The sequence below is a fragment of the Homo sapiens genome, chromosome 3 (genome assembly GCF_000001405.40).
Source record: "Homo sapiens chromosome 3, GRCh38.p14 Primary Assembly".
Taxonomy (NCBI): domain Eukaryota; kingdom Metazoa; phylum Chordata; class Mammalia; order Primates; family Hominidae; genus Homo; species Homo sapiens.
The window spans coordinates 135,763,358-135,835,446 of record NC_000003.12 but is presented as its reverse complement, the minus strand read 5'-3'; the positions used below and the strand labels follow the sequence as shown (position 1 = coordinate 135,835,446).

General features: G+C 42.9%; 2 long non-coding RNA genes across 2 annotated transcripts in view, besides 1 other annotated feature; both read left to right on the top strand.

Annotated features, from left to right (window-relative positions):
* Nucleotides 1-4,863, top strand: part of LOC105374124 (uncharacterized) — a 10,061-nt gene extending 5,198 nt beyond the window's left edge. The window contains exons 3-4 of the long non-coding RNA XR_924530.3: nt 1-48; nt 2,669-4,863. The exon at nt 1-48 is cut by the window's left edge and continues 7 nt beyond it. This is a non-coding gene — a long non-coding RNA (uncharacterized LOC105374124). The remainder of the gene's footprint in view (nt 49-2,668) is intronic.
* A 36,657-nt stretch (nt 4,864-41,520) lies between these two features.
* LOC105374123 (uncharacterized) lies at nt 41,521-52,898 on the top strand. The gene is made up of 3 exons (XR_924529.2): nt 41,521-41,593; nt 51,884-51,975; nt 52,778-52,898. It is a non-coding gene; the product is annotated as an uncharacterized LOC105374123 (long non-coding RNA).
* Nucleotides 50,522-50,571: an enhancer, noted in NCBI's record as "active region_20578". NCBI's record gives its function as "activates an Ori minimal core promoter by ATAC-STARR-seq in GM12878 lymphoblastoid cells {active_cell/tissue: GM12878}" and the evidence as "EXISTENCE:reporter gene assay evidence [ECO:0000049][PMID:35858748]".
* Nucleotides 52,899-72,089: the final 19,191 nt, after the last annotated feature.

The window sequence follows — 72,089 nt, the reverse complement described above, 5'->3', positions numbered from 1 at the left end:
GATGCGGATGGAATGCTAATAGAAACATGACTTTCTGGAAAAGGAAAGGTGAGTGCCTCCTGGGTTTACTAATGGTGCCGGGGTAAGGTCCACAGAGTTGGTAGTGGACATGTTCACTAAATTGTATGGTCAGCTGAACAATAAATTGTCTTCCATTTTATTTTCTGTTAGTGAGAGGCATTGGAGAGGTGGTTGCAGAATGAGTATAAGGAAATAAATTAAAGACAGACACCTAAATGGTGCCCTGGTTGTTGTTAATTCTCCCCCAGACAAAAGGACTTTCTCACCAGTCCAGTGGTCAGCCTCAATTTTAAAAGCTACTGCTGAGATTTTTTTCTGAGTGGAAATAAGTTTCCACTCCATCCAGACAGTAGTTGCAGAGATGCATACCTGGACTGAGCATAAAAGGAGAAAACTCTGTGAATGTGATGGGCAGAAATCATTAAAACTTTGGCTGGCTACTTGGGAGACAGGGTGGATGTGTTAAGGAAGAATGGCAATAGCTGAGACTTTGGTGGCTCCACCTCTTCTGCGATTTATTATGTCAAATTTACATCCATTGGAGACAAGAGTAGAGCTCTCTCAGGTGTTTTTTGTGTGTGTGTGTTTGTTGTTGTTGTTTTTTCTTCAGAAAGTTCTGACTACTATAAGGGAGATTTGAGCTTTGGCCCTCTTGGAGAGATTCCCTGATCTGAGAAAGACAAACTTCCTTGGGAAATCATGGTTGAGACATTGACTAGTATCTGGGCTCTAACTGTTCTGGATTGGGTTTACAATGCTAATGAAAGTGACTCATTAGAGAATGAGAAACTGAACCAAAGAAATTGAGACAGATTCTTATGACTGGCTCTACCACTCTGGAAAATCCCCTTAGCTCTTTTGATGAAATTGGGCCAGATCTTAATGGATATTATCTTGATAATAATGTAGCACAAGGATCAGTAAACTTTTTCTGTAAAGAGCCAGATAGTAATTATTTTAGGCTTTTTGGGCCATACTGTCTCTGTTGCAACTACAACTTTGCCACTGTAGTATAAAAGCAGCCACAGCATTACGTAAATGAATGGATATAGCTTTGTTCCAATAAAACCTTATTTACAAAAGCAGGGAGCAGGCTGGATTTCATCTATAAGCTGTAGTTTACTGACCCCTGGCAATAACAGATGCCTTGGATTAAGGTGGCATCATCAATGAAGGTTGCTGCTGTGTAAGCTAAGCCTGAGTCAGCAAGAGGATGCAAATCCCCATGGTTCCAACCAAAAAGCAATGTGAAAAAAATGCTGCTCAGCGAAGGGGTTCCCAAGATTGACATAGATGGTATTGGCCATCAGGATCTTCTGCCTAATACAGAGTATTAGTTGGGCAGAAAACATTGGGAGTTCATTTGGTTGAGCCGCGAGCTACTGCCATGATGCTTAAAATCAAATGTAAATGAAAACCTCATTTAATACATGGAGCCACTCCATCCCTCCATACTCCCTGATCCCCACTCTCTATCTACCCCGACTTCAGCTACTTTAAGGAGAAAGATGAATAAAGGTGGGATGAGGTATTTCTATCTTCAAGGAAGATTAAAGATGATACATACTCATCTGCATATGCTGGGGAATTTTAGGAAGAAGAAGGATTTAAATTTTTCTGACTTTGTTGGATATGAGTACCTAAGTCACTATCCTACTCAGACCTGTGGGAGGACAAGGCACCCAGATTCAGCTATTGTGTCTATTACACAGAGTGATGGCACTTGGCATATTGTCTTGGATGTGTCAACACTTTCTTTTTCATACCACTGACATCTAAGGATTAAGATTGGTTCCTGTTAACACTCAAGGTCTCCAACATATGTTAGTAGTATTCTCCCAGGTGTACCTAAAGTCTCCTGCCATTTATTACAAGGGGGTGGACTAGAATTTAGTGAGTGTGCCTCTACCCTTTCATGTCCACCACTATCATTATATAGATGATGTCCTGTTGGTTGATGCTACAGACTGAACTGTGTCCCCTCAAAATTCATGTGTTGAAGCCCTGACTCCTAAAGTGACTGTATTTGGAGATAGAGCCTTTAAAGAGGTAATTAAGGGCTGGGAGTGGTGGCTCATGCCTGTAGTCCCAGCACTTTGGGAGGCCGAGGGGGTGCATCATCTGAGGTCAGGAGTTCGAGACCAGCCTTGCCAACATGGTGAGAACCTGTCTCTACTAAAAATACAAGCATTAGCTGAGCATGGTGGCTGGTGCCTGTAATCCCAGCTACTCAGGAGGCTGAGGCAAGAGAATCACTTGAACCCAGGAGGCGGAAGTTTTAGTGAGCCGAGATCACGCCACTGCACTCCAGCCTGGGGGACAGAGTGAGACTCTGTCTCCAAAAAAAAAAAAAAAAAAAAAAAAAAAGAGGTAATTGAGATTAAATAAAATCGTAAATGTGGGGCCCTAATTCAATATGACTGGCATCCATGTAAGAAGAGGAAGAAGAAGAGACACCAGAGGTGTGCGTGCACAGAAAAAAAGCCATTGACGACAGAGTGAAAAGGTGGTCATCTGCAAAGGCCTAGGGGTCTTAGGAGAAACCAAACCTGCTGACATCTTGATCTTGGACTTCCAGCCTTCAGAACTGTGAGGAATGAATTTCTGCTGTTTAACCCTCCTGATCTGTGGCATTTTCTTATTTCAGCCCTAGCAGACTAACACAGCTGGCAAGTCAGAAGCCTCAGACTCCAAGACCCTGACTGCAGTGCTATCACACCTCTGTCAGCAGAGTTGGCTAATGAATCTTGGAAAAATCAGAGGTCTTCTCACAAAATAAGGATCCTGTGAAGGAGAGTAATCAAGGAAAAGTTGCAATCTCTTCAGACCTCTATCATCAAAAAGGAGGCCCAGTGCATTATTGCACCGAGAAGTTCTCTGTAGGGGTGATCATAAGGGACCTTCAAATGTTTGAGGAAACATCATCAGTAGATAATGTAGCCCTCAGACAACTGCACTGTTTCTCTGCAGTAAAGCTACCCTTGGTCACTCGGGAGCTTCCTAGAGATTGAGTAATTATTTTGGCACACCTTGCAGACAGTTATCTTTATCATGGGAGTCATCCAATAGAAAAGGCGGTATAAAACCTGTCCCTGATGTTAGCTAAAGTGATTAGTTACACTATCTTTGTCCTGGAAAGCATTCAGATTAGCCTTAACTTATTAGCCAGGGTTGTTATGGTTGACAGAATTGCCTTAGGCTTTTTTTCTGTGGGCCAATGCAGAGGCTGTGCAATCACTAGTCCATCCTGCTATGTCTTGATCAATAGCTTGGGCCAATTTGAAAGGTCAATACAAAAACTTAAGGAGAAAGCCACCTGGATCTCTAAGGTAACCCCGATAGCTTACAGGATTTGTTCAGCTGGGTCTGGGACTCTTTGGGGTACAGTTGAGGTCAGTACTGCAGGTTGGCTCCATCCTGTTACTTGAAGTCCTGTTGATACTGGACTAATTGAATGCTGTATGAGACAGATTGAAAAGATTTGGTTTCAGCCTCACCTCATCTGATTAATTGAAGTGGTCAACAGTGGGAGATTCATGGGAAGATTCTCCAGAAGCTAAGATGCTATAGAAATGAGGGGTGAGTATTGTTCTGAGATAATCCTTCACAAGTCTCTTGCATATCTGCATATCTCATGAGCAAAGCACTCACTGTTGCTCTTTGTTTTAGACTATTTTTCTAAGATCCAATGTCTCTTTCCAAGAGAAGGACAGGTTTGCTTACAGTCTGGGAAAATAGAGAAGATAGTGTCCAGAGCAAAGGGCATGCTGAAATTCATTCTAAAAGATTTGGATTTCCTAAGCTCAGGGTTCTTCTTGTGCAGTGCACCTGTTGTGTGTACGGCAGTCACCTGGCACTCTTCATGTCACCCTGTGGGAATTGAGGCTTGGGGAACTAGTGTAAAAATGGTGACACTGTGGCTACTCTTGCTGTGAGTGCTAGATGATCCTTTATCCCTGACCTAGGAATCTCATGCGTTCTACTAGCATCCATAAAACTTTGGCAGGCTAACTTTTTAACTTACAAGAAGGATAAATTCTCAGGCACTATTCAGTTTTTAACACACTCCAAGTAGCCACTCCTAATCAGTTGGATGAGATGAAACCAATTTTCTGTCCTCGGCCCAGAGAATGTAAAGTGGGCAGTGGGCATGTGACAGGTAAGAAAAGGCCAGAACAAGCAGGACTAGCAGTTCAGCAAGGTGGGGAGGGTGGGAGTGAGGGGTAGGGAAGGGATGGTAGGGTGGTGGGGGAAAGAAGAGCATAGGCCGGGTGCAGTAGCTCACATCTGTAACCCCAGCACTTTGGGAGGCCAAGGTGGGTGGATCACTTGAAGTCAGGAGTTCAAGACCAGCCTGGCCAACATGGTGAAACCCTGTCTCTACCAAAAAATACAAAAATTAGCCGGGTGTGGTGATGTACACCTGTAGTCCCAGCTACTTGGGAGGCTGAGGCGAGAGAATCGCTTGAACCTGGGAGGCAGAAGTTGCAGTGAGCCAAGATGGCGCCACTGCACTCCAGCCTGAGTGACAGAGTGAAACTCCATCTCAAAAAAACAAAAAAAGCATAGGGCCATGGTCATGCCAGGAGGGCCTATAAAAGATCACTTTGTCTCTAGGCATGTCACAGAAAGTTTTTCACTTAATATGAAACAGAATTTAGACCTGACTTCTTCCTGCTGTATTTACTAAAAGTAGTTTTATTTGACCTGTCTTGCTAGGGATAGGCCAGGTTGCTATGAGGGGATTTAGAAAAACTTGTCATCACCTTCTAGTTCCTATTTTTGTGTCCCTTTGCTTTCCCAGATGCCCCTTTTCCTTAATAAAAACTTATTTATATGGAAGAACCCATTAGTGACCAATTACATCCTAGTGTTGATTCAAATTATTGGTGTGTTAGGGAACATTCTTTGGACTGTAGCTATATTTTTGGAAGGAATGGCTCTTCCACATAGAAGACATTCACGGCATTTTCAAGCAGGAAGGGATATTTGGAAGGATTTCCTGGTGCCCTTACATTGTACTGTGTAGGCAGCAACTCTGCTTCACAGATCTGACTGGCAGCAGTGCTGATGGTTGGCTCCCTGGCGCCCCTTCCCCACTGGGAACAATCCTTGGTCTACTAAAATAAAGTTGCACTAACATAAAACTGTAAAGAAAATAAATCTAGTTACATATCATCTTTTGGTGTCTTTTGCAAATCTTCACCAGCTGTAATACCTCAGATCTTAATTTTCATACTAGGGGCTTTTTTTTTTTTCAGAAACTTGTAGAAATCTGAAGGAAGAGAGAATTTTTAAGCATTCTCATCCTAATTAAGTTGGCCTATTTTTTTTTAAGAAATGGGAATGATTATCTCAGAGATTAATTAAGATTGTTAAAGGTGGTGGCAGACCAGAACCTAAATACTCCCATAAATTTTTCTCCCCTGGTCTAGAATGAACATATCATGAGCAAAAGGGCAGAGGTTATTAAAGTGAATGAGGTCATTGCCTTTTACAGGTTGATGGTGCCCTTTCATTCTGCAGCAGCAGGTAAGAGAGAGGAGGAGAAATCTTCATCACCTTTACATTTGGATCATATAATGCATTCCCTAATGTATTATGAAATATCATCCTAATGAATTCATCTTAAACATGATACTTATCAGAGTAATGAACAGAATGCCTAGAAGTCCAGGACTGCTCCTGTTAGTTACATCAGAAACCACTCAGAGAAAGCGGTTATCATCCAATGCCTCATTTCAAAGAATTTAATGGCTCTGAAAGTTGTGGGGAAGAATAGTTCACACCTTAAGAAATGCCTCTGAAACTACTGTATTTTTATTTTCAATTAGGGAGAAAAATATCTTGTCCGCTGGTCCTTAAAAGGTCTCAAACCTTTGGGCTTGAAGTGATGGAACCTGGAACAACTCAAGAATTGGATCTTTCTAGCTAAATGAGACCCTTAGATCATACATAACCTGGGACAGGCTTGTGAGGATTCAGTTCCCTCTCTTGTCTCCTGCCCTGGGAGAAACATTTCAGAAAGGGCTTTGTTCCTCTACAGTGAGTGGATGGAAGGAGACATGCTCCAATAGGGAGGGCCATCTCTCTCTGGCATTTTTTTAAAATTTTTAATTTTTGTGGGTACATAGTAGATGTATATGTTTGTGGGGTACATGAGATATTTTGATATAGGCATGCAATGTGTGATAATCATATCAGGCAAGGTAAATGGGTATGTATCTCCTCAAGCATTTATCCTTTCTTTCTGTTACAAGCAATCCAATTATACTATTTTAGTTATTTTAAAATGTACAATTAAATTATTATTGACTGTAGTCAACCTGTTGTTCCATCATATACTAGGCCTTACTCTTTCTAACATTTTTTTTGTACCCATTAACCATCCCCACTCTCCCACCATCCCACTACTTCACTACCCATTCCAGCCTCTGGTAACTTTCCTTCTACTCTCTATCTCTTTGAGGTCAATTGTCTTAATTTTTAGCTTTCACAAATAAATAGAACATGAGAAGTTTATCTTTCTCTGCCTGGCCTGTTTACTTAACATAATGATCTCCAGTTCCATCCATGTCATTGCAAATCAAGATCTCATTCGTTTTTTATGGCTGAAGAATACTCCATTGTGTATATGTACCACATTTTCTTTACCCATTTATCTGTTGATGGACACTCAGATTGCTTCCAAATCTTGGATATTGTGAATAGTGCTGCAATCAACATGGCAGTGAAGATACCTCTTCAATACATTAATTTCCTTTCTTTGGGGTATATACCCAGCAGTGGGATTGATGGATCGTATGGTAGCTCTATTTTTAATGTTTTGAGGAACCTCCAAACTGTTCTCAATAATTATTGTACTAATTTACATTTCCACCAACAGTGTACAATGGTTTCCTTTTCTCCACCTCCTCACCAGCATTTGTTATTGCCTGTTGTTTGGATAAAAGCCATTTTAACTGGGGGAGATGATCTCATTGCAGTTTTAATTTGCATTTCTCTGATGATCAATGATGTTGAGCACCTTTTTGTAGGCCTGTTTGCCAGTTATATGTCTTCTTTTGAGAAATGACTATTCGGTTGTGCAGAAGCATTTTTTTTTGTTTGTTTTTGTTTTTGTTTGAGATGGAGTCTCGCTCTGTCGCCCAGACTAGAGTGCAGTGGCGCGATCTTGGCTCACTGCAACCTCTGCATCCCAGGTTCAAGCGATTCCTGCCTCAGCCTCCTGAGTAGCTGGGATTACAGGCACATGCCACCAATGCCCGGCTAATTTTTGTATTTCCTTTTTTTTCTTTTATTATTATGATACTTTAAGTTTTAGGGTACATGTGCACAATGTGCAGATTAGTTACATATGTATACATGTGCCATGCTGGTGTGCTGCACCCATTAACTCGTCATTTAGCATTAGGTATAACTCCTAATGCTATCCCTCCCCACTCCCCCAACCCCACAACAGTCCTCAGAGTGTGATGTTCCCCTTCCTGTGTCCATGTGTTCTCATTGTTCAATTCCCACCTATGAGTGAGAACATGCGGTGTTTGGTTTTTTGTCCTTGCGATAGTTTAATGAGAATGATGATTTCCAATTTCATCCATGTCCCTACAAAGGACATGAACTCATCATTTTATGGCTGCATAGTATTCCGTGGTGTATATGTGCCACATTTTCTTAATCCAGTCTATCATTGTTGGACATTTGTGTTGGTTCCAAGTCTTTGCTATTATGAATAGTGCCGCAATAAACATATGTGTGCATGTGTCTTTATAGCAGCATGATTTATAGTCCTTTGGGTATATACCCAGTAATGGGATGGCTGGGTCAAATGGTATTTCTAGTTCTAGATCCCTGAGGAATCGCCACACTGACTTCCACAATGGTTGAACTAGTTTGCAGTCCCACCAACAGTGTAAAAGCGTTCCTATTTCTCCACATCCTCTCCAGCACCTGTTGTTTCCTGACTTTTTAATGATTGCCATTCTAACTGGTGTGAGATGGTATCTCATTGTGGTTTTGATTTGCATTTCTCTGATGGCCAGTTGATGATGAGCATTTTTTCATGTGTCTTTTGGTTGCATAAATGTCTTCTTTTGAGAACTGTTTGTTCATATCCTTCGCCCACTTTTTGATGGGATTGTTTGTTTTTTTCTTGTAAATTTGTTTGAGTTCATTGTAGATTCTGGATATTAGCCCTTTGTCAGATGAGTAGGTTGTGAAAATTTTCTCCCATTTTTTGGGTTGCCTGTTCACTCTGATGGTAGTTTCTTTTGCTGTGCAGAAGCTCTTTAGTTTAATTAGATCCCATTTGTCAATTTTGGCTTTTGTTGCCATTGCTTTTGGTGTTTTAGACATGAAGTCCTTGCCCATGCCTATGTCCTGAATGGTAATGCCTAGGTTTTCTTCTAGGGTTTTTATGGTTTTAGGTCTAACGTTTAAGTCTTTAATCCATCTTGAATTAATTTTTGTATAAGGTGTAAGGAAGGGATCCAGTTTCAGCTTTCTACATATGGCTAGCCAGTTTTCCCAGCACCATTTATTAAATAGGGAATCATTTCCCCGTTGCTTGTTTCTCTCAGGTTTGTCAAAGATCAGATAGTTGTAGATATGTGGTATTATTTCTGAGGGCTCTGTTCTATTCCATTGATCTATATCTCTGTTTTGGTACCAGTACCATGCTGTTTTGGTTACTGTAGCCTTGTAGTATAGTTTGAAGTCAGGTAGCGTGATGCCTCCAGCTTTGTTCTTTTGGCTTAGGATTGACTTGGCGATGCGGGCTCTTTTTTGGTTCCATATGAACTTTAAAGTAGTTTTTTCCAATTCTGTGAAGAAAGTCATTGGTAGCTTGATGGGGATGGCATTGAATCTATAAATTACCTTGGGCAGTATGGCCATTTTCACAATATTGATTCTTCCTACCCATGAGCATGGAATGTTCTTCCATTTGTTTGTATCCTCTTTTATTTCCTTGAGAAGTGGTTTGTAGTTCTCCTTGAAGAGGTCCTTCATGTCCCTTGTAAGTTGGATTCCTAGGTATTTTATTCTCTTTGAAGCAATTGTGAATGGGAGTTCACTCATGATTTGGCTCTCTGTTTGTCTGTTATTGGTGTATAAGAATGCTTGTGATTTTTGTACATTGATTTTGTATCCTGAGACTTTGCTGAAGTTGCTTATCAGCTTAAGGAGATTTTGGGCTGAGACAATGGGGTTTTCTAGATATACAATCATGTCGTCTGCAAACAGGGAAAATTTGACTTCCTCTTTTCCTAATTGAGTACTCTTTATTTCCTTCTCCTGCCTAATTGCCCTGGCCAGAACTTCCAACACTATGTTGAATAGGAGTGGTGAGAGAGGGCATCCCTGTCTTGTGCCAGTTTTCAAAGGGAATGCTTCCAGTTTTTGCCCATTCAGTATGATATTGGCTGTGGGTTTGTCATAGATAGCTCTTATGATTTTGAGATACGTCCCATCAATACCTAATTTATTGAGAGTTTTTAGCGTGAAGAGTTGTTGAATTTTGTCAAAGGCCTTTTCTGCATCTGTTGAGATAATCACGTGGCTTTTGTCTTTGGCTCTGTTTATATGCTGGATTACATTTATTGACTTGCATATATTGAACCAGCCTTGCATCCCAGGGATGAAGCCCACTTGATCATGGTGGATAAGCTTTTTGATGTGCTGCTGGATTCGGTTTGCCAGTATTTTATTGAGGATTTTTGCATCAATGTTCATCAAGGATATTGGTCTAGAATTCTCTTTTTTGCTTGTGTCTCTGCCCGGCTTTGGTATCAGGATGATGCTGGCCTCATGTAATGAGTTCGGGAGGATTCCCTCTTTTTCTATTGATTGGAGTAGTTTCAGAAGGAATGGTACCAGTTCCTCCTTGTACCTCTGGTAGAATTCGGCTGTGAATCCATCTGGTCCTGGACTCTTTTTGGTTGGTAAGCTATTGATTATTGCCACAATTTCAGAGACTGTTATTGGTCTATTCAGAGAGTCAACTTCTTCCTGGTTTAGTCTTGGGAGGGTGTATGTGTCGAGGAATTTATCCATTTCTTCTAGATTTTCTAGTTTATTTGCGTAGAGGTGTTTGTAGTATTCTCTGATGGTAGTTTGTATTTCTGTGGGATCGGTGGTGATATCCCCTTTATCATTTTTTATTGCATGTTTTTGATTCTTCTCTCTTTTTGTCTTTATTAGTCTTGCTAGCAGTCTATCAATTTTGTTGATCCTTTCAAAAAACCAGCTCCTAGATTCATTAATTTTTTGAAGGGTTTTTTTGCATCTCTATTTCCTTCAGTTCTGCTCTGATTTTAGTTATTTCTTGCCTTCTGCTAGCTTTTGAATGTGCTTGCTCTTGCTTTTCTAGTTCTTTTAATTGTGATGTTAGGGTATCAATTTTGGGTCTTTCCTGCTTTCTCTTTTGGGCATTTAGTGCTATAAATTTCCCTCTACACACTGCTTTGAATGTGTCCCAGAGATTCTGGTATGTTGTGTCTTTGTTCTCGTTGGTTTCAAAGAACATCTTTATTTCTGCCTTCATTTCGTTATGTATCCAGTAGTCATTCAGGAGCAGGTTGTTCAGTTTCCACGTAGTTGAACGGTTTTGAGTGAGTTTCTTAATCCTGAGTTCTAGTTTGATTGCACTGTGGTCTGAGAGACAGTTTGTTATAATTTCTGTTCTTTTACATTTGCTGAGTAGAGCTTTATTTCCAACTATGTGGTCAATTTTGGAATAGGTGTGGTGTGGTGCTGAACAAAATGTATATTTTGTTGATTTGGGGTGGAGAGTTCTGTAGATGTCTATTAGGTCCACTTGGTGCAGAGCTGAGTTCAATTCCTGGGTATCCTTGTTAACTATCTGTCTCGTTGATCTGTCTAATGTTGACAGTGGGGTGTTAGTCTCTTATTATTATTGTGTGGGAGTCTACGTCTCTTTGTAGGTCACTCAGGACTTGCTTTATGAATCTGGGTGCTCCTGTATTGGGTGCATATATATTTAGGATAGTTAGCTCTTCTTGTTGAATTGATCCCTTTACCATTATGTAATGGCCTTCTTTGTCTCTTTTGATCTTTGTTGGTTTAAAGTCTGTTTTATCAGAGACTAGGATTGCAACCCCTGCCTTTTTTTGTTTTCCATTTGCTTGGTAGATCTTCCTCCATCCTTTTATTTTGAGCCTATGTGTGTCTCTGCACGTGAGATGGGTTTCCTGAATACAGCACACTGATGGGTCTTGACTCTTTATCCAATTTGGCAGTCTGTGTCTTTTAATTGGAACATTTAGTCCATTTACATTTAAAGTTAATATTGTTATGTGTGAATTTGATCCTGTCATTATGATGTTAGCTGGTTATTTTGCTCGTTAGTTGATGCAGTTTCTTCCTAGTCTCGATGGTCTTTACATTTTCGCATGATTTTGCAGCGGCTGGTACCAGTTGTTCCTTTCCATGTTTAGTGCTTCCTTCAGGAGCTCTTTTAGGGCAGGCCTGGTGGTGACAAAATCTCTCAGCATTTGCTTGTCTGTAAAGGATTTTATTTCTCCTTCACTTATGAAGCTTAGTTTGGCTGGATATGAAATTCTGGGTTGAAAATTCTTTTCTTTAAGAATGTTGAATACTGGTCCCCACTCTCTTCTAGCTTGTAGAGTTTCTGCCAAGAGATCCGCTGTTAGTCTGATGGGCTTCCCTTTGTGGGTAACCCGACCTTTCTCTCTGGCTGCCCTTAACATTTTTTCCTTCATTTCAACTTTGTTGAATCTGACAATTATGTGTCTTGGAGTTGCTCTTCTCGAGGAGTATCTTTGTGGCGTTCTCTGTATTTCCTGAATCTGAATGTTGGCCTGCCTTGCTAGATTGGGGAAGTTCTCCTGGATAATATCCTGCAGAGTGTTTTCCAACTTGGTTCCATTCTCCCCATCACTTTCAGGTACACCAATCAGACGTAGATTTGGTCTTTTCACATAGTCCCATACTTCTTGGAGGCTTTGTTCATTTCTTTTTATTCTTTTTTCTCTAAACTTCCCTTCTCACTTCATTTCATTCATATCATCTTCCTTCACTGATACCCTTTCTTCCAGTTGATTGCATCGGCTCCTGAGGCTTCTGCATTCTTCACGTAGTTCTGGAGCCTTGGCTTTCAGCTCCATCAGCTCCTTTAAGCACTTCTCTGTATTGGTTATTCTAGTTATACATTCGTCTAAATTTTTTTCAAAGTTTTCAACTTCTTTGCCTTTGGTTTGAATTTCCTCCTGTGGCTCGGAGTAGTTTGATCGTCTGAAGCCTTCTTCTCTCAAGTCGTCAAAGTCATTCTCCGTCCAGCTTTGTTCCGTTGCTGGTGGGGAACTGCGTTCCTTTGGAGGAGGAGAGGCACTCTGCTTTTTAGAGTTTCCAGTTTTTCTGCTCTGTTTTTCCCCCATCTTTGTGGTTTTATCTACTTTTGGTCTTTGATGATGGTGATGTACAGATGGGTTTTTGGTGTGGATGTCCTTTCTGTTTGTTAGTTTTCCTTCTAACAGACAGGACCCTCAGCTGCAGGTCTGTTGGAGTTTGCTAGAGGTCCACTCCAGACCCTGTTTGCCTGGGTATTAGCAGCGGTGGCTGCAGAACAGCAGATTTTCGTGAACCGTGAATGCTGCTGTCTGATTGTTCCTCTGGAAGTTTTGTCTCAGAGGAGTACCTGGCCGTGTGAGGTGTCAGTCTGCCCCTACTGAGGGGTGCCTCCCAGTTAGGCTGCTCGGGGGTCAGGGGTCAGGGACCCACTTGAGGAGGCAGCCTGCCCATTCTTAGATCTCCAGCTGCGTGCTGGGAGGATCACTGCTCTCTTCAAAGCTCAGATGGAAATGCAGAAATCACCCATCTTCTGCGTCGCTCACGCTGGGAGCTGTAGACCAGAGCTGTTCCTATTTGGCCATCTTGGCTGTCTTCTCAATTTTTGTATTTCTAGTAGAGACAGGGTTTCACCATGTTGATCAGGCTGGTCTCGAACTCCTGACCTCGTGATCCACCCGCCTTGGCCTCCCAAAGTGCTGGGATTACAGGCGTGAACCACTGCACCTGGCCATGAAGAAGCATATTAACTTGATGTGATCCCATTTGTCCACTTTTGCTTTGGTTGCCTGTGCTTGTGGGGTATCACTCAATAAATTTTTGCCCAGATAAATGTCCTGGAGAGTTTCCCTGATGTTTTCTTGTAGTAGTTTCATAGTTTAAGGTCTTAGATTTAAGTCTTTATTCCAATTTGATTTAATTTTTGTATATGGCAAGAGTTAGGGGTTAAATTTCATTTTTCTGAATATGGATATCCAGTTTTCCCAGCACCATTTATTGAAGAGACTATCCTTTCCCCAATGTATGTTCTTGGCACCTTTGTCAAAAATGAGTATGCAGATGAATGGATTTGTTTCTGGATTCTTTATCTGTTCCATTGGTCTATGTGTTTGTTTTATGCCAGTACCATATTATTTTGGTTACTATAGCTCTGGACAATAATTTGAATTATAATGTGATTCATCTAGTTTTGTTCTTTTTGCTTAGGATAGGTTTGGCTATTCTGGGTCTTTGTGGTTTCATATAAATTTTAGGACTGCTTTTTTCTATTTCTCTGAAGAATGCCATTGGTGTTTTGATAGGGATTGCATTGTATCTGTAGATTGCTTTGGGTAGTATGGACATTTTAACAATACTGATTTTAACAATATTGAATATAAACAATTTTAACAATATCGATTCTTCCAATTACGAACATGGAATATCCTTTCAGTGTTTGGTTTTCTCTTCAATTATTTTCATCAATGTTTTATAGCTTTCAATGTAGAGTTCTTTCACTTCTTTGGGTAAGTTAATTCCTAGGTATTTGTAGCTTTGTAAATTGGATTACTTTCTTGGTTTCTTTGTAGATCGTTCACTGTTGGCAATAGAAATACTGCTGATTTTTTTATGTTGATTTTGTATCCTGTAACTTCACTGAATTTATTTATCAGGGTTTTTTTTGTTTCCTGTTTTTTTTTTTTTTTTTTTTTTTTTTTTTTTTTTTTTTTTTTTTGATGGAGTCTTGCTCTGTTGCCCAGGCTGGAGTGCATTGGTGCTATCATGGCTTATTGCAACCTCTGCCTCCCAGGTTCAAGTGATTCTCCTGCCTCACCCTTCCAAGTAGCTGGGACTGCAGGCATGCACCACCATGCCTGGCTAATTTTTTTTTGTTTGTTTTTTTAGTACAAACAGGGTTTCACCATGTTGACCAGGCTGTTCTCGAACTCCTGACCTCAGGTGATCCTCCTGCCTTGGCCTCCCAAAGTACTGGGATTACAGGCATGAGCCACTGCACCTGACCTGAATTTGCTTATCAGTTCTAATAGTTTTTCTTTTGTTTGTAGAGTCTAGGTTTTTCCAAATATAAGACCATATCATCTGCAAACAGGTATCATTTGACTTCTTCCTTTTCAATTTGGAGGCCCTTTATATCTTTCTCTTCTCTGATTGCTCTAGCTAGGACTTCCAGTACTATGTTGAATAACAGTGGTGACAGTGGCATCCTTGTTGTGTTCCAGGCCTTAGGGGAAAGACTTTCAGTTTTTCCCCATTCAGCATGATACTAGTTGTATATGGTTTTTATTATGTTATGTTCCTTCTATTCCCAGTTTTTTGAAGGTTTTTATTATAAAGGGATGTTGAATTTTATCAAATGCTTTTTCAACATCAATTGAAATGATCATATGGTTTTTGTCCTTCAGTCTGTTGATATGACATATTATGTTGATTGATTTGCATATGTTGAATTATCCTTGCATCCAATAATGAATCCCACATGGTGTTGTTGAGTTTGGTTTTCTAGTGTTTTGTTGAGGATTTTTGCATCAATATTCATCAGGAATATTGGCCTGTAGTTTTGTTTTTTTGATGTGTTTTTGTCTGGTTTTGGTATCAGGGTAATACTGGCCTTGTAGAATGAGTTTGGAAGTATTCCCGCCTCTATATTTTGGAATAGTTTGAGTAGGACTGGTATTAGTTCTTCTTGAAAAGTTCGGTAGAATTTGGCAGTGAAGCTATTGGGTCTTGGGTTTTTCTTTGCTAGGAGACTTTTTTATTATGCTTTGATCTCATTACTTTTTATTGGTCTGTTTGGGTTTGGATTTCTTTATGGTTCAATCTTGGTAGGTTGTATGTGTCTAGGGATTTGTTCATTTCTTCTAGATTTTCCAATTTATTGGCATATAGTTGCTCCTAGTAGCCAATAATGATCCTTTGAATTTCTACAGTATTGGTGCATCTCTGATTTTATTTATTTGAGTGTTCTCTCTCTTTTTTCTTAGTCTGGCTAAAGTTTTGTGAATTTTGTTTATCTTTTAAAAAATAACTTTTTGTTTCATTAATCTTTTGCATTGTTTTCTTCATTTCAGTTTCACTTATTTCTGCTCTGATCTTTATTATTTCTTTTCATCTATTAATTTTGGTTTTGATTTTCTCTTATTAATTTTGACCTTGCTTTTCAAGTTCTTTAAGATGCATTGTTAGGTTATTTATTTGAAGTTTTTCTTCTTTTTTGATGAAGGCATTTACAGATATAAACTTCCTTCTTAGGCTTTCTTTTGCTGTATCCCATAAGTTTTGGTATGTTGTGTTTCCATTATAATTTGTTGCAAGAAATTTTGTAATCTCTTTCTTAATTTCTTCATCGACCCACTGGTCATTCAGGAGCATATTGTTTAATTTCCATGTGTTTGTATAGTTTCCAAAATTCCTCTTATTGATTTCTAGTTTTATTCCATTGTGGTCAGAGAAAGATGCTTGATATATTTTAATTTTTTGAATGTTTTAAGACTTGTTTTGTGACATAATTTATGATCTATCCTTGAGAATGATCCATGTACTGAGCAGAAGATTGTGCATTCTACAGCTATTGGATAAAATGTTCTGTAATTATCTATCAGGTCCATACTGCAGATTATGTCTGAGGTTTCTTTGCTGATTTTTCCATCTGGAAGATCTGTCCAGTGCTTAAAGTGGGGTGTTGAAGTCTCCAGCTATTATTGTATTGGGGTCCATTTCTCTCTTTATCTCTAATAATATGTGCTTTATATATACGGGTGCTCCAGTATTGGGTGCATATATATTTACAATTGTTATATCTTCTTGCTGAATTGATCCTTTTATCTTTATATAATGACCTTCTTTGTCTCTTCTTACAGTTTTTATCTTGAAATCTATTTTGTCTAAGTATAGCTACTCCTGCTTTTTTTTGGTTTACATTTTCAGGGGATATCTTTTCCCATCCCTTTATTTTCAGTCTATGTGTGTTTCTATAGGTGAAGTGGTGTTTTTTGTAGGCAGCAGATCATTGCGTCTTTTTATTTAAAATCCATTCAGCCATTCTATGTCTTTTCATTGAAGAGTTTAGTTGATTTACATTCAATTTTGATATTGATAAGTAAGAACTTACCCCTGCCATTTTCTTATTTGGTTTCTGGTCTTCTCTTCCTCCTTTCCTTCTTTCCAGTCTTCTTTTTAGTGAAGGTGATTTTCTCTGGTGGTATAATTTATCGATTTTCATTTTTTGTGTATCTGTTGTAAGTTTTTTGATTTGAGGTTATCATGAGGCTTGCAAGTAATATGCTATAACCCATTACTTTAAACTGATGACAACTTAACACTGATTGCATAAACAAATAAACCCTAATAAAAACTCTATAGTTTAACTTTGTTCCCCCACTTTTTAGATTCTCATTTCTATTTATATTATATTTTATTGTACTGTCTATGTCTCAAAAAGTGTGTAGTTATTATTTTTGATTGGTTCATCATTTAGTCTTTTTACTTAAGAGTAGTATACACACCACAATTACAGTGTTATAATATTATGTGTTTTTCTGTGTACTTATCATTACCAGTGAGTTTTGTACCTTAAGATAATTTCTTATGGCTCAGTAACAACCTTTTCTTTCTGATTGAAAAACTCCTTTAGCGTTTCTTGTAGGGCAGCTCTGGTGTTGATAAAATCCCTCAGCTTTTGTTTGTCTGGAAAATTCTATTTCTCCTTCACAACTGAAGAATAATTTTGGCCAGATATACTATTCTAGGAAAAAAGTTTTTTTCCTTCAGCACTTTAAATATGTTACGCCACTCTCTCCTGGCCTGTAAGGTTTCCACTGAAAAGTCTACTGCCAGATGTATTGGAGCTTTATTGTATGTCATTTGATTCTTTTGCTGCTTTTAGAATCCTTTTAAAAAATCCTTGACCTTCATTAGTTTGATTATTAAATGTCTTGAGGTAGCTTTCTTTGGATTAAATCTGGTTGGTGTTCTATAACCTTCTTGTACTTGGATATTGATATCTTTCCCCAGGTTTGGGAAATTCCTTGTTATTATCTCCTTGACTAAATTTCTGCCCATATGTCTTTCTCTACCTCCTCTTTAAGACCAATACATCTTAGATTTGTTTGTTTGAAGCTATCTTCTAGATCTTGTAGGCATACTTCACTGTTTTTTATTCTGTTTTCTTTTGGCTCCTCTGACTGTGTATTTTCAAATAGGCATCTTCAAGCTCACTAATTCTTTCTTCTGCTTGATGAGTTCTGCTAGTAAGAGATTCTGATGCATTCTTCCATATGTCAATTTCATTTTTTTCAGCTCCAGAATTTCTGCTTGATTTTAAAAAATTATTTCAATCTCTTTGTTAAATTTATCTGATAGAATTCTAAATTTCTTCTCTGTGTTATATGGAATGTATTTGAGTTTCCTCAAAACAGTTATTTTGAATTATATGTCTGAAAGGTCATATATCTCTGCTTCTCTGGGATTGGTCCCTAGTGCCTTATATAGTTTATTTGGTGTTGTCATGTTTCCCTGGATGGTCTTTATGCTTGTGGATAGTTGGTGTCTGGGCTTGAAGAGTTAGGTATTTATTGTAGTCTTTGCAATCTGGGCTTGTTTGTACCTGTCCTCCTTGGGAAGGCTTTCCAGGTATTCAAAAGGACTTGGATGTTGTGATCAAAGTCATATCTACATTAGGGGGCACCCCAAACCCAATAATGCCATGGTTCTTTCAGACTTGTAGAGGTAGTGCGTTGGTGGTCTTGGATAAGATCTGGAAGAATTCTCTGGATTGCCAGGCAGAGATTCTTCTTTTTTTCCTTACTTTCTCTAAAACACAGTTTCTCTCTCTGTATTGAGCCACCTGGAGCTGGGGGTGGGGTGACACAAGCACCCTTGTGGCCACCATCACTGGGACTGCACTGGGTCAGACCTGAAGCCAGCACAGCATTGGGTCTCACCCAAAGCCTGCTATAACTGCTACCTGGCTACCTCCTATGTTTGCTCAAGGACCTAGGGCTCTACAATCATCAGGTGGTGAACCCAGCCAGGCTTATGTCCTTCCTTTCACTGCAGCAGGTTCCCCCAGGCAGGTCCAGAGATGCTGTCCAGGAGCCAGGGACTAGAGTAAACAACCTTAGAGATCAGCCTTAGATATTCTGCTGTAGGTGACCTGGAGCTGAAACCATGAGACAAAATTCTTCCCACTCTTCCTCCCCTTACCACAGGAAGAGGAACCTATCCTATGGTAACTACCACCATAGACCCATAGAGAGGTACTGCCCATCTACCATCAATGTTCATTTAAAGCCCAAGGGCTTTTCAGTCAGCTTGTGGTGAATGCTGCTTGGCCAGGGACTCACCATTCAGGGCAGTGACCTCCCTGCTGGCCCAGGGCAAGTCCAGAAATGCTGTCTAAGAGCCAAGGTCTGGAATGAGGGACCCCAAGAGCCCACTTGGTACTCTCCCCTACTGTGGCTGAGCTGGTACCAGAGGTGTAAGACAAAGTCCTTTTCAGTTTTCTATCTGCTTTTCTCAAGAAGAAGGAGTGTCTCACCATGACCACCACAGCTGGGCATGTGCTGTATCTCATCTGAAGAACATCTCAGAGTCTCACCCAAGGTCCACAGCATGTACTACCTGGGTATTGCTGCTGGTTCTTCAGGGCCCATGGGCTTTTAGTCAGCAGGTGATTAACTCTGCCAGGACTGGGTCTTTGCCTTCAAGGCAGTGGGCTCCCTTCTGGTCCAGGATGCATCTAGATATGTCATCCAGGAGCTAGGGCCTGGAATGGAGACCTCATGACTCTGCCCAGTGCCTTATCTTGCTGTGGCTGAGCTGGTATCCAAGATGCAAGACAAAGTCTTCTTTACTCTTCCCTCTCCTGTCCTCAAGTGGAAGGAAGGAGTCACTTTTGTTGCGTCAAGCTGCACTGTCTGGGGTCAGGGCAGAGGTGGCACAAATACTACCTTAGTCATCTTGGCCGGTGTCTCACTAGGTTCTGTGCCCCCCACATCCACTGGCTCTGAGCTCAGCACAGCACCAGGACTTGCTTAGGAATTATAGTCCTAGTGGTCTAGCCTGCCTTTCAAATTTATTTAGAACCCCAGAGAACTAAAAGCCCAGGGTGGTGAGGCTTGCTGAAAATCAAGTTCCAACTGCTGGATGGGTGATTCTCCTCTGGCTAGGGATGGTCTAAATGCTCCCTCTGTGGGTGGGCATTGGCTTAGTTTAGCCCAGTTTTGCTTTCTGCTCTGATAGGGCAGAATTGAATTCAATGCAGGCTCCCATGATCACTGCATTCTCCCTCCCCAAAGCACACAGATTCTCTACACCAGGCGGCTGCTGCCAGGGTAAAGGGGAGGGGTAATATTCGTAATTCAAGACTGTTTCTCCTACCTGCTTCAGTGCCTCTTTCAGAGAAGTTGAAACCAGGTGCTGTGATTGCTCACTTGAGTTTTGGTTCTTACGGAGGTATTTTTTTGGTGTAGATAGTTGTTACATTTGGTGTTCCTGGGAGGGTGGTGGGGGTATAATCAGTGAAGGCTTCTATTTGGCCATATTGCTTTACCCCATTTTTCCTGGCATTCTTGATGTGCTTGGATCACTTGGGTATGGTGTTATACCCCTTGCTTACTAACAGAACCAGTTTTGTTCAGGTATCCAGCTGTTGGGTGCTGGGTCTCTCCTTGGTCCCGGGAGGTAAATCTCTGTTAGTACAAATCAACCATGTTAATTATATTCTCCTTGTCAGTGATTATTTTAGGAATAAACACAAGATGGAATTCAGGCAAATGAGACAGAAGTGAAGTCTGTGTCAGGGAGTGTGCTTCTGGGAATGTTTTCTGTACTTAAAAAGAGACACAGAAAAAGATGTTCTCTCTAGGCCTTTGGGTGTTATGTGAGAATGAGGTGCTTGGAGCTGCTGCAGCTATCTTGTCGCCATGAAAATTCAAGCCTGAAGACAAAGGACAACATGCTGAGGATGGCAGAGCCAGAAGGTAGATGGAAAGAACCTGGGTCCTGGATGAAAGGACTGAGCCACTGAATTATGTTGAATATGCCTCAGTTCCAAACTTCATATTTTGTGAAATCAGTGCCCTTTTTGTTTAAGCCTTTTTGAGTTGTGTCTTGAATTACATGCAGCTGAAAGGATTCCAAAGTGGTGACATACAGTCACCATCCTTACCTCCCTTTTCCCAATTTTCTTACCTTGCCTTTCTATATTCCCTTTCTTTCTTTCTTTCTTTCTTTCTTTCTTTCTTTCTTTCTTTCTTTCTTTCTTTCTTTCTTTCTTTCTTTCCTTCCTTCCTTCCTTCCTTCCTTCCTTCCTTCCTTCTTTCTTTTTCTTTGTCTTACTCTGTCACCCAGGCTGGAGTGCAGTGGCACCATCTTGGCTCATTGCAACCTCTGCCTCCTGGGTCCAAGTGATTCTCCTGCCTCAGCCTCCCAAGTAGCTGGGACTACAGGAGCCCACCACCAAGCCTGGCTAATTATTTTTGCATTTTTAGTAGAGATGGTGTTTTTCCATGTTGGCCAGGCTGGTCTTGAACTCCCAACTTCAAGTGATCTTCCCACTTCAGCCTCCCAAAGTGCTAGGATTACAGGAGTGAGTCACTGTGCCCAGCCTTTGAAGACTTATTTCTTCATAGATATTCATAGATAGTTGGCACTTGCAAGCTCAAGCATCCATCTGGATCCCACAATGGTGTTTCCCTCTGAGGATATGTATAGGACAGGAATTCTTCAAACCTTCTTTGAATCCTCCTAGATGGCTTGCAAAGGAACACCTTTCAAGTGGCGAACTGATAAATGCCACTTCCACACTCTTCCTTTAGAGTGCAGAGAGGCATTCATGACATTTCAGAGGAATGCCAAGGACCCAGGCTCTTTGGCAGAGTGCTTTATGATGGTCCATTTTGACTTGCCTACCTGACTGGCCCTCTGATAAGGGCATAGTGTCTCACACTGCAGGATTCTTCTCTGGGCTAATACTGCTTGCCTGGGAGAGGGGTGTTAGGTCACTGAACATATGGGCAGACCTCAAGAAATGTTATTTCCTAGAACCTTTTACTTTTTCTTCCTCAAACTAGAAAAACAGGAAAATAAATCCCCCACATATTCCTGAATTTCTTTTCTTCCCTAGTCCTCACATCTCTAAATATATCAAACATGATAATTTTATGAGCAACCAAGTTATACATAATACATTTTATGTTCTTAAATGTATCAAGTGATTTTAGATCTGCAAAGGATGCTATAAAACAAGAACAGACAGTGCCCAATTTGTAAATTAATTTGGAAGTATAACTTTTTTTAAAAAGTGGGTTTCTTGAACTCAGAATGCTTTTTCTCATAGAAACAATGATGGTTGAGTTCCAAGTGTGGACCACAACTGCCCACATAATCCATAATGTTCTGTAGCCTTGTCATTAGCTAATCACACTAATAGATGCTTGCTGAGCATATACTATGTTTGAGACTCATTAATCTAGTCTTTATATGTGTTGTCTCAGTGATTTAATTTTCACAACATCTCTATGTCAAAGGCAACCAAAGCTCAGACAGGTTATGTAACTTGCCTAAGGACACACAGCATATATATGGCAAAATTAGACCCTGTGGTCTCTCCTGCCCCAGAGTTGGCTGTTTTCGCATTCACCCTGTCCTCCTGATGGGTTTCAATCACGATCTGCGTCCACATTTTTATGAAAAAATACATTCCAAATTCCATTTGCAATGCCAAAAGCACATCTCTCAGCCCTGGCAGCTAAAGTCCCCCTTTGACCTTCCAATTTTTGTTTTCTCCTAAATAGCCTAAGAAAAGGGGGAGGGTAAGAGAGTGAGAGTAAGAGCAGCGAGCAAGTGTGCGAGCAAGAGAGAGAGTGCATGTGCGACAGAGAGAATGCATCAGTGTGATATGTTGGCCTGGAATGAACCCCATACTGTTGTTTTCCAGACAGCCTGTGTCCATCTCTTTCAAATTCATTGGCTCCCCAACTCCCATTGGGTAGCTGAGCTGGAAATGCACATACTACTCATTACATTTCTTCTGCTTTTACCACCTGTTTATGGTTCAGCCACTGACACAGCCTTGATAAAAGGGCTTGGTGATTGTTCAAATTCCAACTTGGAGCAGAACTTAACTTTGTAAATTTTCAATAAAATGTGACTTTAAAACAAACATGATGAACTTTCTGATTTTGCCCCCCATTTCTCCCCAGTTGGCATCTCACCAGGAAAGGGCCATCATAACCTTCTTTATGCCTCATCTCACCTACTTCACTCAGCCCTCATCTCCTGTTTCTAGACTAGCCACCCTTTTGCCATCGGATTATTTTGCCCTTGGTTATTATTAATATTACATGAAGGATTCATAATTTAGTTTATGAAATATTTTGGACCTGGATTTCTGCTTCTTTTCCTTCAATTTTCTGGATTTTCCCAAATTTACTCATCTCTGATGCTTCTACCTAAGGGGAAAAAGAAGTCAGGGGGAAGGCAAAACACAATGCCTTGACCAAGGGAAGTTGTTGCAACTGATTAGCTAAGGGGAGGTGTTTCCATTCTCCACGGACATTTGTCACTTTCTCCTCTCATTTTCACAGATAATTGGGAATTGGCCTTATAAAGTGGAAATGACATGAAGAACAAAATAGAAAAACATTCTCAACATACTCGGCACTGAAAATATGTACAATCTAATGAATGCTTGGCTAAGACATTATCCAGGATTTTTAGGAAGGCATGATTTAAAATCATCACCAACATGAGTGAAAAGTGTTCCCTTTGGGAGCTGAGCATCCATGGTCTCCGAAGAACCTTCACTGCCATTAGTTGATTAATTAATTCATTAACACCTCGTAGAGCACAGGATATTGACTCCATATGGCACTGAGCAGGCAGTTTGATTTCTTTAGAAAATTTCTCTTATACGAAAGCACAGAAATAGTAAATAATTAAGCTCCAAGCTGCCTCGTTGTGATCTTTTATTGATCAAGGCAGAGATTTGAGAGGAGGAAGGCTTCAGGCGCTCGCTCTAACCTGACTCTATTTGCCCCATGATGACATGTTACTGTGAGACGCTTGTTCTTATTATAAAGCCTTTAAGGAAGAAAATAAGCCCACAATATATTTATGGCTTGCGTTACTTCTGTCCGAGGTTAATTGCCTCACTCTTGAAGACAGCATTTTCTGGTGGACTCCCACGAGGCCGAGGGAAGTGATATGACGAGTGTGCTGCCTGCTGCCTTCTGAGTCCTGGCTTCATTAAGCTGGATCTTAATGCCTTTTTTCCCCTAATAAAGCTATTAGAACAATGACTTATGATTGTGTGGCTCAGTGAGACCTCCAGGGAATGAAGGAGGGGGCGTGAGCAGAAGGGCTTGAGCATGGATCAATGACAGAGGAGGTGGTCTCAGCTTTTCTGCCGAATGGGATTTTGCTGTTTCCCTCTCAGGGTGCCATGTTGCTCCCAACTCCCATGCCTGCTCACCACCCAGCGAACTGTCTGCCTCCCCCCAGATCTCCAGGTGGATCCAGGTGGGAAGGAGAGCCATTGAGATGGGACCAACAGCTGTCCCAGTTCCCAAACCTCTTCCCCTCTCGTTCTGCTCCATCCAATTCTCTTCACTTCTATGCATTCTTTTAGCCACTACCCTCTTTCTCTTTTCGGCAAAACTTCTTGAAGGAATTGTCTACACCCGCTATCTCTACATGCCCACCTCCCAGACACCTCCCAATCTGGGATTTCATGCTTCCCTTGTAGATGCCCCTTGGTGACAAAACTCATCTCACTCCTCTCGGGGGCAAATCTAATGGACATTCATGTGATTCATCTTCTGCGAGGAGGCTTTGGAAATTGTCCACAACTCCCTTCTTGATATCTCCTCCTTTGGCTTTTCTGGCAACTCTTGATGGTGTTTTTCCACTTACTCCTGAGGGACAGTTGGGAGGATGCAATGCTTATATTCCCCGTTGAGAAAGGACTTCCCATCTAGTTGAGGCTTCTATAGGATTTCCTCAATCTTTGGGCCAAGGTCTTGCTCTTCTCAAGCAGCCCCATCCAATGACTAAACAATGCAGTGGTAGAAGGGCGCAGTCATTTCTCTCCAATGTGGATTCCTCTAACAGGAGTGTCTGCTCCGGAGTTCCCCATTGGGTGATGGAGACGTTGTCATGCCTGCATCATGGTCTGACCACTCCCCCTGCCCAATCCTCCTGTCTTTTTCCTTTCACAGGTGTTGCTTCCCAGTAAACCTTTTGCTCTCCTGTCTCAGTGTCTGTTTCCTGGGGGACCCAAATGACACATTCCTTGTACTCCTTTGTTGCTGTTACTTTTTGCAAGTGTCTTAAATGATGGTGTTTCAAAGGCTTTGGTCTAGGTGCCCTTTTCTTTTCACCTTACCTTTTGTTCTTGGGTCATCACCTTATTTTCCTACCTGTCATTCACTCTTTGCCACAATGGTGACTTCCAAATCTCTCTCTCAGATCGTGTCTCTCCCCAGTCTTCGATCTGTGTGTCTCTACTTTGCTGAGCTCTCCACTTGGATGTCTTGCAAGCACCTCAACCTTCACATATGCAAAACAGAAGTAATCATCCCAAGCCTTTGTTGCTTGACTAAAAAAATGATCCTCCCACATTTTCTGCTAAGGGAGTGACACCTAACTGTGAATTAAATCTCTGTGCCTGAAACCTTGGTCCTGTTCTTGATTCCTCTGTTGCCCTGTCACCCACAGTCGACCCCCAGATCCAGATCCCTCCAGATCTTTCATGTGACTACTGTCTCCATCCTTGCTGGAGCTGCCTTTGTTTTGACCTGGATCATGGCAACTGCCTTCTGACTAGTCTTTCTGCTTCTAATCCCACCCCACTCAGTCCATTCTTGAACCCATTGTTAGAGTGATTTTAAAATATAAATCTGCTAACCTTTCCCTGATCTTTCAAACAGTTCGTGTGACCTGATTCGTCCAGAAAGCCAGACAAGAATCTGAGAGTGGGGTTAACAGTCGTCCCTGGACTGCAAGGCTAAAGGGGCACACTGTAACACATGCCCACTTGGGCTCCAGCACCTGTCTGTCTGCGAGCTCCCCCTTCCCTCAGGGGTTTGAGCAGCGGAGAGACTGAACAGGCGAGCCACACACCTGTTGCACATCCTGTGAGGGGAATCAGGGAACTCTCCCATTCACCTGGACCACCAGTGTCAGCATCACCTGTGAACTCATTAGAAATGCAAATTCTTAGACCCCAGCCTAGACCTACTGAATGAGGAGCTCTGGGGCCCAGCAATCTGTTTAACAACCTCTCCATGATGCATGCTGAAGTGTATCAGTAGCTTAAGAAGTTATCCACATCTCAAATTCCATCTTTTATACTCCAGCACTCTCCTGTCCTTCTGCTCGGAACACACTGAGTAACTTGCCTACTCACTAAGGGGCTTCCTTTGCTGGCCCCTGATTTGTCTTAAAAAATCAGTGCATGTGTCATCTCCTCCAGGAAGCCTTCCCTGACACTTCCCTAGCTGAGCTAGGCACTTCTCCTGTCATAGTTCCCTATGCTTCACTCTATCACAGCCCTTATCTCACTGTGTTATAATTGCCTTTTTACCAGGCTGCATCTCCTGCCGGACTGTAAGCTTGCTCAGAAGAGAGATTGTCTTTCATCTCTGACTCTCCAGGGCCTGGCTCACTGCCAGACCCAGAGAAGGGGCACAGTAATGATGTCCTGATGGAATAATATTAAGTACCCACCTTTGCTGGAGTTGCTGGGCTACAGTGGCACTATCAGCTGCCTGCAGCAGGTGTATTTAGCCTCCTCCCACAGCTTCCAGATGCCTCTGGACAGCTACCCTAAAGTAACGGGGCTAGAGTTTGATCTCATTCTGCCTGTTTCATCTTAGCCCTGGGGAGCTAGATGCTGGCATGTGCTAATTGGATGACGGCATTGAGTCCAACTGGGTTCGTAAATGTGTGCATAGGCAGTGAACAGAACACATTTCAAACAGAATCATCTTGGAAATGCTTTGATTCTCTCAGATAAGCATTATGACCCTACACTCCTGGGAACCTGGCATCAGTCTGCCATGCTGTTATTGGTAAGACCCTGCCTTGGATATCAGTTCTGCTGGGGAGGCAGCAGTGGCTGCTGCTGCTGCTGCTGCTGTATCTTCCCAGACTCTTTCACCCTGAAAGGCCTTAATTTGTCCATCTTCACAGTGGGCATCATCCAGATTAGTCACGTGCTATGCCAAGTGCTCCAGGCATAAGTCTTTCTGAATGAATCTGACTTGAAAGCACAGAGCATTAGGTATGCCGCTTGAAATGCAGCAAAACCAGATGGAGAAAGCTGAGAGGAAACGCTGGTCTTTTTAGGCAGTCTGGGAGCCCAAGGAAGGGCTATTCAGGTTGCAGGTGCTGGTGAAAAAAAAATGGAGTGGAGAAAGGATACTTCCTAGTCTGAGAAGAGTGATGCTTCTCCTTTTCCATCTCCTGTCTTGGCAGCTCCTGCCACTTCCAGTAGGCCAGCATGCCTCGTCAAGAAGAGGTCTAGATGACAGACTGGAAAAGTTTGAGCTTGCTGACGCGACTGGAAAGGTTTGAGCTCACTGGAGCAGGTTTGCTTTCCTGGTGTGCTCACCTCAATCCCTTGTGAGGCCAGGTTCCTACACTGCACTAGTCAAAGGGACGGCTTTCTCCCATAAGTCACCCCTCGGACCAAGTGCACCACTTTAAGGCAGTGAGTGGTCCTTAATCTATTTTGGAGGATCAGGAACTCTTTTAAGAATCTGAGAAAATGATGGTAATTCTCCCTGGAAAAAGGAACAGTTCCTCAGAGGTACACATTTTTTGGTATCCTTTCAGGTGGTCTGTGGAATCCTGAGGTTTATCCATTAACCCATTGGAACATATAGACTTCTGATAAGGAATCCCTGCTGTAGTTGCCTCTAGTCTTTTCTGCACCATAGGCTCCTTCTCCACTGGCCTTCCTCCTTAAGCCCCAGGCAGAATCACTCCCGTTTCAGAGCTTACACAGCATGTGGCCCTTGCTGCAAAGCAAAGCATAAAAGGTCACATGGCCTCAGTCTCCAGAATTAGGCTGGCCTGGGTTGCTGCCTGGGGTTCCTATCCTGGCTTTCCCACTTATTCACTGTGTGACCTTGTGGACTGATAGATTAACCATGCTGAGCCTCAGTTTCCTTGCTGATTAAGTGAGCATGATCACAGGATCTGCATTATTGTGAGAATTTAATGAGACTTTGCATGTTAGGGCCATCCATGTGACCAGGCAGGCAGCAGTAAAAGGGGAGTAGTCTTGACCTCAGCATCCCCATTCTGCTTAGGAGCCTGAATTTTCCCCAAAGCTGGAAAGCTGGTCACCCAGCCTAGGACCTGATGGGTATGGATTAAGTGAGATAAGTGGATTAAGTGGAAAAGTGTAGCAGGTGTAGAAGCCCTGGCTTTGGAGCCGGAAATGGGTTTATAACTATCTTCTGACTTTGGGCAAACTTTATCTCTCGAGGCCTCAGTTTCCTTAAATGAAATGAAATGGGACATTGACACCTATCTTGTAAGACTTTTGTGTAGACCAGATTAACTATAAAAAATATTTAACACATGGAAGATGCTGAAGAAGTGGAAGCTATAGCCATGACTGTTAACTGTGGAAGGCTGAACAAATGTGAATTCTGAAAATCACATTCAGGGTGTCATTGTTCATTTTGGGGTTAGGATTAAGCCTAGCCCTAGACATAGAGGTCTGGGAACATGCCCAATTTAAGGCTGTAAGTTGAAACTGCTTAAATTCAAATCCTGGCTGTACCACTAAGTAGCTGGGTGACCTTGGAGGAAGTTAATTAACCTCTCTGAGCTCCAACTTCTTTATCTGTGAAATGGAGATAATAATACCACCTACTGCATAGAGTTGCTTTATTGTGAAGATCAAGTGGGAGAATGTATATAACACATTTAGTGCAATGTTTGGCACATAGCAAGTGCTCAATAAATGGTAGCTTTATTACTATTATTGTCTGAGGGAGGGCAAATGAGGAGGTCAATACCCCAAAGCCCTACCTTAGGCTGCAGTGCTCCCCAGGTAGCAGAAGTCAGCCTTAGCCTCTTGAGGAATTATTTTGTTTTGCTTTTGTTTTACAGCCAAGGCTGGACAATTCAATGGCAGGCTGCAGGTGACCTGGTCTGAGCTAAGGCAGGGGAAAGGCCAGGGCCCCACAGACTCCAGGGGCCATGGAGACCCTGTATAGTGCAGGACAGCATGCTGTTTGGAGTTTGCTCTGTTGGAGATTTTCTGTGCACGTTTCCTGGACAACTTGTTCTTCTCTTCCCTGGTCCCTGGAGCCCCTGCCGACTGAGGTTTCCAGGAATAGGCCTGTCCTCTCTTAGGTAAGGAAAGGCCATTTCAGGATACCTGAGGGCAGAGGCTATCTGGGTCTAGGGCTCTATGCAGCCCAGCTCCTCCAAGAGAGCCCCCAGGCCCAGCAAGGCTGCTGGGCTTTGTTCATATTCATCCTCACTTGGAGCTGCACCTTTTCTCCAGGCTGTGCGGGAATGTGCATCACCATGGAAACGCTGGAGGTGAAATCACTCAAGTGTTGGCAAGCGCAGTTTCTCTCTGGAGCTTGGAAAAATGGAGAGCAGGAGAGCAGGCTCATGGTGTCACAGAAAGGAAAGATGCCCTTAAAACAACCCAAATGCTCTCAATTTCACTTGGGGCCTTTCCCTTTAAATAAAAGCTGAACAATAAATGAAAGAGAAATGTTTTCAGTCTCTAGATCGGCTACCCCAGGGAGTCCGCTTGGAATGGACATGTCGATCCTTTCTGGCTTTCCTAATCTGCTACATCTTGTAGACTGGATAACGCATCCTGTCTGGAAAGAAATGGGGTGACATCTCAGAGTTGATATTTTAAATAGATGAAGCTGAAGCTCAGAAGTGCAGACCTTTGTGCCTGTTGGCCATTTCTGGTCCTTGGGCTGATTTTTGGGCCCAGAACACATTTTCTAAATGAGAATCTGACAGGCTCCTGGTGGCTACAGTCAGCAAGGATGTATTTGCTCACCTGAGGGGCTCCAAGATAAGCTGTGCCCATACCTGTTCACAGACTGCCCCACCCACAGGCTTGTAAGGGCTCTACGCCAGCTCCTAGAAATGCTTTTGGCAGTGAAGGACCACATAGCTCTGGCTGCCTGGGGCAGGGAGGGAAGGCAGGGTCTAGGCAGAGTGAGAGTGTGCTGGTGGTGGTTGGCCACTGGAACAGCTTGAGGGAGACTTTGGTTAGCTGGGGGACCTGCACATGCCCGTAGCTTGGTGAGGGCCATCGGTGTGGACCACCTGATAATTCTAGCTCAGTCTCAAGAGTTACATGATTCTTTCTTGTTTTATTTTCCTCCGTTGGATAATTCTTCCTCTCCTTCCATCAAGGGCAGTTTTGAACACATTGTGTAAAGGCTCGGCTTCATTCATTTACTCATTCATTCAACAAATATTCATTAAGGGCTGTCATGTGTCAGTGACCTTACGGTAAGGTCTGAGTTACAGTCTTCTTGGAAATAGTCTTGGGCCAGGAAGTTAGAATAGATATATCACAGATAAAGAATTTTTTTTTTTTTTGCAAAAGACCAGTGCTTTCAGCAAATGACTCTATTTTAACAGTTGTAAATTTTCTGTTTTTATCAGGGACTTTGATTACTATGTCAAAGGATGTTAAGACAAATAGGCAGACAGACAAACAGATAGAAACACTATTGGCCTTGAAACTATGGACAGCGCTTTACTTTGCTAGGTGAAAACAGGCAGGTCAATCCAAATGCCATTGAACTTACTGCATTCTGTGCGATTAAGGTTGCCCTTTAACCTCCCAGTGCTTTAGTTTTTCTCCATATTAAACTTTAGCCAGAACAATTAGAATACTCCATGTGTCAGAGATCCTAACATGGGAAGAGGTAAGGTTTGGAGATGCTGGCATGTGGGGCCAGTGACACCTCTCCTGGTATCTGACTTAAGGGGTGTCATTTACACAGATTGTGGGTAGTGGCTTCTGGAGTTGGTCAGGCAGCTTTGAAGGTTGGGGTTTGGAGTCAGGTGGGAACTAAGCCATCATACATGTTTGGGTTTACTATAGCAGCAAGCAGTACCTTAACAAACACACTGTGAGCCCTGAGGTTTTCCTACCAGGATCTGCTTGGGATCAGGAACTCACTTTTGGTCCAATCAGTTGTGGCAAAGGACTCCTGTAGAGAAAACCATGGTTATCTCTGCTCAGGAAATGGTGTAAGGCTTCTCTCAGTAGGGGCTTCAGTGGGGAAATTTTTCTTGGAAGGGGATTATGAGTATGGCAGTTATTTTGAATTACTGTTTAATGTTGCTAGGTAAAAAAAACCCAAACGAGCTTCTATATAACATAAATCTGACTTCTAGTAACTTCCCGTCTTATTCCCAGATCTTCTCTTTGTAGCAGTAGTTTATCTCATTCTCTGTTGTCATGTTTCCAGGGGTTCCCTTTTCTAAGCTGCTCCCCACTTGTGACCTTATTCCTTTATGGAATAAGGTCCTGAAGCATGGGGTTTGGAGTCACAGACATTAGCTCAAATTCAACTATATCTCCACACACTGGTCTTGTGATCGTGAACACATCATTTCTCTGAATCTCAAACTCTTCACCTGTAAAATGGAGATGTATGCACTTTACAGGACTGTTGCATGTAATGAGATCCTGTGCCTGAAGTGCCCAACATTGTGCTCTGTAGAGTAGGTTCCCACTCAGCAGCAGCTGTGATTTCTGTTGGGTTTGATGTTGTGATCTCAGACCCTTCAACCAAACTGGTTAGGGGCTCTGAATATATTGAGGTTGGTTCAAATGCAGTGGCACTTGGATCTGAGCAGAGTTTTGTAGCTGGTATCCAACTGATGTCAGCTCAGGGCACCACTGCTTCTTGTGCTGTGGGTTCAGTACTCATGCTCCTTCCCACTGGTTAGCAGGCCTGTCAAGTCACTGGTCATTTCATGGCACTTGTTCTTGATGGGACCTTTAGATCATTATGGCAGTAGCATTGCACTAACTCACCCAGGTCGACTTAAGACATCACTGTTGGTCCTAGGCCTTGACATCTTAGGGCATCTCCCATGGCACTGCCAGCTGAGAGGTGGTTTTGGGAGCCTGACACTTTTTAAAGGACCTTTGAAAGAATTCTATGGAACAATAATTCTTATCCTCCCTTGGCTCATGGATCTTTTGGAGAATTGGATGAAAGTCCTGGCCCTCCTCTCTAGAAAACATCCACATATACATTTACACAGTGTTTCACATACTATATGGGAAATCTCCAAGGAGTATGAACCCTTGGCTGGCAAGTTTGGATTGGGAACATGCCTGCCACTTGTGGGGAGCTGTGAACTCTTTCTGGGGAGGGAGATCCAGGCAGCCTGCCCTCCCATGGCCTCAGAAAAGTGAGAAGGATCCAAGCACTTTCCTCATCGAGTTCAGATCAACTGTATGAAACCTCAGAGGGGCCTTCTCTATGCCTGCCTAACCATCTCAGTCTGAGCAATCCTACAGGTTCTGAACGTTAATCAGTGTCATTGTGAGTCTGTGGATGTTACATGGAAGTTAATTGGTTCTTTGGAGGAAAATGAGTCACCATCCATGAGATTAGGCTTCAGGGCAGCCACACACAGAGGAAAAGGAAAATGAAGCTACACACAGAAAAGATCAAGTGTGCCCATACTTCTCCTCCTAGACGGCAATCCGAGACGAGCCCACTTCTGCTGATGGGGCTTAAAGAGGTTTTCAGAACCAGTAAGACAAAGGACGCTGTCTCCTCCTCCCCCGTCTTTGTTTCTTTCCCTCCTCTTCTGCATGTGGAGCCACATCTAGCGGAGGGGGAAGGGGACAGGCCATCCGCTTGACTGTCAGAGCTGATCACTGCTGACCTTATCAGAACACAGAATCAATACACTCTCCTCCCAGCAGCCCAGAAAAATCATAAGGAGTTTGAACCAAAGCAATTTGAAGTGCAGAATCGTCTGAATCAGGGGGGAAGCCAGTAAACTGTTGGACCTCTGAATCCTCCCATGCCCTTCTTCAGAGTCAGGTGAGACCAGTAACCTCACTAGAATTCTAGTGCAGGATGGGCACCTGATGCGGGGGGAAATCCAAAGCAGCCACTGTTAATCAGCCCCCCTCCTAGCTGGCTGATACTCTGGGTTCAGAGCATGAGCTGTGTTGGGAAGGAGGGCTGTGGTGTTGAGGGCAAGAGCCTGGGACAATGGTCTTAGTCTTTGCCAGGGCCCTTTGGCAGGTTCTTTCCAAGCCTGGCCCTGGAGCAGAGATCACTAGGTGAGGAAAGCAAAATCACCTAGTGACCATTGAACAGGCCCCGGAGAAAAAACGCCTCATCTGAGGAATTTAGAAGGAACTAAAAACCACCTAGTGACTATCAAACAGGCCATCCGGAGATGAAACTCATTACCTGGGGAAATTAGAAGTAATTAGACTTCCTTATTATCTAAAACAGGCATCTGGTTCTAGATTTCTTTCCCTCTCCAAAATTTATAAGAATTAGAATTTCTATACATCTCTGGAATGCCACGCTAAAACTCAATCTGCAACCTTTGCTGATATTAAGGCACCAATATGTCTACAATGTCATTTATCATGACCTACGTGACTAATATAATCCAAATTACCCTTAAGCTCATGCCTTAAGGTCCATAAATGCTTCCAAGGAAAAATCCACTGCGGCTTGCTCTGTCTTCTGTTGCCGAGGCGACCCGCTGCACCCTTTTGCAGCGTTCTTCCTTCCTAGTAAACTTTCCTTTTTCAAACCTATACTATTGTTGGTAAATTCTTTTTACCAAGCCACGAGTTGGATCACTTCCCAATGCCAGGGCTCTGACACCCTGCCTGGCACGAGGCTCTAGCCGTGCCCTTGTAAAAACCAAGGTTTATCACTGATTTAGAACTAAGTGGCCTTCATCATGTTACCATCTCTCTTTGCTCTCTCATTTCTTCGCTGCTCTATCTTTTCTCCCGATGTGTTTTTTTCTTTTCTCTTTCTACTTTGCCTCTTTTTTCCAGGAGGGATAAGACTGGGAAGAAGGAATGGATGAAAGGGATCACCTGGTACCCTTTCACTTTGGGTGAAAGGGAAGGGGAGTGAGAAGGGATCACCTGGTACCCAGCAGACGGGCCAGCCTTCATGCAGAAGGTGGGTCACCTCAGTGACGAGTTTTGGTTTGAGGTTTGGGGAGCCCAGCCTATCCAGAGCATCAGAGGCCGTTCCCTGGTGGCAGTGAGACCTGAGCTTTTCTTGGCCATGTCTTCCATCCCTTCTCTGGCCTTTTCAGTCCTTCTAAGAACAAACTAATGTCTTGAGTGCTGTGCACCCCCCCATGCCTGGTATTCCTGCCACCTCAGAGCTCTTAGCAGTTGGATCCAATGTAGCCCATGTGCCCAGGGATGGCAGGGCATCAGACATCCTTCTCACACTGTAATTGCCCATCAGTCTTTCTCCCTCATTTGGCAGCAAGCTCCTTGAGGAGAGGGACTTGTCTGGTTCCCCTTGTGTCCTGAGAGCCTGTCCCAGGAACCCAACAGAGTAGGCTCAGAGACTGGACTTCCTGAGAAGTGCTCATCAGGAAGCAGGACCAGCTTGACCAGCTGATTTCTTCATTGACCCCCACATAGAGTTGTCTTGTCAGCCCCTCTGTGTCCTCGTCACTTTGTTGTTGAGCAAGAATATGGGCAGCAGATCTGGTCACCTCCTCAGCCTCACCACACACTTACACAGTCATGCCTTTGCAAAATTGGTGCCCTCTACCCAGGCACAATGAATTGCTCTCTTTTCTAATTCTGAGTTCCCAAAGGACTTTGTATTCACCTTTTTTATAGCACCAATCACATTGTGTTTTATTGGTTGTTTGTACGGCTGTTTCCTCTTAAGCAGACAATTCATCTGTTCCACGAACACTTGTCAAGTACCAGCCTTTGCCAGATATTGGGAGACATGAGGAACAGCACAGGCAGGGTTCTGGCCCTGATGGAGCCAAGTGGGAGGATGGATGGCCTAGACAATGCCAGGCACAAAGTAGGCCCACATCATATGCTTATGGAATAGAATTGAGGATGTGGTTACTTGGAGAGGTCAGGAGGGGAAGGGAGTTAATGTTTTATTGTTATCATACATAAAGAGAATCTAGAACTGGGAGGGAAGAAAAGTGACTAGAAACCAAGAAAATCAAGTTGGCTGAGGTGGGCTTGGGGAGGGAGCCCAGCAGGTCAAACCATTGTGAGAACAGCATTAATGAGGAGCCTGCCATCCACAGGGATCATCCAAGGCTGAGGCTGCACATTCTCTGCCAGCTGTTTATAACTGCCATCACTGTGGACAGGTCTCGGATCTGTGGCTGCCAATGCTGGGGGAGGGGGAACAGGTATCAGGAGAGTGTGCAAGGAGGCACAGTGGCAGGGGGGTCCTGGAGCCGACTTTATTAATTGAGGGGAATGTAATGCACCTGATTTCTTCTAATCACATGGGTAAATGGAGGGAAACCATCCCGGAGCAAGCACTAAAGCAGCAAGGAAGAAGTAGCACAGATTGGCGTTCTCCTCTGTATGGATGGAGACAGTGAGGTGGGGAGCAGATGGGAGTGGTACCGTGAGCTTTTAGAGTCACCAGCATGCAGAGTCCCTGCCTATGGTGCTGGAGAGAGGCTTGCCATTTCCCTGCATGGGCTGATGTGCCCTAGTGGCAGGTGAGGCTGCCAGTGTACCAGCTGTCAGGATTTCCTGATGGAGAAGCTGGGAGCCGGCCCCTTTGCTCAAGCTCAACCTCTCTTCCCAGAGTCTCCCTTCTCACACAACTGGGCTCCTAGGCCCAGGCATCCTAGGAAATTTTCCATGCCCCAGAACCTCATCAACCCTCAGGCAGGGAGCAGAAACAAACGTGGCAGTACCAGCTGCAGATGGCCACAGTTTCTAAATAAGCATTTCATTTGTCTGGAACCCAGGGAAAACGTGGTCAAGTTATAGAGAAAAATAGATGAGTAGGGAGAGCCTGATTTTAAATCCTGCTAGTTGTGCTCAGCGCATCCATAAAAATAAGCAGAGTTCTCTTTTTAAGGGGGCCACTGTTAATTAGCCGCGGCACCCATTCAAGCACTTCATCTAGTAATAACGTGGTTATGCCATGCTGGGGAAAAGCGTATGTTTCCACATATCCTTTTTATGCCTACTCCTGTCATGCCGAAATTGGCTCCTTCACTCCGTAACTGTGCTTTATGTAAGAATTGAACAGGAATAGCATTGCTTGTGTTTATACCTGCTGCCCTCCCCTGGAAGGCCAATTCTTCCTTGTTCCTCCTTCCGGAGGTCAGTGCTCAATCCTGATTGGAGTAGACATACGGTCCATTTCCATGAGCTGCGTGTTGTGTTTCTCTTTTTCTTTCCCCATTAAGTGATGTCCAGAAGTGCTTTCTGTGTCCTCTGTATAACCCCTGTTGGCTTGCACTGAGTTCTTCATGCATCTGGATGAATAGCAGGAGTTCTGCTGCCCACCTTCCCAAGATGAGGCTTCCATTCTCCTCTCATCCCCCCATGACAGGCTTTTCCTGCCCAAGGAGGGGTTTAGACGGTGATTCAGAAAGTCTCCTGCATGCCACCATGGTAAGACATTTTAGCAGGTGACAGGGTATGCATGGGGCACCTGACACCTGGCTTGAGTCCCAGCTGCACTGCTGATAACCTCATTGAGCTCCATTTTTCTCATCTGGAGGGTGGGACTGAGAAGCTCTGTTGCTGGGAAAAATGATGGCTACCAAGCTCCTGGGCATCTTTCAACCTGCTTCCTTAGATGTTCATCAGCCTGGGCTTACATGAGGTATGAGGCCAGATGACCTTAAAAGAACCTTAAGAAAGGCTAAAGAGCCTTTTATTTTTAGGCTGAGTCTGGGTGCAAAGGTTCTTGGGTTCTGAGTAGGGTCTGTTTGGTTTGGGTATTCTGATTTGCCCTTGGCTTTTAAAGACCCCATGGATCCTCATTAGTATAACAGCAAGTGATTTTTAAGCACGTACCATATGTAAGCTCTGATCTGGTGGTTTGTACTCTTTGAATTATTTAATCTTTTTCACCTCCCTATAAGGTAGGTATTATTATTCTCATTTTATGGATAAGAAAACTGACACTTAGAGAGTCCTGAACAATGGGTCTAAGATCTCACATCTGATAAATGTGAGAGTTGGGTTTCAATTGGTCTGTTGACTCCCACTTCCATCTTTACGCTATTCATTGTTAGCTCTCCAGAAATCTAAGAATCCAAGTTGAGCAACTCCCTGGAGCAGCTCTGTCCATCAGAACATTTTCTGCAATGATGGAAAAGTTCTGTCCTGCTGTGTCCAATATGATAACCATTAACCACTTGAAATGTTGCTAATGTCACAGAACTGAGTTTTAAATTTTATTTGATTTTAATTAATTTAAATTTAGGTAACTCATGTGGCTAGTGGTTACCATATTGGATAGTGCAGCCCTAGAGCTTGCATTTTGCTGATGCAAGTCCTCAAGGAGATTCCAGGAGCTCCTAATCAATGGCTCCTGCTCACACTCCTTCCATCCTACCCCCATATATGGGCACACACTTAATGATTACTCTCCTGTGATTCTATAGTAAACTGTACTTTAACTTTTGGTTTCTGATCTTTACTCTCTGGGCCTCCAGTTTCCCAGCTAAGCTCCATGTGCTCTTTCTCCTCCTCTGCAGAACTCACTTTGCTTCTTGTCCACTAGGAAGTTTAGATTCTCACAGTCTTATGAGGCACTGGGGACTCTGCCTTGGCTCTGTAGCTGTGATTGACGATCCTTTTAGCCCTCCAGAAGTGGCTGATGCTTGGGAACACAGACTCTTTTCACATTCTTGGCGGTTTGGGTGTCACATTTTTTTCTTTCTCTTTAAAATATCCTTTTTACTGGTTATAAAAGTAATGGGTGTTGGTTATAGAAAATGTAAAAAACATGGAAAAAAACCTATAGGAGGAAATAAAAACTTTGAGCCATAGTACTATTTAGACATTACCACTTTTATAATTTGAGCTTTTCCTTCTTTATATATGTATTTCTAATATAAGGGAAATACCATTTATATTCTCAATTTTTATTTAGCAATAGATCATGAAGATTTTGCCATCAAATATACTTCAAAAATATGGTTTGAAATGGGTATAAATTGTTTTCTTGTGTGACTATATCATAGTTTATTTAACAAATGCCTCAGTAGGACATTTAGGTTATTCCCAATCTTTTAATGTTACAGATAACACTCATCAGTATCCTGGGAGCTGATACAGAGAATTATTTGTATATATCTGTAATCAGTTCACTAGAGCGGATTCCTAGAATTGCAATTGAGAGGTGAAAGGCCATGCATGGCTTAAAGCTCTAACTCGGTATTGTCGAAATTGCTTCCAGGAAGATTTTTTACCAAGTTTTATTCCTATTCACAGAGAATGAGAATGCCTGACTATGTAGGGATCAAATAATCTGAGCAAGTGCCCCCCCCCATATCCACCACTGTAATTTTAAAAAATTGGAATTAGATTTTTCACTTACTTTTGCTGTGTAAGAACTTATCCCAAAACTTATCAACTTAAGTAACCACTTTATCTTATTCACAGTTTTCTGGAACAGTAATTTGGGAAGGTCTTGGATGGACAGTTCTTTCATGGGATCTCTGACATGGCTACTGTCAGAAGTTCACTAGGGCTGGAATCATCTGAAGTCCTTGACAAGGCTAGACAGGCAAGATGGCTCATTCACACAGCTGCACTTGGTGCTTCCTGTTGCCTAGGAGCTCAGCTGGGGCTGTTGACTGGAGTGCCCACATGTGAACTCTCTAGCATGGTAATCTTATGGTATTAGACTTTTGACATGGTGGCTAGCTTACTCCAAAGTGAGTGTTCCAAGGGTTCCAAGTGGAAGCTGTGTGGCTTTTTCTGACCTAGCTTTGGGAGTCATACAGTGTCACTTCTACCATACTCTACTGGTCAAAGCAGTCATAAGTTTGTCCAGATTCAAGAAGAGGGAATATGGACTCCACCTTAAAATAAGAGAAATGTCAAAGATCCAAGGCTATTAAAAAAACTGTCATAGAAGTTATATTACATGTAAGCATTGGCTGAACATCATTAGTGATATGTTCACCATCAATGGTACTCAAGTGTTTGAAGGACCTTTGTCTAAGAAGAGGTTCAAAGACCCTCCAGGATATGCAAGGTGACTGTCATGGGTCTTGTGTTGTGTTCATGTATACGTGAATATGGGAAAACATGAGCAGGCTGAGATTTGTTAGTCAATGTGAACGAAGAGTCAAGAGTCCATGGCCTTGACTCAAGGCCAGTGATGGGTTGAGTGCCATCATTGATCTAGGATTGGCTGGCTGATGACTCCCAGGCATCTCTGACATCAGGAAGGAGATTCAGAGACCAGTCAGGCAGGAGGACTCTGTTTTTGATGCCTTCTCTGGGGAGTAACTTGGGAGCCCAGCAGCAAGCCTCAAATTTGTGACCAGCCAAGAAGTGGTTAATCCACTGTCCCTACCATGTCTGCACTACAGGAGTCCCATCCCCAGGACCAGGGTGAAGGAACAAAGAGAGATTCACCTGGTTCTGACCATTGACTTTTAGTGAATAGACTTTTGTTTTAGGACCTTGAATGTCAATACCTGATTTGATCAACCTTGGACAAGATAGTGAAACAGAGAAGAAATCCCAGAAGGCCCTGATAGTTACCTGTGTTCATTGGTACCTCAGTCTAGCCTAGGACATCCATGTTGCCATCTCACCTTAGATACCATTCTTGACTCATTTTTTTTAAAATGTGCCCTACTCTACTTTGTTCCCAGTTGGACAGATGACCTAGCTACCTCTCAGGGTTTGGGGGGCCAGGATCCTGTCCCTGAGCTTTAAAACTCTTCATGACTCCTTGGGTCCATACTCACATTTTCTGCATGGTTCTCTCTAGATATAATAAGTATCCTAACCCAGATATTGGTTAGGAATGGAGCCCACATCCTATCAATCACCTCTTACCTCTGCACAGCACACAGCAGGGGAGTGTATCAGAATCTTCTGGGGACCTTTTCAGAATACATATGATCAGGACCTACTCTGGACCCTGGGTTAGATTTCTGGAGAGTGAGAGTTTGGCAGGTCTACTTTGAAACAATTCTTTGACAATTATGCTGCCACTTTCCTCCAAAGAGCCGTAGTTTACAAGGTGTTTTCTTTTACATCTGTCACCTCAGTTGATCCTTGCAAAAGGCAAGACAGGTGTTATTACCTGTTTCACAGAAAAGGAAACTGAAGCACAGGGAGCTTAAGTGACTAGTTTGTAAATCTCAGAGCTACATTTGAATCAAGAATTTCTGTCTCCTCTGGAAACCATTTGGCAGGTTCCTTTCTGTGAAGACCTCACGGGCACTTCCTTCATTGTGGCATTTTTTGGGCCATGAGTGGTGTGACTGGCAGATGTTTTGTTGGACTGTGCTATAGCTCAGTGGGCCATAGGGTCTGAGACAGGAAAGCTCTGGAGCTTAGACTGAGCCTCCTGCTGTGTACATAAGGAAAACTTCCTATCTGATCAGCTTGCAAATTTTAGCTGAATTGGGGTTATGAAGGTGACACTTCCTCTGGTGGGAACATTGAAATCATTAGGATGCACAGCACATTTCCAGATGCAACAGCTAGGCTCCATTCCTCCAAAATGTAAGTTGGTGGTGGTGAAAAACAACTGAACAAACCTTTATTTTACATTTCAAAGTGCTGCTAGGGGAGGAAGGCCAGCCTGCTCCTTGGAAGTGATTCTGGACAAGAACCAGCTCTTAAAGGCCAGGATGCATCCTTTTGAAAGAAAACACAAGGGGATATCTGGAATAAAAGCCTTCATCCCTAGCCAGCAGGAATGGTGAATGCTAACTAGGTGTCTGCCCAATCCTGTATCCATTTGGTGATAAAGACATTACAGTGTCTTCATGCTGGAGGAGATAAGTAAAGATGATAACCACAATATTTAAGAGTTAAAAGGGACCTCAGAGACCCCCTGATCACCTTTTATTATTTTCAGTACAAAAGCCAGGCTCAGAGTGGAGAAGAGCCTTTTCTAAAGTCACCAAGTGCATAAGTGGAACCCAGGACTCCTCCTGCTCATCATGCCACCTTGAAGCTTCCTGGAGCATCAAATGCCTGTTTGAGGGAGAGATACTTATTCTTAATCCATTCATGTTGTCTTTAGTACATGGGACCCAGGGTGCAAAGTGGAGTCAGGCATTTTCTGACTTTTAGTGTGGCAAGTTTTCAGTTTTGAACCTTTTTAATGCCATCCCAGCTCTCTTCCTTTGATGAGAGGATGAGCTATGCATTAAAATAGGATATCTACAACTGATCTGTTGAGTTTTGAGTGCTTAGAGAGGCTCCCAAACCACTTCTGCTACAGAGCTCAAATGGCCTCCATTTGTAAGGTCCTCATGATCTCAGTTAGAATGTAAAGCAATGAGCCATTATTAGCCATACATATATGACTTCCAATTTTGTTTTCCTGATGAGTTTAAATAACCAAGGAGATATTTCGATAGGGATAGTGGATAGGTAAGTTTGAAGGCTGGAGGTAGATTTTGAAATATGTGAGCAGTAAACATGGCCTAGAGAAGACATACTAAGTTGGGAATTTCATGGGCCATCGGGGACAATATAAAGGCACCAATGGCCTAAAGGTGGAGGAGGGAGAGAGAACCAACAAAGAATTGAGAGGGCAGGGAGTAGCAGCTCCAAAAACCTCCACTGCCTAGCTCAAAATTTTCCTGGGATTCATCCTTGCTACCATCCTTGGCTAAGTCCATGGGATTTCCCACCAGACGTTATGGCCATTGGGCTTTCTAATCAATAGTCAGAGAATCTGATTCTCCTTTGGTCTAAGAGTGCATCTGCCATGTCTGTGTGCTAAGAACTCAATATCAAATAGAACTGCACTCTGGAAGGACCCTCTGAGGACATCTAGTCAAGTCCCTTGACTGGGCAGGTGAAGTCCTGAGAGTTTGTGTAGACCTGCTTCAGCCAGCCAGTGGGGCATTGAGCCTAGGACCCCATTCCCCTGACTTCTATCTTTCTCTTTCATAACAGACCCTGAAATGGTGACACACACTTCTGCTTGTGATTTGTATCTGGGACTCGGAGCCCCAGCTTTGGCTTCCAGAATCTCTGAATTGACAGGTATTGGGGCAAGGTAGACACTTCTGACATCTTTCTTGGGTCGAATGATCATATGTGCTCAAAAGATGTCTTCATTCTGAAAAAAGGAGTATTCTCTAGACAGGTACATTACCTAGTGGACCACAGGAGTGAGTGAGAACAGGGAAGGAAGAAGGGAAAAGTGGCTGTGTTTTGCAAATTAGATGATGATAAGGATAATTTCTGCAGTTCCATTTCCTAGAGGGAGTACTTAGTAAGTGGCATATCCTGCTCAGAGAGAGCCCAACCTGTCCACTCATTCTCATGCCTGATCATCCGACACCTTTGATAGTGACCAACAATAATAATTTACATTTACTGAGCACATTTTGCCAAGAAACTAAAAAACATATTATAAATGTCATGTGCTATGACAGGCACTATTATCCTGTGAGAAATATTGCAACAAATCATCCGATAATTAATTTGCAAATACCAGAAAACCAGAGGGTACTGGATGAAAACCAACATGACTGTGCAGGGAGCCAATCACATCAGACCAATTTAATTTCCTCCAGGTCAGAATGACAGGTCTGGAAGATAAGGCAAAAGCAATAGACGTAAAATATCCTGACTTCAGTAAGCCCTTTAGCTCTGTTCCATATGATGTCCTCATAAACATGCTATGAAAATATGGTGTTGGCTCTGCTATTGTTACTTTGTCTTTGATTTATCATAGTTCTCTCTCCCTAAAGAATTTGAATGGAGTGCTCTGCAGAAAAATATCTGCTGCCTGGGAGAGCACTGTAAGGGCCCTGTACAGGACTCAGGCCTGGAATTAGTCTTGTTCAGTAATATGATTACAGAGATAACTCATGGTGACACAACACTTTAACATTTACAAAATGCTCAGAGCTGGGTCTCACACCCAAGTCTTTAGTTTCTAAGCTTAGATTATTTTCTGCTCTCCCATACTGCCTTGAAAGGAGCTAGCTATTCACACAGCTATTCCAGAGGAACTATGCTTTTGTGATGAGGAGGTTTAGAACAGTAATATTTGCAGTGGAAGATGAGGGAAGCTGGTTCCCTGAGGATAGCCCCCAGCCCTGTGCTCCAGGCTTTTTCCATCATGATTCCCTTGGTGGAGTCAAGCAGTTGTGGGTGGGCCTGCTGGTGAGCCTGAAGGCAGATGTGATGCTGGGAGTTTGGTTCAGGTGAGGATGGAGTGAGTAAGGTAGAGAAGGCTCTCCATTCTCAAAGACTGGGGTGAAGAAGGGAGATTTCACAACTCCCTGAGAGGCCCAGCTGCTAAGAGGGCCAGAGGGACCCTCAGAGAGCTGTTGCACCTGTTGCCGGATGCGTGTGGTCCCTGGAAACACTGCCTGAGCCTGCTGACCAGTGGTGCCAGGTAGAAGAGGACTGCCACACTGTCCTATGTCAGGGAATGTGGGACAGAGCTGCTTTCTTGACCCCTGCAGAGAGGGCGCTTGTAATTGTTGGACAGCTTATTCACTGCCAGCCCACCAGGAGGCACAAATCCACCATCTTTCTGACGCCTTCTGGTTTGAGACACCCTAAACAGCCCAAACAGTGCGAGTGCCCAGGGAACATATAATCATGAGTAGAAAAAGAAAACTCATTATCCACTTAAGGGAATTTAGTAAACAATGAGAATAGGTAGCTTGTACTGAGGTAGAACAAAACGATGTGGCAGAAGAGAGCTTTATTAGACTGGAAGTAAGAGCTCTCAAGGAAAACCAGAGAACAACATGAATTTTCTTAAACAACGAAAAATGATTTCTTAATTTAAAAAATTTCAGCTGGGCACAGTGGCGCACACCTGTAATCCCAGCACTTAGGGAGGCCGAGGCAGGCAGATTACCTGAGGTCGGGAGTTCGAGACCAGCCTGACCAACATGGAGAAACCCTGTCTCTACTAAAAATACAAAATTAGTTGGGCATGGCGGCACATGTCTGTAATCCCGGCTACCTGGGAGGCTGAGGCAGGAGAATTGCTTGATCCCAGGAGGCAGAAGCTGCAGTGAACCGAGATCGCACCATTGCACTCAAGCCTGGGCAACAGGAGCGAAACTCCATCTCAAAAAAAAAAAAAAAAAATTTCATAGGCAAACTGTAAAAGGGACTGGTCACTGCTGGGAACCAAATTAGCATTCTGGATGATCATATGGGAGACATAGCTCACCAACTAAGTGAAAATGCAAAATACAAAGATATGGTGCTTATGAGCAAAACGCTAAGAAATATAACCAAGAAATCTAATATGAAAAAAGCCAGGGGTTATAGAAGGGTAGAAGGAGAGATAATAGCTAAAGAAATGATAGATGAAACATTTTCTGACTGAAGAAAGACATGGTCTGTAGTAAGGAAGGGCTCAGTGAGAGTTCCAGGATTGTTGCAAACAGATGCACCCCAGGCATAGGAGGCGTTGCTGAGCTCCAGAGAAAAAGAAAATTTTACAGACTGTGGATAGAAAAAAATGAGACATTTACAAAAAAGGCTTTTACATTTATTTGTGGAACTGGAAACTGGAAGACTGTGGAACAATATTTACCAATATTGAAAGAAAAGGGAATGATTATCTCTCAGAGAGTTTTTGGACATACAAAGCACCAGTGAAGATTCTACCCACATTCCACATGCAGGGTCAAAAATTAGAAGGGATGGTAAAAATGACTGTAGCCCCCCATCAATCATATTGATTTTTCCCTTTGTGAGTGTGTGTGTTCCCGTGTGATAAGGACAGGGCATCCTAATAGTAGGGAATGGAGAGAAAGTCAGGAAGTCTGTTAAACCGGTAGGTGGGCTCAGAAGGTTTTGATGCTTGTTTGCATTTAGAAATGTTTACTGAAGAACTGAGTTGACTATAACAAACATAATCTCAGCCTTGTGTGAGGGGGCCACAGACAAACAAATTTGGTTGTAGTGGAATTTCCCAGTGGGAGAAACAAGACATAGTGCTGGAAGACCAGACGTTCCTTCCTGAGCACTTTCCCCCTAAGGTTGCCAGGCTTAGCAAATCAAAATACAGGATACCCAGTTAAAAATTGGAAATGGGAGAAAATTTTTGCAATCTATCCGTCTGACAAAGGGCTAATATCCAGAATCTACAAAGAACTCAACAAATTTACAAGAAAAAACCAAATAACCCCATCAAAAAGTGGGCAAAGGATATGAACAGATACTTCTCAAAAGAAGACATTTAGGCAGCCACCAGACATGTGAAAAAATGCACATCATCACGGGCCATCAGAGAAATGCAAATCAAAACCACAATGAGATACCATCTCATGCCAGTTAGAATGGGAATCATTAAAAAGGCAGGAAACAACAGATGCTAGAGAGGATGTAGAGAAATAGGAACGCTTTTACACTGTTGGTGGGACTGTAAACTAGTTCAACCATTGTGGAAGACAGTGTGGCAATTCCTCAAGGATCCAGAACTGGAAATACCATTTTACCCAGAGATCCCATTACTGGGTATATACCCAAAGGATTATAAATCATGCTACTATAAAGACACATGCACAAGTATGTTTATTGCGGCACTATTCACAATAGCAAAAACTTGGAACCAACCCAAATGTCCATCAGTGATAGACTGGATTAAGAAAATGTGGTACATATATACCACGGAATACTATGCAGCCATAAAAAAGGATGAGTTCATGTCCTTTGCAGGGACATGGATGAAGCTGGAAACCATCATTCTGAGCAAACTATCACAAGGACAGAAAACCAAACACCACATGTTCTCACTCATAGGTGGGAATTGAACATTGAGAACACCTGGACACAAGGCGAGGAACATCACACATGGGGGCCTGTCATGGGGTGGGGGGCAGGGGGAGGGATAGCATTAGGAGAAATACCTAATGTAAAGACGAGTTAATGGGTGCAGCAAACCAACATGGCACATGTATACATATGTAACAAACCTGCATGTTGTGCACATGTACCCTAGAACTTAAAGTATAATAATAAAAAATAAATAAAAATTGGAATTTCAGGTAAACAAAAAAGTGTGTGTGTGTGTGTATTCCTAATTAGTGCATAAGCATCCTGTATTTTACCTGTATTCTCACCTCAACCTGGAGCCACAGAGAACTAACTACAGTTTTCGGGGAGCTTGGGATGTCAGCTATAGATAGATTCTTAATACTGGAGTTTCAATGGGAAGGGAAAAAAAGAAAGCTTGAAGTGAAAGATGGGGTCAGGGCCAGTGTGGGAACTAGAGAAGGAGTGGTTTCTGAGCACCAGCTTGTCTTTCTCCCATTTTAAAACAGATTTGAATTGGTACTTGCCTTTGTGGCATTTGAAATCTAATTATAAAGATTGTGTGTGTGTGATAATAAGAACTAAGTTTCATTGAGCATTTATCACATATCAGCCACTATGCTAAGCACTTTAGCTCACTTATTCTTCAAAATAATGATCCCCATTTTATAGATGAGGAAATTACACTGCAGAGAGTTTAAATAACTTGCTTAAGGTCACACAGCCAGCAAGTGGCAGAGCCAGGACTTGAACCCAGGTTTGCCTGATCCTGGGAGCTGCACTTTTGCCCTCTATGCCATCCTACTCCACAAACAAGTACAGCAAGCAAAAAAACAAAAACCAGGCATAGTGCTTGCTGACCCTGTTTGCAGGCTTTAGGGTGATCAGGGTGGAAGAGATTGACGGGGGAAGTCTTCTTGGAAAAAGAGACCAGAAAACTGGATTCTCTCCAATGGGTTTGAATTTGGGTTGGGGAAAGGAGTGAGCAGTGAGAATGTCAACTGGGACTAGTGGAAGGAGGGGCTAGGTTGGGTGGTCAGTGAGGGTAGGGGTGGATGGGTCATGAGGCGGTGCCCCAACACATCAGAGGAGACAGGAAGAGTTGAGTTGGCCTAGCAGGGACAGTATTTGTGTCCAGTGTGGTACACAGAGGGACCAGGAGAGAGGTTCACCATAGGCTGAAGAGGAGGGCAGAGGAGTGGTGGGGGTGGGGGTAGAGTGGGCAGGTTGGAGCCATGTTTAGGAGGTATGTAGACAAGGCTTAGAGATGGAACTTGATGTAATGTGGGGAGAGGCAGATGGGAGGATGCCCACAGCGTCCTGTGGCAGTGCCTCCAAGGGGAGGGAACCTGGTATACTGGCTTGGGTGGGGGCAAAAGGAAGGAGTCTTGTTGGCTACAGGGGGAAGCTTGTTTCTGGGGTAAGTTGCTATCCCCAGGAAAGGAGGGGACCAATAGTGTCTCTTCCTGTGCAGGACACAGGCAGGTGGCCCTGGTTAGAAACAGGTCTGCACACCAGCCTCGGGAGTGTGCTTACAGCAGTGACAGGTAGCAACAAGGGGGTCTGTGTGCCTCACCAGCAGCCTGTGAGCAGATCTTCCAGAGGAGCTTCTCCACCCCCAGGGTGGTGCAGAGCCCATGCAGAGACCTAACACAGTGAAGTGCAGGCTTAGGGCTGGCTGCTTTTGACAACAGTGCATTTGACTTTACGCCTCTCAGGCAGTGCCTACCCCCCATGCTGGCTTTACATAAAAGCCACACATCCTTCTAGATCACCCACAACTATGGGCCAGGTGCTGTCCGCAACACTGACTGTGGGCAAGCCAAGCTATCGCCATGCAGGGCTGCTGAAATAAAATGTGCGATTGTGCTCCAAGACACCTTAATTGTTTATTAATTACTCCATAAATCATAGTGACACCTGTGTTTGTGCTCCTGTTAATTTGCTCTCACAAGATGGGGGATGGAAGTACAACATACTTTCTTGAGAAGTGCATGGGCCAAAGAATAACTGGGTCTTTGCTGTGGGACGGAAGTACCTGAATTGGGAGGGGGACACCAGGGCTTCTCCTTCATTAGTCAGCCCCAACTACATTCCTGTTCACCCCTGGCCAAGACCACAGCTGGAGCCTTGACAGGGCATGGGTAGGGTGAGGTGCTCTACTTCCTCCATTTGATTTCATCTTCCCAGAAGCCGGTAAAGATAGGAGTTATTGTATTCATTTTATAAGAGAGAAAATGAGGCTCAGAGATTTTATGCAAGTCCCAAGGTCACACAACCAATTAAATGCAGAGTTTGAACATGAATTTGCTTGACTCCAAATGACGTAACCCTCGTGGAAGAGTCAGCCTGGGGAGGAGGGAGCTTTCCTGTTAATCCCTGATACCTCATATGTATCTTTTAGATTTGCTCATGGAAAGGCAATCTGTTTAAATGTTAATATCCCTCACATGTCTTAAGGATCATATCTAAAATGGAAACAGAATTCATGCAGAGTGCTTTAGCTGGGTGCCACTGCTGGAGTCCCCCTCTAACTGACCTCCATTCCAGACAGTCAGCCATCCCCATCCCTGGGAGCCTCTTTCTGCCCACATCTGTTGGCAGCCATCAGCAACCAAGCGCCTGGCCCTGGAGAGCATGCGATTGCTCCAGATGGCTAATAGAACTTTATTGCCACAATCATTCTTAATGTAGCCATTCCAAAGCCCCTGTCTGGAAGCTCTCTGCTCCTGCAGTGGTACAGCAGTCCCTGGTTGCTGGGGGTAGGGCCGTTGCTACCTACCCGCCCTCTCCTGAGCTTGATAGCATACTTCTGCATATGCTATGATGAACTGGCTCTTAGGAAGTCAGAGAATGCCACAAAACTCACCTTGGGGGTAATCATCTGCCCCTGGGCTGAGATCAGCACTTTGAAGAGAGGAGAGAGCACTCAAGGCAGTGGTTGGAAGAGGCTCTCTGTTTTGGGTCCTGAGCATGGTGGAAGAAGAGGGCATGCCAGGAGTGGAGGAAGAGAGCAAGTAGGGGGTGAGAGGCCCTCCATCCTCTCCCAATCAACCCTGCTTGTCCCTCAGGGCTCAGCTTTGAGACCTTCCTGACAAGCCAATCCTGGTATCCTCTGTCTTTCACAACCTTTTCTTTTCTTCCAAGCACTTTCCTCCGTTTGTGATGATAAGCTTACTAGTGGGCCAATTTGTTTAATGTCTCTCTCAGACATTAAACTATGCAGGGCTAAAGTTTGTTTTGATTGGCACAGTGCCTGGCACGTAATAAGTACCCAATAAATATTTGTGTGCCCAATAAATAAACGAATGAATGAATATTATTATTGAGCTATCGTTACTCTCTCCTGAAGAACGATTTTCTCAGGATCTACTGATAGAGAGTCTCATGATGTGCTTACTAGTAGGTGATTTAAGATTTGAAGGAAGGAGGGAGTGACACTAAGATGCTTTCAGAGGCTAACAGAGTAATTAGATTCTGGGCCCTGAAGCCTGAGGCTAAGATGCCCGACTTTACCTGGCACACAGTGGTTAGTGAACATTTTTCTTTTTTTGAGACAGAGTCTTGCTCTGTTGCTCATGCTGGAGTGCAGTGGCAAGATCTTGGCTCATTGTAACCTCCACCTCCCAAGTTCAAGCGATTCTCCTGCCTCAGCCTCCTGAGTAGCTGGGATTATAGGCGCCTGCCACCATGCCCAGCTAATTTTTGTATTTTTAGTAGAGACGGAGTTTCACCATATTGGCCAGGCTGGTCTCGAACTCCTAACCTCAGGTGACCCATTCACCTTGTCCTCCCAAAGTGCTGGAATTACAGGTGTGAACCACCAAACCCGGCCAGCACCGAACATATTACACAATAAGTGAGTGAACGAGAAAAGGCTAGAAAGAATTTATTTACTCTTTGTAGATGGCAAAGTAAGCAAGTCTGTAGCAAGTAAGCAAGAGAAAACTACCCATGCCTGCCAAAAAAGGAACAGGGTTGTTTGAACCCTACCTGCTCTGTTCATGAGGTAATTTCACCACAGCAAGAAGTGGGCATTTGACTTTCTAGCCCTCTACCTCTTCTTTATGTTCTCCCTGAAAGGACCTGCCAAGGCTTAGCACCTTCCAGCAGGGAGGCAGTGAGGTGCCAGGCCATCTCTCTGGGCTCTGGATGTGGTGGGACTGGAGGACATTATTGGTCAGTACCAGGATATGGACAAGGGAAGCCATGGGCCTTGGAAGAGCCACCAGCACAGCAGAACCACCTGTCATCAAGAAAAGGAGCTTACAGGGAGTTCAGGAGGTGGGGATGCCTCCACCTCCCCACTCTGTCCCCTGGTCCATTACTCCACTGGGGCCAGCTGCCTTAAGTGGGCAGGGCCTCACACTGACAGGAGCTTACTGGGAGTTCAGGAAACAGCCAGGGGTGGCAGAGCTGCCCAGCGGGTTGCATGGCCTGCAGGTGAAGCTTGGTTGTGTTTGCTGGACTAGGTCAGTTGTATTTAGTCACTGTGGTTGTCGTGGGGCTGGGGGAGGCCTCATGAGGGGCATGGAGCTTGATTTAGACCCCGAGAGTAGGCTGGACTAGCAGGAGAGCAGGGGAGCTTGGAAGGTGGGGGAAGACTGTGAGGACAGGATGGAGGAGTGGGGCACAGGGGCCCAGGGGAAAGGAGGCAGAGAAGATTCAAGAGGAGGCCCACTTCTGGCCAAGGAAGAGCTGCAGAGCTGGACTGTGAATCCAGTGGCCTGGAGCTATGCAGTTCTCCCTACAGGCTGGCAATGATAGGACCATAAAGATGAAGGTATGAAGGTAGCACTGAGGACTGAGAGGGGTAAGGAAGGGTGAGAGCCTCCAGCCAGGAGAACAAACTATATATGCCCTGCAGAAAGAACTGGGAGATGTGAACTAAGGCCACAGATTTGATGCCAGAAAAATCCCTATAATGGAGTATTAAACACCTGGTTTATGAAAACTTAGGAAAGATGTTGCGATCATTAGAACTCACCACAGGTTACTAAGTTTTGTCAAATTAACTTCATATGTTGGTCAGAGCTTCTATTATAATCTTCCAGGTAGACAGATCAGGGGAGAGGTCATACCTGTGTAAGCCTGGCTTGAGCATATCAGAGACCTTGCAGTCACACATTATCTCCATGATTCAGAGGAAAAAATGTGTGTTTCACATATTATGTCATTGTGAGAGTCCTGATGTTGAAGTAGGGGTGGGGGCAATGTTAAAGGTCTCTAGATAGGGTGAACATCTAACATCATGTACATGGGTTCATTTTTGAGAGTAGAAGGAGATGAGTCAGCTGAGTCCTTTGCGAAGCAGACATGAGACAAGAGGGCAAAAGGTTTATTGGAGAGGAAGTGAAAGAAAAGTGAAGGAGGAAGTAGAATGAGGTGGTGGTGGGGTGCTGTGAAAGCACAAGGCAGACCTGCCAGAGTCTTTTCAGTCCAGTGGGGAGCTCTGGAGCCAATGCTGACTATTAGAAGAAGACTTTATTGGGTGGAAATGTCTGGGTCCTTGTACTAACTTGCTCAGTCATTGGCCAGGATGACTGGCTCAAAAGCTAAAGTGGTCTTGGGGGATGCAACAGCTGTAGGTAACCACATTCCTTGCAGGAGGCCAGCAAGTCCTTCCTTGAGTGAGTATCTGAGTAGCACATCTCTGTGTCTGGCGCCAGTCACTGTTGATAATAATGTTGGGACAGAAGGAGTAAATCAGGATTGTCCTCAAAAACTAGGACATCTGGTCACCATATTTCAGAAGACTTTTATAGAATTCAGGCTTGGATTTAGTCTTATTCTGTCTTGCTCCTATTCTGTTAATTCTTTTCTTTAACCAGTTGCTTGTCTTGACTAATATAGCCAACATTCATTGACCGCTTATTTATATGCCAGGCATGAGCTGAGCATTTTATATAAATTCATTCATTTAATTCTAATGACTTCAAAAGGCAGATACTATTATCATAGTTATTATAAATTACACATATATACTTACTATAATTATATACTTACATATAATACATATACTTAGAAATAATATACAATATAGAACATTTATAATATAAGCTTATATGTAATATTATATGCTTATTTGATTATACTGGTATTATAATATCACTCATTTTACAATGAGGAAACAGGCACAGGGAGGTTATGTGGCTTATTCAAGGTCATACATCATGTAAGTGGTAGAGCTGGGTTTTAAACCAAGAGGTTTGCTTGCAGGGCCTGAACTTGTGGAATTTTGAGCTAGCAGGATTTCTAGAGGTCATGTCACTGAGATCCAGAGAAGTTATATAACTTTCCAATAGTCACATAGAAGGTTACGACTAGTGCCTATCTCCCTGACTCCTGAGTCCAGAGTTCCTTGAACACAGCATAACTCAGACATGCTTATTGAATCTGTAGATAATAGAAAGTTGGAAAGGAAAATTCTGCAACTGAAGATACAATAGAGGTTCAAAGTGATTTTGATAGACTAGAATGGGGGCTGAACCAAAAAGATGAAAGTTAACAGAGACATATGTAAATTTCTACATTTAGGTTCAAAAGCATCAATTGTACAAGTGCCAGCTGGAGGAGACCTTGCCTGAATGCAGTTTTCTGGTAATGAGATCCATCAGAGATGACATGAGGTGAGAATGAGGGGATACAATTTTAGGCTGCATTAGCGAGATGTCATTCAGATCACAGGAAATGAGGATCCTCCCTGTGCATCCCTTCTCCTACATCTGGGAAGTCAAGTACTAAGCTTTGTTCTTGCCACCATGTTTTAATAGGGATGGAGACTCAGATACCAGTATCTGAGTAGCACATCTCCATGTCTGGTGCCAGTCACTGTTGATAATAATGTTGGGACAGAAGGAGTAAATCAGGATTGTCCTCAAAAACTGATGTTTGAGTTTTTGAAGCCCCAGAGAAGGGTGCCACGAGAACATGGCCTCTAAACTGTTGCATGGAGAGTGGCTGGAGGTGCTGGGGACTCAGTGGGACTGAGGTCAGGTACATTGGCTGTTCAGCCCACATTGCTTCTCTCTCAGAGCTGGCAGGGGCTGGGCCACCTGTAGCCCATCCTCAGAAACCCTGCAGAGGCTGGGAGCCTGAGCTCACATTCGTATATGCAAACATGCTAGCCTTAATACCAGGAAGGTTAAGTTCAAGAAATTCCCAATACTCCAATGTCTCTTCCCCTAAAGTTCCCTGGGACCCTTTTACTCTCGTATCCAATGACCTTTTGTTTTGTCATCATTCAGAGTAGTGGCAGAGCCCCCAAGGGCTCACCCAAAGCCTCTCTCGGAAATCTCACAAATATGAGGGGAGGGTATTCTTTGCAAGGGGCTAGAGTTCTCAGGTAAGGGGATGGCCCAAGAGCCTCGGGATTTGGGTTGACCATTTAGGGGAATATCTTCTTAAAACTCTGTCCTGTTTTGGCTTCAGGACATGGTCTATCCTGGTTTGGGTGAACAGACTGGCTTAATGAGCTAGTAAGCATCCAAGGTGAGTAGAAATCTGAGAGAGGGTGGATAGGATGAGGTGAATTAGAGAGTGTTGAATTTGAGGTGTGAGTGGGTTCTCCAACTGGAAGTATTTCTTACAGGTTAGGAGCTCAAGAGAGGTGGGGACTAGGTCTGGGTAGTGTTACTAACACACAATTGGTAGATGAAGCTGAGAGTCCAAGGAAACTGGGAAGGTAGACCCTCATTACTGAAAATGAAGTCTATAGACCAGCAGCATTGACATCACCTAGTTAGAAAAGCAGAATCTTGTTCTCACCAGTCACAATCTGAATTTTAAAAACACCCCCAGGGCATTTATGGGCATGTTAAAGTCAGAGAAGCGTTGCTCTAGGCCAGTGGTTTTTGTCTCAACCCTGGGTGCATATCTGAATCTCTGGTCCCTGGGCCCTGCACTGAGATTCTAATTTAATTGGTCTGTGGTGAGACCAAGGCACGCATATATATAGGTCAAAACAGTTTCCCAGGTGATTGTAACATGTAGCCAGGATTGATGTAAATCAGTCGTCCTTGAACTTGAGTGTGCGTTAGAATCACCTGGAGGGCTTGTTGAACTACAGGTAGCTAGGTCTCACCACCAAGGTTTCTAATTCAGTAGGTCTGTGTGGGGCTCAAGAATGTGCATTTCTAACAAGTTCCTGGATGATGCTAATGCTGCTGGTCGCTAGCCAGGACTTTGAGAACCATTGAGTGAGGAGAGCCCAGAAGAAGGTCCAGGATAGAATCCGAGAAAATAAACATTTATGAAGTCAGTAGAGGAAAAAAAGAAAGAGAAGAAGAGGCTTCAGACACAGGAGGTAAATCAGGAAAGAGAGCTCTCCCTGGTGTCTTTTCCACTAGACTATTAATGCCTTGAGGACTTACTTCATCCTGCTCAGCCTTCCTCTTTGGCAAAGAATTAGTGTTCCCGATTCTCAACAATCACTACTTGAACATTTTATATCTGATCATGTCACCTCCCGCCTTCAGGAGCTGCCTGCAGTTTTCAGAATAAAGCCCAAACTCCTTAGCTCAGCACACAGGCCCAGCATGACAGGGCTGCTGGCATCCTTGGCTCCTCTCTCTTATGGGACCTTTTGCTCCAGGCATTACAACTTACTTGCCAATCTTCATTAAGTTTGCTCTCTCATCCCTCCCTGTCTCTGCAATACTTCTTGAGCCCTCTTCCTCTTCCTCATCTCATTGCTCCTACTCAGCAAGATTAGAATTCCCTCAGGGAAGGTGTCACTTTTTATTTATTTTTTAATCTCTTTCCACCCTACCCTTTGCCACCTCCAACTTCTGGCTCAGTTCAAACATTGCCTCCATCCCCCAAACCTGCCATGGATCCTCAGGCTAAGGACAGGTCCTCCTACCATGTTCCTACTTTCTGTCACAATACTCATCACACCACTTCACAGTTGTTGATTTAATTATCTGCCTCCCTAACTATATGTGGGCGTCCTTTGAGCAGAGAACTGGGTCTTACTTGATTTTTGCATCCCTAGCTCCTAGTACAATGCCTGGCACAGAGCAGGTGCCAACATTTGTTCATTGAATGAAAAACTAGAGCAACTGGTGAGAAAGTGGATACAAGTGTAGACACATTTGAGAACCAATATCCCCTTCCTTCAGCCCACAGTGTCTATCAGATGCATCCTTCCTGTGGATGGTTTGCTTCTTCCCCAGAAAGGAAGAGAAAGGACACTCCTCTGGTCACTGTCTCATGGGAGAGCACCTGCTGATCACTTCTGCAATACTTGCAATGGGTTTTTGGTGTCTTTATCTCCCTGGCTAGCTAACACGACCACCTCTCTCCAGACCGAAATCATGCAGGACGCATGCTCTATTCAGATTGGCAATTCTTGATTTCTTAATGGAGAGCTAGCAAGATGAGGGGCAGAGGGTGGAGGCATCTCTTTCCACTCCTGTGTGTATTCCATGCTCCATGTGGCCCACCCAAATAGACTGTGAATGGGAAATTCAGCCTCCCAAAACTGCCTGGTGGCCTGAGAGTCAGTAACTCCCTGGGCCCTCAAGGCTCACACACTGTGGTTGCTTGAGCCAGCTACTATCTGGGCAGCTTCCTGACAGGCAATTTAATACACCAAACTGAGGAAACTGCCTAGAGAGAAGAACAAGGAGAGGGGCTTAGAGGAGAGGCCCAAGGATGGTACAATATTGCCACATTGCCAAACACACTCTGATCTTCACAACTGACATGAACAGCCTTTTTCTGTTGAACAAGAGCTTCCACACCTTCTCTTTCTTATTCCTCATGAGGGGCTCACAGGGAGGGAGGGTAGCTAGAGGTCAAATCCTCTTATCCACCGATGAGGGCCCCAAGGGTCAGAGCATGGGTCCCACAGTGTGTGAACATGCCTTTGGATTTGAACCCAGCCTGGTCTGCCATGATCCTCCTTACCTCCTCAATATGCTGCCTACAAAAAAATGTTCAAACATGTATAAACCCATACAGGGTGCAAGTGCAAATTATTCCTTCTGTGGAAGTGCAAAATAGCCAAGTGGTGACGGGAACTTGGCAGGGATGGAGTGAAATGAGTCAGGGACAGCTTTTTGAGGTAGGAGAGCTGTTCTGTGGGGCTGAGAGAGGAGGAGGCATGGCAGGCAGCGGGTGAGGGGAGAGAATTTTAGTGGGAGCAAGACAGGGGAAGAGGGGATGGTACAGTGTGGCCTGCTTGCAGTGCTGGGCTGCGGACGGGAGCAATGAGACCAGGGGCAGGATCAGCTGGAAAGGCCAAGCAACGTCTGATTAATGTGGGCTCCCAGGCCAGAACTGTGTATGTGGGTGTGTGTGTGTGTGTGTGTTTATGTGGAACATGGGTATGTGTGTGGGATGTGCTGGGGGTAGTGTGTGATGTGTGTGTTCGTGTGTATAAGTTCAGGTAGGGTACTGGGCATATCAGAAAGTTTCCAGCTTTAGGTTTCTACTATTCTTCTTTCTTTTCTTACCTGTGGTTAGATACTGCCCTTCATCCATATATACACTACTCAGTGTTAAACCTACATTCCATTTAGTTTTGGCTATGTGGGATTATGGAATTTATTTAACCAAGTTAAGTAGACATGGACTACTTAGGTTAAGTTTTAGCACACACTTAACTCAGAGTCAGGTATGGCTGCATTTGGGGACTCAGACAACATTTTTGGCATGCTGTCTTTTCTGTCTCTCAGCTCTGCCATTCTTGTTGTTGGATCACAGGCATGCTCTGTTCATGTGATGGTCCTGGCACATATACCCATGTTTATACCCTCCCAGCTTCAAGCCCAGTGGAAGGAAAACAACTTTTTACCTGTAGTTTCAACAAAAACCCCAAATGGAATCTCACTGGCTAGGTTTAGGTCATGTGTCCATCTCTGAGCCAATCACTGTGGCCTGTAGGATAAAAAGCTTTGATTGGCTGCTCAGGTCACATGCTTATCTCTAAGCTTTGGGAGTGAGTTCGAGCAGCCCAGAGAGAGGACTAGTTCCCAAAGGACCTTTGGGATGCTGGTGCTGGAGGGGGAAGTAGGTGCTGAGTAGTCAGACACAGCACCTACCTCTTCCTGTCAAAATAGGGCTTTCTAGTTGTGTGAACTTGGCCTTCAATCTTGGCCCAGTCTGTGGTTGGCTTTCTCACCTGCTATTTTAAAAATAAACTTCTCGTGAAGGACAGTTGTTTAAGACTCATACTATGAGATCTGAAGGTGGGCAGAGATTGGAGGAAGGTAGGCTGGCTCAGAGAGGGAATAGTGCCATGCTTGGTTACCTCCTGTGTATGTCAGGTCCTGTACTGGGGGATGTTCTGACATTGTCTCTTCAGTCTTCACAACCTCCTTGTGAGGTGGGTACCAGTGCACACAGATGAGGCGCTGGTTCAGAGGAGTGACTTCTCAGAGGAGAGACCTGCTTAGGTCCCAAAATTGGGAAGTGGCAAGGCTGGATAGCAAAACTGTACACCCTTTGAGCCCACTGCTTCCTGTAAGGTGATCACGCTCCAGCTGAGGACAAATCTTGAGGCTGGATGGAACCTCAGTATTGCGGCAATACTGTGAGTACCAGATTCAGACTTCCTTTCTAGAATCAGTTCTTGTACTCACTTGTTGAGTCCCAGGCTCCTAATATACAAAATGAGGATGATGATGTCTGTCCTGCTGAGATCCCAGAGTTACCCTATATCAGTCAAATGAGATCAAGGGTGAATGGGCTTTGGAAATGTTGAAGAGCTGAATATACGTGAAATGTGAAGGAAACCAGGGCTGGTTGTTAAAATAGTGACATCTTTCTATACTGAGTAGTAAAGAGCTTCTGCCCTTGCCCACCCTGCCATCACTCTGGTTCCTTCCCAGGGCCCTTGGATCTGGGACTCCTGGGACTGACCCCCATGATCCAGAAACCAAAGGAACAATGCCTTATTCTGGTCACAAGGAGAGGAGGTACACTAGAGAAATAATGGGACCTCCGGCTGCCCCCATCTCCTACCCCTTCCTGTGGGCCCAGATTGCCCTAGCGGCCCTTCTCTCTCCGCAGTCATCTCTCTTCTCCCTCTCTGATTCCCAGTGTTCACCATAAAGCTGCCTGTACTGGAGGGGCTGGGGGTAGGGGATGGGGAAAGGTTATGTCTCCTGCTGCTCTTCTCAGTACCTTGTGGGGTCCCTCACATCCCCAGCCTCACCAAGGCTTTCCTAACCTGTTTTACGTCACAGCTGAAGTGGGAAGGAGGGAGGAAGAATGACTGAAAGTCTCTGAGAAGTCCTATGGGAAGGGAAAATGTTGAAGTTTGTTTAGCCTGTGTTTCTGAATTATGATAAGTAATGTAGCCTGAGGGTTAGGAGCATGGGTTTGGGATCCAGATTGCCTGGAATAAACTTGTGCCACTTCACAGTGAACTTGGGCAAGTTACTAATGAGGCCTGTGTTTCAGTTTCTCACCTGCACAATGGGGATGTTTATGGCACCTACCTCATAGATTTTTGAGAGGATTAAGTAAAAGGATGTTTGTGGATCACTTGTGTTTGGCTTGTAGTTAGCTATTATTATTTTTTAACTTGGATTTTTTTGGTAACACCTATTTTTCTTTTTTTTTCCTTCCAACTTTTATTTTAGGTTCAGGGGTTACATGTGCAGGTTTGTTACATGGGTGAATAGCGTGTTGCTGGGGTTTGGTGTAAAACTGATTTTGTCACTTAGATAGTGAGCATAGTACCTGATTGGGGTAGTTTTTTAATTTTACTCCTCCTCCCCACCTCTACCCTCAAGTAAGCCTTGGTGTTTATTGTCCCCCTCTTTGTGTCCATGTGTACTTAATGTTTGGCACCTACTTATAAGTGAGCACACACAGTATTTGGTTTACTGTTCCTGAGTTAATTTGCTTAGGAAAATGGCCTGCAGCTGCATCCATATTGTTGCAAAGAACATTATTTCATTCTTTTTTATGGCTGCATAGTATTCTTGTATGTACCACATTTCCTTTATCCAGTCCCCTGTTGATGGGCATCTAGCTTGATTCCATGACTTTGCTATTTTGAAGTGTTGTGATATGCATACGCATTCATGTGCCTTTATGGTGGAATGACTCATATTCCTTTGGGTATATACCCAGTAATGGGATTGCTGGGTTGAAACAGTTCTGTTTTAAGTTCTTTGAGAAATCTCCAAATTGCTTTCCACAGTGGCTGAACTAATTTACATTCTACCAGCAGTATATAAGCATTCCCTTTTCTCCAGAACCCCACCAACATCTGTTATTTTTTGACTTTTTGATAATAGCCATTCTAACTGGTATGAGATGATATCTCATTGTGGTTTTGATTTACATTTCTCTAATAATTATTGCTGTGGAGCATTTTTTAAATATGCTTGTGGGTCACATGTGTGTCTTCTTTTGAGAAGTGTCTGTTCATGTCCTTTTCCCATTTTTTAAAGCAATTGTTTGTTTTTTTGCTTGTTGATTTGTTTAAGTTCCTTATAGATTGTAGGTATCAGACTTTGTCAGGTTCATAGTTTGCAAACATTTTCTCCCCTTCTTTAGGTTGTCTATTTACTCTATTGATAGTTTCTTTTTCTGTGCAGAGCTCTTTAATTAGGTCCCACTTGTCACTTTTTCTTTTTGTTGCAATTGCTTTTGGAGTCTTTGTCATGAAATCTTTGCCAAGGCCTATGTTCAGAATGGTATTTCCTTTGTATTCTTCTAGGATTTTTATCATTTTAGGTTTTACATTTCGGCCTTTAATCCATCTTGGGTTGATTTTTATATATGGTGAAAGGAAAGTGTCCAGTTTCAATCTTTTGCATATGGTTAGCCAGTTATCCCAGCACCATTTATTGAATAGGAAGTCCTTTCCCCATTGCTTGTTATTGTCAACTTTGTTGAAAATCAGATGGTTGTTAACTGTGTGGCTTTATTTATGGGTTTTTAATCCTGTTTCATTGGTCTATGTGTCTGTTTTTGTACCAGTACTATGCTGTTTTGGTTACTGGAGCCTTGTAGTATAGTTTGAAGTCGGGTAGTGTGATGCCTCTGACTTTGTTCTTTTTGCTTAGGATTGCTTTGGCCATTTGGGCTCTTTTTTGGTTCCTTATGTATTTTAGAATAGTTTTTTTTCTAATTCTGTGAAAAATAACATTGCATTGAATCTATAAATTGCTTTGGGCAGTATGGTTATTTTAACAATATTGATTCTTCCTGTCCATGAGCATGGAATGTTTTTCCATTTGTTTGTGTCATCTCTGATTTCTTTCAGCAGTGTTTTGTAATTCCTGTTGCAGAGCTCTTTCATCTCCCTGGTTAGCTATATTTCTAGGCATTTTATTCTTTCTGTGGCTATTGTGAATGGGATTGCATTATTGATTTGACTCTTAGCTTGGATGGCACTGGTGTATAGAAATGCTACTGATTTTTGTACATTGATTTTGTATCCTGAAACTTCACTGAAGTTGTTTATCAGTTCTAGGAGCCTTTGGGCAGAGACTATGGGATTTTCTAGGTATAGAATCATATCGTTTGTGAAGAGAGATAGTTCAGCTTCCTCTCTTCCCGTTTGGATGCTTTTTATTTCTTCCTTTTGCCTGATTGTTCTGGATAGGACTTCCAGTAGTATGTTGAATAGGAGTAGTGAGAGTGGGCATCCTTGTCGTGTTCCAGTTCTCAAGGGGAATGCTTCCAGGTTTTGCCTGTTCAGTATGATGTTGGCTGTGGGTTTGTCATAGATGGCTTTTACTATCTTGAGGTATGTTCTTTGAATTCCTAGTTTGTTCAGGGTTTTTATGCTGAAGTGATATTGAATTTTATCAAAAGACTTTTCTGTGTCTATTGAGATAATCATGTGGTTTTTGTGTTTAGTTCTGTTTATGTGATGAATCACATTTATTGATTTGTATATGTTGAACCAACCTTGCATCCCAGGAATACAGCCTGCTTGATCATGGTGGATTAGCTTTTTTGATGCGCTGCTGGATTTGATTTGCTAGATTTTGTTGAGGATATTTGTGTCTATGTTCATCAGGGATATTGGCCTGAAGTTTTTTTTTTTTCATTGCAACACCTATTTTCATTCTCTGGAATGAATATTATGCAAATACTACTTTTGAAAATGCTAATGTAGAGGAATATTGGACAGATATGGAAGTATATGGTGTGTTCACCATGTGTTCTGATTTTAAATTAGAAATCAGAGTAGATTTCTGTGAGTAGACTGTGATTTGGGTTTTGGCTTAGACACTATGATTGTCATCCGTTTAAGACATAAACAGCTCTTAAATAATCTTCTGTCTAGGCAATTCTTATCAAGCTACTCCCTTTCATAATTATCCATTACCTTTTTATTTTGAGCCAGAAGCTTGTCAGTCCTGCATTCATTCCATCGCTTCATCTGCCTATTCCCAGGCCCGTGTCCTCAAGATTCTTTAGCACTCCTCACCTGCACAGACTCTCCATTCCAGCCCAGTCTGGGGCCATTAACTCTTTCATTCCCATTTCCACCTGTGATGTTCTTCCACTTACTCTTGCCAAACCTAGGTTCTCACCTTTAAAACCCAACTTGGAGATTCTCTTTAGACACCACCAAAGTGTTCTGGAAAGGACAGATGAGGCTTTGGCTTCAGCCTTGTGCATGCTGCTTGGACTGGCTTCACATATATCTGTGTGATCTAGGCATTTTCTATGGATTATTTTTTCTCATTTAAACTTGCAACCCCTCCTCCCCATCACAGCAGAGGCCAGGCTTATTTCTTCGGTAGCTAGTGCAGGTCTTTGCATGCAGTAGCTGCTTCTCAGGGAAGGTATGAGGGGCAGCTTCAAAGTTGAGGATGAGGGCCTAGGGTCAGATGAGTTTTCTGAGGCCAAATTATATCAGGCTTAAGTCATAAAATCTATTAGGCAACCAGAAAAAAAATTCCCACAGGATAAGTAGTGAGAGTGTTTAGAAAGCAGCTCTTTTACCTTCTTGCTCTGGAGTGGTAGAAATTAAATCCCAGAGAAACCGGCTGAGGACATCACACAGTGGGGACTCTGGGACTGGACTGATTCCCCACCTGATGTCCTTCCACCTCCCACTCAACATGCCTGGCCACAGCTCATCTTCTGCTTAGATCCTCAGCAGGGACCACATCTGCCTTCATGACCCCATCTTTCCTGTCTCTTTAGAGGTGCCACCAGAGGATTAAGATGACTGAGGGCAGTGACTTCTGGTGAAGTCTGGCTTCAAATCCCAGCTTCTTCACCCAGCTATTCTTTCACATGCAGTGAATGTTTGCAGAAAACATTGAGGCTTAAAAAGAGGTTAAGTAACTTCCCATGGGCACGTATGACTTGACTTAAGATCATGAGTTCTGGAAAGATCTCAGTTTAGAAGTCCTTCCTTTGTGAAGCCTTCCAGACTTCCTCTCTCTGTGCAGAATTTTTAAAGTCCTCCTCAGGGGCTATGCAGCACATTATATTCACCTGTATGGATGTATATCACCATGTTCCCTAGTCACCTGTTCATGGGCCTGTTTCCTCCACAGTCATGTTGGGGAGTAGAGAATGGGAACCTGTTTTTTCACATATAATGAATGTTTGCAGAAATAAATATATTCAGAGTGACTTCTCCTGCCCTGCTCCTCTATTTTTAAATTTTAATTTAATTCATTCATTTTTAAAATAGGCAACCCCTTCTCATGGTTCAAAATTCACAGGAAATATACAGTAGAAATTCTCCCTTCTTTGCCTTTCTCTTTCCCAGAGGCAAACAACATTATAATTTTTAAATAGTTTCCTTCTAGAACTATTTTATATATGTGTATGCAAAGATATGTAAATAATATGTCAGTATTCTTTTTGCACCTCCATTTTTGATGACTTCTCTGTGTTGTTGATGTCGTACAGCCCAGGTTTGAAGCCAGATTGCCTGGGTGCAAGCCCTGGCTCTGCCACTTACTACCTATGTGATTTTGAGCTGGAATATTACCTTTTCTCTGCGTTAGTTTACTTATCTGTAAAATGGGTATGTAGCAGTTGCTGTCCCATAGGATTATTTTAAGAAAATGTGTAAAGCATTGAAAATAGTGCTAGCAGAGTGATATAGTTTGGGTATTTGTCTCTACCCAAATCTTATGTTGAAATGTAATCCCCAATGTTGGAAGTGGGACCTGGTGGGAAGTGTTTGGATCATGGGGGTGGATCCCTCATGAATGGCTTGGGCCATCCCCTTGGCGTTAAGTGAGCTCTGGCTCTGAGTTCACATGAGATCTGATCATTTAAAAGTGTGTGGCATCTGCTCGCCCACTCTCTCTCTGACTTCCTTCTGCTTTCGCCATGTGACATGCCTGCTCCCTCTTTGCCTTCCACCATAATTGTAAGCTTCCTGAAGCCGCCGTAGAAGCCAAGCAGATGCCAGCACTATGCTTTCCACAAGGCATGCAGAACTGTGAGCCAACTAAACCTCTTTTCTTTATAGATACCAAGTTTCCAGCATTTCTTTATAGCAATGCAAGAACAGCTTAATATACATAGGGTAGGGGCTCAGTGATGTCATCTATTATTTTGGGCTGCCATTCATTCTGTGCTTTATGCATGAGACAACTATGCTACCTCCTTTACTTTCATTATCTCCTTGGCCAACCAATAATCCTGTGAGACAAGAACTGATACATCCGTTATATAACTCAGACTCAAATAGGTCTGGTATCTGGTATCTGGCCCAGGGTCACTTGGGCAGTAAATGTCAGAGATAAGATTTAAGCTGCACCTCGGGGGCCTATAATGTCTCTTGAGACTTCTTGTTAACATCTCCTAGGGCCATGTTCTATACACAGTAGACACTCAATGAAAGAGACTTACTTAGGTACTTCCTTCTCAATGCCTTTGGTTTGTGTTTTGAGGGCAGCCATTCCTGAGCAGGATCTTTGAGGATCTAGGTATTTCCTAGTTTTATCCTCAATTCAACCCAGGGTCTTATGCTTAGAATCTGCAGCTCCTATGGGCACTGGACAAATCTGCCTCCCAATTATCTTTTCTTTTTCCTCATGTTTATATCAGCAGAAATGAAGGAGAGAAAAATCAGCCTTTAACTAGAATTTTATTACCCATTGACCTCAGCCATCTCCATCTATCTCTCACTAGCTCTGCCCATTAGTTGTCAGGGCAACGTGGTATAACTCCCTGCTGGCTGCAGTTGGCTGAGTTTAATTCTCCCCTGCTGCTCTTACTAGCTGGGCATGGCTGTCCTGTGTAGTTGCTCCAGAAGCACTGTCAGGCACGGCCTTGGAAAAGTAAATCAGGAGAATGCGATGTGTTTGGGGGAAGGGATGGATAACTGCCTAGCCTCTTATTCTCAGAGAATAATTGCAGCTTTAAGTATGGTTTGTAGGTCATTGCTGGAAATTGTGAAGTTGAACACAGTGCAGAACTGTACACATGGGAATGACTGAAATGGAAGTTGTTCAGCCTCAGCTGCGCTGAAGCTTTGCTCTGTCCTGTCTTGAATCCCTGCACCTCTTCTGGACCTGATTGTCTGGTCCCACTCTCAGCCCCTCTCTGCCCTCTCTCTTTGTCTCTGACTTCCCTGAAACAAGGAGAACGCTCTTCTGATTTATCCCCTCCTCATCTTGACACATTTCTGTTTCCACACCCAGATTCTCATCATTTCCTTCCAAATTGTCCATCTTGCCTGTTACTACTGTCTCTTCTAGCCCCTGAAACACCTTGCTTTCTTCCCTTGCCAGAGTTTTAAATATTTCCCAGTATTTTTCTCTCCATTAGCAACTTTTCTGCCTTCAAATGTGCACAGGCCTCTTTTACCTTATTCACCTGGCTTCATTGCTGCTATAACTATCTAGCCTCATCTTATAAGTATTTACTGACACCTTCTACAAGTCTAACTCTGGGAAGATGATGAAGAAGACACAGTTCCTATCTTTGAGGAGCTCACAATTGAGCAGCAGGACAAAAACGTAACCAATGATGATGTCACACAGTGTGTGTGCTGGGATAACACAGATTAGAAAACACTAACAAAACAGGGCTTGTGTTTTTTAGAGCGAGTTTACCATCATACCCCAGGGCATCACAGAGAAAGTAACATTACACTTGAGACTTGAATGATAGGTAAGAAATTTCTAGGTACAGAAAGTGGGAGAGGAAAGGGTAGGGGACATTTATTTGCTGGGACTTTTTCAGTTGCAAGTGATAGAAAATAAAATCAAACTAACTCAAGGAAAAGAAGAACTGTATTAACTCATGTCATAAAGAAGAGGGCATGATTTCAGACATGGCTGGAATAAGGGGTTCACATAATGTTGTTGAGGATCTATTTTTCTCTTAAAAGTATCTCTGTTTTCTTCTCTCTCTTTTTCTCTCTCTTCATTTTCACCTTCTTCTCTGTTTTACCTCTACTCCCAATTTCACAAGGAGAGAGACCCTGTGCCCTCTTCAGCATTTAAATGCATCTTCCATTTGACTCTACACATAGTTATGTGCCTACTCCTGAGTACCTACTCTGTCCAGAAGGATGAAAGTAGGGTAACAGAAAAGAGGTTTTGTTCCCAGAAGGGGAAAAATTTACTGAGCAGGAAAAGAACAAGTTTTTCCCACAAGATTCCAGGGAGCAGGAAGAGAGTGAGGTGTGAAAGGGCCTGATGGATTGAAGGAATGTTGAGGTGCTTGGTGTGTTTGGCATGCAAAGGTTTCCCATGCAATACCATACCTCCAGGATGGATGGCCCACATCTGTGGCTCCATTCCCTCTGCACTAGCTCTCTGCATTTTAGAGTTCTCCTCACCACTCTACTGAGAGCGATTTCATGAAAGGACACTACTGGACTCTGGTTCTGTTATAATCTGAATGTTTGTGTCACTGTCCCCACTCCTTCAAATTCATATGTTAAAGCCCCAATAAAATGGTATTAGGAAACAGGGTCTTTGGGAGGTAATTGATGAGACTAGTGCCTTTAAAAAAAAGAGAACGAGACACCAGAGTTTCCTCTCTCCATCATTAGGATACAGTGAGAAGGTGGCCATCTGCAAACCAGGAAGAGCGGCATTACCAAGAATCCAGCCATTCTGGCACCCTGATCTTGGACTTTCTAGCCTCCAGAAATGTAAAATAAATGCCTATTGTTTAAGCCACCCAGTCTATGGTATTTTGTTTTAGCAGTCCGAGCTGACTAAAGTCAAAAAGCCAATAGCTTTTTCTATCTTTATTTCCTTAACCTGTATTATTTGATAGTGACCCACACACTGATCAGCCTTTCCTTCTTGAAATTCTTGCCTGTCTCCTTGGCTTTTGCAGTAATACCATCTGTTCATGTCTCCTACTTCCTGGCAATTTCTTCTTTGAGCTCAAATGTGCTTGGACAACTTTGTCCCTGGTCAACTTCTCTCTTCCTATTGTCTTTCCCCCAGAGCATCCCTTATTCCTATAGCTTAAACCACACTAATAACTTACCTAAAATTCTGGACCCCCTGAGTCTCTAGTTGCATACCTCTTGCAGTCTGTTGTGCTTCCTATTAGAGGTTTCATATTTACTCGGACTCAACCTGACCCAAACAGAAGATATTATCTTTGTTCTCAAACTTGTTTCTATCACAATTTTTCTGCCCCTACGCATAATGCTGTACTTCTAGCTTTCCAGCTTTGAAATCTTGGAGGTATCTTTTAGAGGTCCTCTTCTACCCATTTGTTACCAGTTATCACGATGATCTTTGGTGAGCATTTTTTTTTCTGCGCTCTCATGCTAGCTCTCGACTCCAGGCCACACTATTTTTCTGGGCATGCACCTAAGAAATCTTTACCTGATCCAATGACACAAAGACTTTGAACTTAATTCCACTGTGTTCAGACAACATGCTTCTTATGACTTTAATCTTTTTAAATGCATTGAGGCTTGGCCAGGCATGGTGGCTCATGCCTGTAACCCAAACACTTTGGGAGGCTGAAGCGGGATGATTGCATGAGGTCAGGAGTTTGAGACCAGCTTAGGCAACATAGCAAGACCCTGACTCTACAAAAGTAAAAACAAAAACAAAAACAAAAAACAGGTTTGGTGGTGTATGCCTGTAGTCCCAGCTACTTGGGATGCTCAGGTGAAAGGATTGCTTGAGCCTAGGAGTTTGAGGCTGCAGTGAGTCATGATTGTGCCATTGTACTCTAGTCCAGGCAACAGAATGAGTATTGAGGCTCGTCTTATGACTTATAATATGGTCTATCATGTGTACACTCAAAAAGTACATACTTTGCTATTGGTTGGAGAGTTCTATAAATGTCATTTAGGTTAAGTTTGTTGATAATGTTCAAGTTGTCTCTATCCTTACAGATTTTCTGTCTACTTCCTCTATCAATTATTGAGAAACAGTTATTAACATTTTCAACTTATATTCTAGATTTGTCTATTTCTCTTTGGTTTTATCACTCTTTCTATATTTTGAAGCTATGTTATCAGGTGCATAAATATTTAGGCTTATTATTTTTTCTTGATGAATTGGCCTCTTTATCATTATAAAATGACTTTATCTCTGTTAATGTTATTTGCTCTAAAATATGTTCTATGATATTGTCATTCCAGTTTTCTCTTGACTGGTATTATGTATGTTTATATTTAAAGTGGGGGGTTTCTTATAAGCAGTTATTGTTGAATTTTGATACTTTGATCTGATAATCTTTGCAAAATTTCGTTTGAGGATTCAGCTCATTAATATTTAACATGACTATTAATATAGCTAGGTTTTCTTGTGGGCATAATTTTGGATCATTTTATATTGTTATATCTTCAATTTCACTAATCTTTTGTTACATCTAATCTACCATTAAACCCATCCAGATTTCTTATTATCATTATTTTACATCTCAGGTTTTGATTTTTTTCATCTCTGGATTTGATTTGGGTTTTGAAATATCTTCCATGATCAATCTTTTCTTTAGCCTTTTAAACATATGGAATACAATTGTAACAACTGTTTTTAATGTCTCTCGAAGCAAATTCTGTTTCAATTGATTGTTTTTCCTCATTATTATTAGTTGTATTTTCCTGCTTCTTTGCATGCTTGTTTATTTTTTTATTGGAGTAAATTTTACCTTTTTGGGTGTTTGATATTTTAATATGTTTGTAACTATTCTTAGCTTTGTCTGAGATGCAGTTAAACTACTTGGAAGCAGTTTGATCATTTTTGCTTTCAGATTTGTTGGACAAGACCAGGACAATATTTAATCTAGAACAAATTTTCTCCAGTACTGAAGAAAAACCTTTCTGAATATTCTACCAAATAGTTCATTAATTAGAAAGTTTTCCAGTGTGACAAAAGTTCTCTGAAAAGCAACTTGGAGAAAAGAGACTTTATTCCATTGAACAGTTTGCAAACCAGGGAAATGTAGCCTCTGGTGCAAAATGAAGGTGGGTTCCATAGAACAAAGAGAAGGCTCAGGTTTTATAGCAAGAGTTCCTACCCAGATTCCCAATTTGGTCCACTTATGCAAATGTAAGATGGAAACTTTCCTAGTTTTGATTGGTTGATACAGCTGAGTTCTCATTGGCTGAAACAACTCAGCCCCAATTTGTCAATAGAGCTGAACCCTGATTGGCCAAAGCAGGTGAGCTCTGATTGAATGGTTCAGGTGAGCTCTGAAAGTTCCAAAGATAAAAAGGTGCCGATTTTCAGAGAACTCAGAGTACATGTGTGACCCCTGGTCAGTAAATAGCCACTTGGTTCTATTTTAAATTTAGGCCCAGTTAGCCACTCAGGATCTATCTTGAAGGACTGACTCTTTAAGGTTCAAATTTATTCACAGCAGTCTGGCTGGTAGGAACAGGCACTATTCCTGGCCCTGCATGACCAACAAACACTGGCCCTTCTAATGTTCTTGGAAGGCTCCTTCCCCGGCTTCAGGTAGTTTTCTCACATGCATTTGCTGATTAGCAGTCTGATGAACGCACATGGAGGACCTTCTACCTATCCTTGGGGTTCCCTTTCTTGCTGCTCTTTCCTCTCTGGTATTGTGAGTTCTCTGATACTCTCACTGACTTGGTCTCCCTGAATCCAACTCTGTGTCCTTATCTCAAGGAGTCTCCTGGGCTCTGCCTGTGTTCTTCTTCCTTGCATGGTGGTCTGCATGTGTTCACCATAAGTTTGGGTACTCATGAGGCCCCCCTTGTTTGTTTACTGTCTAACAGAGATAACTGACTTTTGTTGTCTGATATACAATGTCTTAAAAACTGTCGTTTAATATATTTTGTCTAGTTTTTAGTTGTTTCATGCCAGAAGGTATATCCAATCCCTGCTACTCCATTTTGGCTGGAAGCATTAAGTTATTCATTAAGTTTTTATTTAAGTAGCTATATTTTTTACAACTTGTTTTATTAGTACCTGCTCTTATTTCATAATATCCTTGTTCTTTTTCATAAATGATATTTAAAAATCTTTTTAAGGACTTTAAATATATGAGATGCTTTATTATATTTATTTCCTTAGACCTAAGAGTTTAAATCTCTTGAGTTTTCCCATTTGTATGTCATGTAGTTGGAACTCCTCATATACGTAGTAACTTTAGGTTGTAAGTTAGTCTTTGTGGATAATTTCTCTTTCGTATATTCCAAGTCGTGACAGCCTCTAGGTAGAAAGGTTGTATTGTTTTCTCAACTCTGACTTTTTTTTGGGGATTGATCTTGTCCAGAGCACTCTAGGGCCACTTACGATGGGCCTCCACCCACGAGGGCAATTTTTTCCTTGTTCATGGGGATGGCTTTGTGACACATGATTCTGTCTCTTTTTCACTTGAGTCTAGTCTCTGACTCCACACAGGAGCCATGCCTGTGATGACTCACCTCTAATCTTGTATCTGCATATGTCCTATGGGCTGCTATCTTGTTCTCTGGTTTAGGAATACTCTTAAAAGTTGGCTTGTGGATATATACTTTCCTAGGTTTTAACCATAGCATTGTGTTTTTAAATATATATTTTCTATCATTTCTATGCATTTAGATAAGGAAGAGAGGTTTTCAGTGTTTGCTCAATCTGCCATTATAAACATAAGCCCTTCATAGTGTTTGTGTCACCGAGGATGAGAGTTCCCTTCCAGCCCTGGGGTCAGCTGTAGTATTTGAGACCTGAAGGGTCTTAGTTGGCTTTTTACTTGACAGAACAATATTTTCTCTTACACAGATTTCATCCATCTGAAAACTCCCAATGGTTCCTCTCCTTGTTTCTTCCCCTTCACATCTAACTCATCTCTGTGGCTTACAGTGACCACAATTATCTGTCCCTGCTTCATCTATTGAACTTGGGTGACCTGTAGGCAATTTAAAATAGTTACCACAGGCTGGGTGTGGTGTCTCACACCTGTAATCCCAGCACTTTGGGAGGCCGAGGAAGAAGGATCACTTGAGCCCACAAATTTGAGACCAGCCTGGGCAACATAGAGAGACTCTGTCTCTACAAAAACAAAACAAAACAAAACAAAACAAAAAACCCACAAAAACACACACAAAAAAACTTAACCAAGCATGGTAGCACCTGCCTGTAGTCCCAACTACTTGGGAGGCTGAGGTGGGAGGATTGCTTGAGCCTGGGAAGTCGAGGCTGCAGTGAGCTCTGATTATGCCACTGCACTCCAGGCTGAGCAACAGAAAAAAAAAATAGTTACCACTATATGATGGTGTATTAGTCTGTTCTTATGCAGCTAATAAAGACATAACTGAAACTGGGTAATTTATAAAGGAAAGAAGCTTAATGGATTCACATTTCCACATGGCTGGGGAGGCCTCACAATCATGGTGGAAGGCAAAGGAGGAGCAAAAGGCACATCTTACATGGTGGCAAGCAAGAGAACGTGTGCAGGGCAACTGCCCTTTTATAAAACCATCAGATCTCTTGAGACTTGTTCACCATCACAGGAACAGCAAGGGGGAAAAACCCTCCCTCATGATTCAATAACTTCCCACTGGGTCCTTCCCATGACATGTGGAGAGCTACAATTCAAGATGAGATTTGGGTGGGGACACAGCCAAACCATATCAGATGGTCTCTCTCCAGACAGTAAAGGTCTTAATGTCTTCTTCAAGCCTTGATTACTACATTTCAGGTATACTTACTCTAGCTAGAGCTACTTTTTGGTTTGGAGTGAAAAACTATAAATTAAGCAACAGTTATAGTAGGCATACTTGGTATGAAACACCATGCACCAAGCAGGAATCAGACAACTTCAATGTATGCACTTTCATCATGTTATGTACTAAACACATTGGCCTTTTTGTGGCCTTTAACCATGTTTTCCAACCTGAGTAAATTTCTTCTTCCTCTGTCTTTCTCCACTCTCCTGACCTTAACATCCACATTCAAAAGTCTTCAGGAACTTTGCTCATGCATTTTTGTCTTGTCTTTGGGTTCTTTTATTAGCCAGAAAGGAGGCGCATTGGTTCAGTGTCCTTTAAATAGACTTTCCATTCTGTCTAGCTGACTTCTCAGGGGAGGGCTCCCATCCCACACAGAGGGAGATGGAGCAAAACCTTTTCCTTTAGACCTTTCCTAGGCTTAGTAACCCACTTTAATAAAACAGGAAAAGTCAAATCTGGCATCTCCCTAGCCCTGTTCTTCTGTTGCAGAGCCTTCCATTCAGTGAAAGTGGGACTGAGGATGGGCAAATTTGCCTGACTTTGGGGCTCGCTCCTTTTCCCGGGGGCACCAGGCAATGATAGCCTTATTTCTTCTTCTCTTCTCTGAAATTCATGACCAAAGGAAAGCAGCATTTCTTAGCAGCTGTACTTTCTAAGCCAGGTGGGTTCTAGAAGAATGTCTTCATAGAAGGGGTGCCAAATCTTCCAGGTCATGTATTTTAAAATATATGTAAAAGATAATACATCTTAAAAGCAAATTCATACTAGGTTCCAGACAGTGACTCCTTCTAGCTAGCTGAACATTGTAGACTAGACCTCTGGTTTAGTTTAAAATTTGTCATTTATTTCCTTGCCCAAGGATTGTCTGCTCAGCTCCCAAATAATACTGAATCTCTCTTTGGTGTTTGAAATCATTCTTTTAGTGTTTTTTTTTTTCATTCATTGGAAAATGGATTCTTTTCTCTCCAGATTTTGAAGGTAAATGCCTGGGTGGGACAGTGATGTGGGACCATCAGTTGAAAGGCTGTAAGAATTCCAGAGAAGAGCACATGTTGGATTCAATCACATATTGATTTTCAGCTCAGTAAATTGTGGCTGCTTTGTAGCAAGGGTAACAAGTACGCTGTGCTTTTCAGAAAGAGATGTGATCAGCTTTTAAACAATAAAGAAGCTCACTGCTGGGCAGAGTGATTCAATTTAAATCCGCATGAAAGCCAGTGGTGAGCTTAAAATAAACAAAGAAACATTAAAAGCCACCACTACACCCAGTGCCTCATGTCAACAATAAAATAGGTATGGGAATTTAAGCCATCCAAAGTGAATCTTAAAGAAATCGAATCCCTTTGAGGATAACAGACTAGATTTAGCTGAAATATCTCAGTGGCTATACATTTAGTTATCCCTTTTCCAGGCATGAAGGAAGGATTCAGTACCAAAAAAGGGCTCTCTGATGGGCAGCCATGGGCCATGGTGGGCAGGAAGACTTCTCTTCCTCTAGAAGATACATTTGGGCACCTGTGATGGGAGTATGGGACCAAAGCCTCCCACAGTTTTCTGACGGGGGCTCCTCTTACCCTGACTCTGTGCCCTACCTCGTGTGTCCTAGATACTCCTCATCAATCCCCTCCTTTGGTGTGTCCAATGCGGTGTGTCTCAGCTAAAACATTGTCCTTTTTG